The 72,089-nt window shown below is 38.2% G+C and overlaps 3 protein-coding genes across 4 annotated transcripts in view; 2 read left to right on the plus strand and 1 right to left on the minus strand.

Moving 5' to 3' along the window:
- The first annotated feature begins 21,306 nt into the window (after positions 1-21,306).
- Positions 21,307-22,459, plus strand: LOC110800257 (uncharacterized). The gene is made up of 2 exons (XM_022005561.2): positions 21,307-21,583; positions 21,918-22,459. The coding sequence occupies exons 1-2, from the start codon at positions 21,307-21,309 to the stop codon at positions 22,457-22,459; spliced, it is 819 nt and encodes a 272-aa protein (XP_021861253.2).
- Positions 22,460-23,106: 647 nt separating this feature from the next.
- LOC110800258 (uncharacterized) lies at positions 23,107-23,748 on the minus strand. The gene has a single exon (XM_022005562.2). It carries the CDS (start codon positions 23,746-23,748, stop codon positions 23,107-23,109), a length of 642 nt encoding a protein of 213 aa, XP_021861254.2.
- Positions 23,749-58,497: 34,749 nt separating this feature from the next.
- The window catches only part of LOC110800256 (putative ribosomal large subunit pseudouridine synthase SVR1, chloroplastic), a 13,861-nt gene continuing 269 nt past the window's right edge, over positions 58,498-72,089 (plus strand). Inside the window, exons 1-10 of one of the 2 annotated variants that reach the window (XM_022005558.2) lie at positions 58,499-59,019; positions 61,738-61,817; positions 62,017-62,117; positions 62,259-62,331; positions 62,460-62,553; positions 62,651-62,699; positions 65,347-65,497; positions 66,531-66,587; positions 68,782-68,837; positions 71,764-72,089. The exon at positions 71,764-72,089 is cut by the window's right edge and continues 269 nt beyond it. In XM_022005558.2, the coding sequence (XP_021861250.1) occupies positions 58,623-59,019; positions 61,738-61,817; positions 62,017-62,117; positions 62,259-62,331; positions 62,460-62,553; positions 62,651-62,699; positions 65,347-65,497; positions 66,531-66,587; positions 68,782-68,837; positions 71,764-71,824 (1,119 nt within the window). In that variant the 5' untranslated portion in view covers positions 58,499-58,622 and the 3' untranslated portion in view covers positions 71,825-72,089. Of the gene's footprint in view, positions 59,020-61,737; positions 61,818-62,016; positions 62,118-62,258; positions 62,332-62,459; positions 62,554-62,650; positions 62,700-65,346; positions 65,498-66,530; positions 66,588-68,781; positions 68,842-71,763 lie in introns of those variants that run through there. The other variant, XM_022005559.2, reaches the window with a different exon arrangement.

The following is a 72,089-nucleotide window of genomic DNA, read 5'->3' on the forward strand; positions in this document are numbered from 1 at the left end:
TCAGAATCTAGAGCTCGCATGTTCTCAAAGAGTCCAATCATTTTAAGAACATATGGGCTCACTGGTTCTCCTTTCTTGAGCTTAGTCTCAAGGATCAACCTCTGAGTCTCGAATCTTTCGATTATGGCTTGGTCCTGAAACATGTTCTTCAACTCCGAGATGATTTGGTAAGCATCCGAGTTAATGAACGTTTTCTGAAGTTCATGACTCATGGATGCAAGCATCACACATTTGACATCCCTGTTAGCCTGAATCCAACGACTAAGGGCAGCTTTAGTTACCTCCGGCCCAGCCTCTTCCGGTAACTTTTCCTCAAGGACATATTCCTTTTCCTCATGCATAAGAACTATTTGAAAGTTCCTTTGCCAGTCGAGGAAATTGTTGCCATTCAACTTCTCTTTGTCGAGACTTGAACGCAGGTTGAAAGTATTGTTATTGTTTGCGGCCATTTGATTACTACAATCGAAAAGAATTTGCAATAAATAACCATTCATAAACTTTAATAACTTTGAAATAAAAGCAAAAACATGCAATCATTAAAGCTATTAAAACATTTCATTCATGCAAAAGCAAAAGCATGGTCCAAAAATGAATGAAACGATTCCAAGACCCCAAAAGTCCTAAATCCTTAAGTAGCTTTGGCATGTCTTAAGTAGTTTAAGATTTTAGGTAAGCAAAACCTATTACTAGTAATCTCCAAATTACTCTTGGTTAATAAATTAATGCCATAATTTATCCCATTGCCACAACATAATGCCATTGTTGTTTGAGCTGAAACCACAATCAACGTGCTCCTTTAGGATGCCTTACCACCTAAGTCAACTAAAATAGCACCTCGCTTTGGCGTAAACCTACTATCTTAGATTCTTAGATTTTTGTAAGTGCTTGATTTGGAAGGCAATTTTTAAACTCAATATTACTTGGACCTAGTTGTTTCTATGATTTAGTGAACTCAATCTAATCGAGTCATATGAAACAACTTGTTCATGCAAAGCATACATACATTCATACATTCACGCATAATATATATATATATATATATATATATATATATATATTAAATTGCATAAAGAAATGGTGATCTAGTATGGCCCAAAACATCTTGTCTTGAAGCATCCAATCTTCATCACCTCCTTGTTAGCTTGGCATCGTCTTGAATCTTCGTTCAAATGCTAACTTAAAGTTCTAAACTTAGAAATACTTGAAAATAATAAAATTACATCAAAATTTCTATGGTACGCAGACCATATTTAAACTTTACATTCAAAGATAGAACGGTACGCAGACCGTATTTAACTATCCTAAATGGCCATACTAGTCACTTAGAGTACCTGCATTGCATAAAATATATATTCTATGCATTCACCCATTCGTGTGCTAAAACGAATGGCCCATATTAATATGCAAGTATTTACGTGAATTAATTAAAATTCACGTTCACATAAACGCGTCCTAAAAGATTAATCAATTTCCAAATTATTAATCCTTAGACTTTATTCTAATTAAAATTGAATTTAATTAAAATAATGCGACCTGCGAAAATAATTAAAATAATTATTTCATTTTAATTTCATTTAGTGGCTCCCACTCAAACCAATAATTATTCCGGATAATTAATTATGAAATATTAAATTAAAACTCGCGGCCCGGCCCAAGCAAATAAAATATTAAATTAAATATCTCGTTAACCCAAATTAATGCAAATATGCGAAGCCCAACGAAATAAACAATTTTCAATGAAAAAATTCAATTACGTAGTTGGGCTAGGCTTGCGCCCAGCCCCATAGCCCTTGTGTGTGGCCTACGAGGCGCACGAGCAAACTCGCACACCCCGCAGCCTTCGTGCGCGCGCGTGCCCGCAGCTGTCGCTGCCCCTGCGCTGCGTCGTCGTGCATCGCTGCGCTAGACGTCGCATGGCCTTGTGCCTTGCTTCGTCGCAGCCCCCCGCAAGCATTCGCTCGCCCTTTCCTCACCCAGCGCGCACGAGGCACGCAACACGCTTGCTGCTGCCCGTGTCGCTGCGGCTCGGCCATCGTATAGCAGCCCGCATGGCTCGTCGAGCCATACGTCCACCACACATCGTGTTCGTGCCTTTGGTTCGTGCCTACGGACCAACTTAATTAAAATTAAATTAAACTTCACGAACTTGCATTAATATTATTTTTCAAAAAGTTACGATTTTTATTTTCGAAAAACAATGATTTTTAACGATTTAATAAACTTCAACGACAATCCAATTTCGTAAAATATTAAATCAAAGGCTAACATTATTCAAATTTTTAAGAACGAACGAATCAACTTTAAAAATTTGAACTTTTAAATAAGGGATTTTTCATGAAATGCCCCTGAGGTTTGTCTTAATGCACCAAATACCCTTAAACTTTCCAGAATGCACCAAATACCCCTGAGGTTTAGTATAAATACACAAAATGTCCAAAATGACTATTTTCCGTTAACTCCGTTAAGTCCCCCGTTAACATTAATTATTTTTTTCCCTCTTTTTATTCCTTTTATCTTTTCTCTGTCTCTTTCTCTTTCTCTTTCCTTTTTCATGAACTTCACCAACAACCACCACCAAACCCCATTATTTCACCTGAACAGACAAGTTTTCTGCTATCCCCCCCTTCAAAGATTCAACTCAAACTCAAACAAACAAATTCCATTTTCCTCTCTCCTAAAATTCAGATCTACAACACAAACCCTTACAAAAAAATTGATCCCCAAATCAGCAATGGTGGATTCAAATAATCAGCAATCCTCGTTGCAATAATCGAGGGGAAACGCCGCAAATCGAGGAAAACGTCGCAAAATTGATCCCCATATCAGCAATGAGGGAAACCCCGACGACGAGGAAGGTGGAGCGGGGTTTGTGGCGGCGGCGGTGGGGTGAGTAACGTGGGGGAAGTGCGGGGGAAGGTGGGGGTTTGGTGGTGGGGGTTTGGGGGTTTGGTGGTGGCGGCAGTGGGGAGAACTGAGGAATTCGGTGGGGGAAGTGCGGGGGGGTGGTTTGGTGGTGGTGGTGGTGGCACTGAAAACACAGATTAATGAAGTGTTGTTGCTGATGTTGCTGTTATTCGGCAATAAAATGGGTTGTAAATCCACCATTGTTGTAGCTTGAGGAGAGAGAAAATGGTGGGTTTTTTTAGGAGGGATGAAGGAAAGTGATGGTGAGGAGAGAGAAAAGACCGACCAAGGGCAAGTTAATGAGATAGGGTTTTAGTTAGGGATGATGATGGTGGAATAAGAAGAAAAAGAAGAAGATGATGACAATGATGATTGATGGCGTGAAGGAAGAAGAATGCCCAGAAATTGCGTGAAGAAGAAGAGCCCAGAAAAAAAATTGGATTTTTTTTTTTTTTTTTTTTTTTGATAACATTTTTTTTTAAATAACAGTAGTTAATTAAATTTTTGGGTTTAATTAATATAATTAAGTGTTAATATTATAATTAGTAGAGAAATTAGTTGAGTAAGGGCAAAAAAGTAATTTTATGCTAACGGAGACTTAACAGAATGGACGGAAAATGCTCATTAAGGGCATTTTGTGTTATTGTTTTAAACCTCGGGGGTATTTGGTGCATTCTGGAAAGTTTAGGGGTATTTGGTGCATTAAGGCAAACCTCGGGGGCATTTCATGAAAAATCCGTTTAAATAATATAATCCGAAAATTTAAATCGTTCATTAACATTTAAATTTCAGATTTTTAATAATTAGGTTTAAGTGCGATTAAAATTAACGAAACCATTCAAAATTTTAATCCACTAATTTTTAAAATTATCCACTGACCCATGAAATTATATCCCCTTTCCCAATTAACCGAATTATTAAACAAAAATTAATTAAAATTCAATTAGGGTTTCAAAATTTACGAATTGGGGAAAGGCAAAATTAGGGTTTATACTTATTGGAAAAATCTGAAACATTTACCATAGATCTAAAATTTACCCAGCAACATTGTGTCAAAATTTCAAGAACTTCCGAGTAGTTTAGGTAGACCTTTTAATTGAATTACTGTCCGACACTTTTAATTTTTAATGAAAAATTAACAAAAACGCCCAAAAAACGACACTTCGAGGCCTGTTTTTGCAATTCCGTTCCCATGAATTGATCTTAGAAAATCCTTTTTCAATCAGATTAGGGTTTTAAAACTCGAAAAACGAATATTTTTTATTTCGGACCTGATTATTACGCAATTCATCCAATAATTCGCAAAAACTCCGAAAATTCAACAAAAAATTCAAAATTTTTGACAGATGCAAAAACAATTAAATCATGCTAAAAAATGTTTTGAATACATAAGGGTCATGATACCACTGTAGGGGCGCACATGAAACAATCCCCAAAGCCAGGAACCATGTATAAAGCACAGATTGAGCAGACTTACGTTTGAAGCGTGTTTTCCACAAATTGTCAACGAACACGAACTTAGAACTCCACTTGTCGTTCCTCTACTTGGTTCACCGACACGATCAGATCCGTCTTGATTATCGTAGCTTAGACAATCGATCAAGAGTTTGTGCTTTTGGGATGAACACACTTTGGAGGCACAGAGAGAATTAGGGTTCTCTGTTTTCTCCTAGGGTTGTGTGTAAACTGAATTGTGTTATATTGGAAAGTGGTTAGAAGGTTATTTACATAACCTTACTAACCGACCAAGCCATAAGGCAAGGCCGGATAGAAAGCCCGCGCAACACCACACGGACACGCACAGCGAGCTGGGCCGTGGGCCGCGCTGCTGCTGATGTGTCGTGGCCTTGGCCCGCGCGCGCGCGCACACAGCTCCTCGGCCATGGGCCAGCGCTGCTGCGTCGTTGCCTTGCTTTCTTGCCTAGCGTGCGCGCCCATGGGCCTTGAGTTCTTCGTGCACTCGGCTCGTGGGCCGCTCTTCGTATTCGCGATTAATATATTTCCGATATATTATTTATCGTTTCGTATACGACGAAACATCGTCGTACGATACGATTTATTCGTCTCGACTAGCTTACGAATATTCGCGATACGATATACGATTCGATGCAAGGTCGTATCGTATAATACGTTTTCCAACTAATTCCCGAAAAGCTATTAAATGAATTTCCGATTCATTTAAGCCGGTGATCTGTTACGTGTCATTGGTGTGACCTTGTAGGTTCAGTCAAGAGCAAGCTGTGAGTTTAATATCCATTAGAACTCACTGATCGGAAGCATTGCTCCAGCTAGCTGTTTCGATCACTTGATCTCACTGAATTAATTGTTCGCAATTAATCTGAACCTTGGTATTAGACTTAATGCACCTTGGGTGAAGGACATATTTCCTTCAATGATTGCTGATTTCAATAACACTTCAATTTCTGCTTACTCTTCGAGTTCTAATTCAAAACACAATCCTAATCCAAACAACCTTGCTTCACACGAAACTGGCCTTGAAATTCTAAAAGCTATTGAAAATCATGAAAACAGGACGCCCATAATTGAGGAAACAGAAAAAATTAACCTTTCTAACAACGGTGATTCAAAACTAGTTCAGATTGGTCTAACTCTTTCTCAAGCAGAGCGGGATGATCTTATCAAGCTACTATCAGAGTACATAGACGTCTTCGCATGGTCCTATCATGATATGCCAGGGGTTGATCCAAGCATCGGTCAGCATACAATTCCCCTCATTCCAGGTTCAAAGCCCATCAAGCAGAAACTCTGTCGCATGAAACCGGACGTTTCCCTCAAAATTCAAGAAGAGGTCTCCAAGCAGCTAGAGGCCGGGTTTATTCGAGAAGCAAAGTATCCAGATTGGATCGCAAATGTCGTCCCAGTCCCAAAGAAAGACGACAAAGTACGAATGTGTGTGGACAACGGAGATCTTAACAGGGCCAGCCCTGAAGACGGTTTTCCATTGCCTCACATCGACATCTTGGTCGACAACACCGCAAATCATGCCTTACTCTCTTTTATGGACGGGTATGCAGGCTACAATCAGATTCCCATGGAAGAGGAGGATATGGAGAAGACAACCTTCATCACTCAGTGGGGTACATATTGCTACACAGTTATGCCGTTCGGACTAAAGAACGCAGGGGCTACCTATCAAAGAAAAGCCACAGCCATCATGAGCGATATGATTCACGGGGAAATTGAGGTATATGTCGACGACATGATTGTCAAGTCCAAAGAGCGACACGAGCATACCTCAGTACTTCGAAATTTTTTCAACAGGCTCAGGCAATACAACATGAGACTCAATCCTCATAAGTGTGCATTCAGGGTAACGTCAGGCAAGTTGCTCGGTTATGTTATCAGGTCTCGGGGGATCGAGGCTGATCCTTCGAAAATCAAAGCAATTCTAGAGATGCAACCACCAACGAATGAAAAGGAAATTCGGGGTTTTCTCGGCAGACTACAATATATCAGTAGGTTCATTTCAAGAGTCGCAATGATCTATGAACCGGTATTTCGAAAGCTCCGGAAAAGCGAGCCCAAAGTGTGGGATGACGACTGTCAGCATGCGTTTGACACTATCAAGAACTACCTTTCCAACCCACCAGTACTAAAGCCAGCCATGCCAGGGATTCCCCTCAGGCTCTACCTCACAACAACGGATTATGCAGCAGGGGCCATGCTCGCCCAGGAAATTGAAGGCAGGGAGAATGTCGTATACTACATAAGCAAAAAGCTGATCGAGTACGAGACCAAATACACTCAGCTCGAGAAACTCAGCATCGCCTTGGTTTGGGCCACAAAGAAACTACGGCACTACATGCTCTCCCATACAGTGCATATAATCAGCAAAGCGGATCCTCTCAAGTATTTATTCGAAAAACCAGCTCTCAACGGACGGTTGTCCAGGTGGTTGGTCATGCTAGCAGAATTCGATCTCAAATACATTCCGCAAAAGTGAATCAAGGGTTCAGCAATCTCAGACTTCCTAGCCGACTGTCCTATCGAGGCAGAAGAGGATGATTACGACTTACCCGACGAGCAAATCTTAATGACAAGTGATGACAGTTGGTCAATGCATTTTGACGGTGCTTCAAATCAGAACGGATGTGGTGTTGGAGTAATTCTAGTAACCCTAGATGGCACTCACATTCCTATATCAGCAAAACTACAATTCAACGTCACAAACAATGCGGCAAAATATGAAGCATGCATCATGGGCCTGGAAGCCGCCTTAGCATTAGGTGTCCAGAAACTTCGAGTCTACGGGGATTCCTCCCTAATCATCAATCAAATTTCTGGCAAATGGAAAGTAAGGAGCGAGAGCTTGGCTCTATACCAGTCCTATCTTGAGCAGCTGTCTGAGCAAGTAGAAGAGCTTTTCTATACATACCTCCCGAGAGAGGAGAACCAATTCGCCGATGCACTGGCAAAGCTGGCCTCAAATCTCAATGATCAACATTCCAAATGGCATGGCCGAAATGCCACTTACAATTGAAACGCGTCAAGAAGCACCATATGTCCATGCTATTGACGACGTCGATCAAGACAGAGATGAACCTTGGTTTACAGACATTCAACGGTATCTACAACATTCAGAGTATCCCCCGCACTTTTCAAGCAAGAATCAAAGGGCTCTACGACTACAATCAGCCAATTTCGTCATAGAAGGCGGCATTCTATACAAGAGGTCCCCTAGCGGCCCTAATCTCCGATGTGTTGACAAGCACGAAGCTCAAAGAGTCATGGACAACATACATGCCGGAGTCTGTGGCACCCACATGAACGGGAAGATGTTGGCCCTCAAAATCATCAGGTCTCGATACTACTGGACTACCCTCGAACGGGATTGCTACTTCTTTGTCCAGAAATGTCCTACCTGTCAAAAGTGTGCGAATCTAGAGCACATTCCCCCATCATTTCTATACTCTCAATCATCGTCGTGGCCATTCTCAGCCTGGGTATCGACGTCATTGGCAAAGTCACTCCAACGGGCACCGGGGGTCATGAGTTCATACTGGTTGCTATCGACTACTTCACCAAATGGGTCGAGGCCAGGTCATTCAAAGTGTTGGGTTCCAAGCAAGTGGCCCAGTTCATACAAGAAAACATCATATGCAGATACGGAGTTCCTCACGAGTTCATTAGTGACCAGGGAACCCATTTTCAAGGAGAGTGTGAAGACTTATTCACCGAGTACAAAATCCAACATCATCGCTCTTCACCTTACCGCCCACAAACCAATGGGGCAGTCGAAGCAGCCAACAAGAATATCAAAACCATCATCATGAATATGACAACCAATTACAAAGACTGGCCCCAGAAGCTGCACTTCGCATTGTGGGGGTATCGAACTTCAATTCGCACTTCAACCGGTGCAACCCCATTCTCATTGGTCTATGGAATGGAGGCAGTACAACCTATCGAGCTGGAGATACCTTCTCTAAGGATAGTCCTCGAAAGCAAAATCCCAGAAGCTGCATGGGTAAAAGCAAGGTATGATGAGCTAATAATGCTTGATGAGCATCGGCTTCAAGCCGCTCACCATGTACAAGTCTATCAGCGTCGAGTGGCCAGACATTTCAACAAAAGGGTAAGAACCCGAAACATCAAGGAAGGCGAGCTTGTCCTGAAAGCCCTTCGCAAAAGCATCATGGACCCAAGGGGAAAATTCAAACCCAACTGGGCAGGCCCATACATTTTCAAGAAAATCCTCTCTGGGGGAGCAGTCGAACTAACAGACATCGATGGAATAGAATTCCGATCTCTGACAAACCTCGATCAACTCAAGAAGTTCTATGTCTAAGTTCTATGTTCAAATTCAAGAATCCAATTCAAAGTCCTGTAAGGGTTAGAACTACGTCCGGCCTGATTCCTTAACGGGACACGTAGGCAACCTCATTTCGAGGCCCGGCCACTTTAATACAAAAAAATTCAAAATTTCCTCAATTAAGGGCATCCTAAAAATCAAATCAAATTCAAAATTCAATTGTTGTCGTCTTTATTCCAAACGTGCCAATTCAAAGCAAAGCATGTTCAAGCGGAATTTAACACAATAACCATTTATTTGGCTCTAAAGCCTTCAAAGCTAATACAAGGTCAGCATCAAGTGAAGCAAAGTTCAAAATCCTTTTCACTTCCTAAACACATTTTCTAAACACATTTTCCAAACACATTCGTAAAACACAATTCCTTCCAATACAACTTCAAACACATTGGCCTACAAAGATCTAGGGTCGGGCGACTATGCTCTTGAGTCTTGGAACCTTGAGTACTATCCCTGGCTCTTCCTGCAATCAATCATCAATCTTCCCCTTGCCCAAGCGGCGGGAGAAGGAACTTGCTAGTCTTCCAAGACGGGAGGATGACGAACCTCCTTTGGACTCCGAACGTCAAGCACCGGACGGGCTACACTCCCGTCACCTTCCTCATAATCAGTTGATGCAGGGAGTCTAGCTCTAGAACCTCGGACTCTAGCTGGTCCGGAGAAAGAAATGTCCCTCTGGCTTGGGCCATTCATCCATACAATGTACCCTGCAGACAGAGTTTCAGGCTCGGGCGGGTATTGAACACTCAAGAATGGTTTGGCGACCCAATACCGCCTCCAAACTTCAAGTCGATTTGCATTCAGCGCAACAGGTTTCGGGTTCTCTTCAGCACAATCCGGGACTTCTGGTTTCAAGCCATACTGTCTCATCACTCTAGCAGGCGAGTAGAAGACCAGCATCGTGAGGCTTAATTGGCACCCTCAAAGTAGTAGAACCTGGGGCATGTCTCATAGCAGCAATTCCCCACCAAGGAACTACCCACCTTATACAAGATCCAATTTCAGAAAGTGCACTTCGCCACTCATCCAAAGAAAGCCGGCCATATACCATGCGCCGCACAGTGAATCCCTTTCTATTATAGCTTTCCATGTTCTCCAGTGGTGCCACCAGCATGAGCCTCTCCATAAGCCAGACCTTGGGGAATATACAAGAAAAGCATTTCAATATTCAACCTTTAAAATACAAGTATAAGTTCAATATACAAGAAAGCTCCAGATCCTTACTTGGAGTAATACCGGACTTCCCGACGGCAAGGAAGAGGGGTCCGATTTCAACATGTGAAGGCCCATCAATGTTTCGCCAATCACGAGCGGCATTGGGTCCCGACCATTAGCAAATCGCTCTACAATCTCTATTAGGGAGGCATCACCATTGTTAAACCCCTGTTTCGAAAAGAGGAAGCGAGCAAAGATACAAAAGCTCAAGGCCCTGAAGCGGAAAGCCTTTGGGACATCAAGCCCAGCAAAATAGGTGACAAGGAGGGACAAATCCACCCCTCTGCCATATACAACAGCACCCAAAAGTGGGGGCTTCAAACCCAAATATCTTTCAAAACCCAAGAAAAAGTGTTCTTCAACACTGGGCATGCATGGCTCCAGCATAATGGGCCACCCCAATATAGCACAAAATTCTTCAGGGAGGGGACATACCTCATTATTCCCGAAGCGGAAGACATGATGATTCGGATCCCAAGCCTCCAGAGCAGCAAGAATTAAGTGCACATCAAGCTTTACAAATCGAAAGGAGGCGAGCACCCCAAGATGCAAGCCATCAAGCTCCCTTTTCTCCAATTTGCCTAGCGAATCGAGCCACGAGTTCAAGGCATTTTCCAAAAGACATAGCCATATTCTCTCTTATTTTTCGTGAGGAAGCATTATGCAAAAGAAAGCAAGGAAGGATTGTTGCAAAGAAATGATCCGACTAGCCCCTATTTATACAAGCATGTCAGCACACTGGCGCCAGGCGCCGATCCCTGCGCCAAATGCAGCAGCCTGCAACGAAGGACGAGGCCACCGTCCTCTTTTATGACTCTGAGTACACACCCTTTAGTGCTTCGGACAGCAGAGTACAACCTCCATTATTCAAGATTCCAAAGCTGCGAGTCGCGCAATTTCAAGCAGTCCGAGTCAGCGCTTCGGGCATATTTCGGGTCAATTTATTCAAAAGTCAAGCATTCTAGTCCTAGATCGGCGTCCTAAGTCGAGTCTTCATATGCATAGCGAAAGTTGAATATACTTTGACTTGCGCTTTTCCTAACCAAAAAACCTCAGTCAAAGTGGGGGCTTATAGTGAGTATATACACCCGAAAAAGTGGGCAAATTTTTTCAAATTTTTCGCAAATTCCTCATGCATGCATATAGCTACAAATTTCAAAGGCACACACAACGCATACAAGTTCAAATTTTCAAACATACAAAAACCAAGCTTCAAGATTCCAAACCAATTCAAGGTCAAAACCATACAACCATACAAAATTCAAGTTCCAAACCGTACAAATCCATACAAGTACCATCCATACAAAAAATCAAACCAAGGCAAGCTGGAACTCGCTACCATGCAGGGTCAGTTTGAGTCATCACCAGCCGTAATGTCAATCACAGGCTCCTTGCCCCTGTTTCGGCTCCGGTAACGCTCCAGATCCCGATTCAGCTCTGTCCCGGGGGTACCAGGCTCCTGCTCCGAGATACGAAGAGTGTTAGGAGAAGGATAAACTCCCTGCTGAGGGGAAGGGTACTGATAAGGCGGCGGCATCCCCATGAACTGGTGCGGTGTCCCAAACATCTGAGCCTGACGCATCCTCTCCATATCTGACCAATCCCAAGCATCCGCACCCACATGCTGAGGACCGCGCCCTCCAAAGTAATAACCAGGGGGAGGAACAAAAGGCCTCGAACTGCTAGCATCCCCAAAAGAATTCCTGGTGGGATCAACATATACAAAAGGGGAAGCTCCCTATCAGCATCAGAATGCCTCTGGAAAGTACTAGCACGGGACCCCTGTCCCAGATCCAAGCTTGGTTCTTCCTGCCTCAACGAAGTCTCCGCCTGGGGCTCCCTGTCAACGGAACCTCTGCGACCTCGACGACGCTCCTATACAAAGTACAAATTTCAAGAATCAACATCCAAGTTTCGGTTTTCTAGAATACAAATTTCAAAGTCAAGAAAAGCACCTCTCTTTCCAGGCCAGAAAGCTTCTGGGTCAGCTTGGCACAATGCCACTTCAAAGAATCAATCAAAAGCATCCAGCGACGCACTCTCACCCGAGGCGCCTGCATACAAAATTCAAGATCAATTCCTGATACAAGATCACAATCAAATTCAAGCAAATACAAGTACTTACAGCTGCATAATGCTCAGGTACAGCATCATACGATCTCCGGTGCGGAGGAGAAGCTACAGGAATGGTCACCTCCACCTGTTCCCCGTCCAAGTTCTCATAGTGGATGACCCTATCAGCATAGGGAATGTCCTCAGGATCAACCTCCTCCTACATACAATCATCCAATCATACAATCAAACCAACATACAAGAATACAAGAATACAAGGTGCAAGATTCAAAGCTCACCGGCAGTACCTCACAGCGGTATAGGTGGAGCGAGTCTCCCCAAAAGGTCCTCATAGCGGCCCCTCCTATCTACAAAGTTCTCCCAAGGGAGGCAAAAAGCATCACCAGCATTCAAGTAGAGCTGGGCGAGTTCATCGTCTGGCGCCAACATGGATCCCGGTGGATCCTTAGGGACAAGCCTGTCCCCCGTACTATGCTGAAGGGACACGCGCTCCCCCAAGTACCACATATGGCGATACACGCCCGGGAGCAAGACCCGCCTCGAAGACAAGAAATGGGCCCGAGCGGCCGAAACAGGTATAGGCGCGTCAGCAAAAGGACGCCAAACCACCTACAGAGCAGACAATTCAGGCAACTATACAAATACAAATACAAGAGAACAAAATAGTACAAAAGTTTACCTCACTAACGGGTAAAACCCGCTAAGCTCTGCGGGAGGCCGACAGAGGCACCCTCCTGCGCACCGCTCCTATCCAAGAGGCAGCATACGGGTAAGCCGCATCTCCAGTACGATCCGGCGCCAAAGTCGGGAAGTGCTCGTACATCCAAATCTTTCAAAAACAAGCAAAGCATCAGTCGAGTTCAAGATACAAGCATACAATACAAGATACAAAGTACAAGGAGTCCCATATACCTCCAGCACACTCCACAAAGCAGCAATACTCGGTTCGCCCTCGGGCGCTGTCCGAGAAGCCCACTTCATCTCATACAAGAGGTGGCCGTATGCCATACCACCCAGTTGAGGCTCGAAACAGCCCTCAAATCCTACAAAGCTGTCAGGAAGCCGATGTGCACTCGGTTGTTCCTGCTCGGGGCCATCACTCTAATCACCAGAGCCAAGAGGAAAATTCCAACCCTCTGCTCCGCAGATATACCTACACTATGGATAGCATCCATGATCACCGTCAAAGAAGCATGAGTATCATCATCCGCCAAATCGACAACAGGGCCGAGCAAGTCCCTGGCAGTATTCGAGAACCACTTCATCCTAGAATCAAAAATCACGGCCCTCTCGGAAAAAGGAAGGCCCGTAATCATGGCGAACTCGATGGGAGTAATGGTGATCTCCCCCCATGCCATATGAAAAGTGTTGGTGGTATCCCACCACCGCTCCATCAAAGCCTGTAGCCGGGGTTTGATCCCCGTTCTCCTCAGAGTATCTCCCATGGAACGCCAGAAATCGACCAGGCCCGTCTGCAACCAGATTTCCATAGCCTCCTCGTCAGCACGGATGGCTCGAAAAGCCTTCTGAAGCTCCGCCAAGGACCAAAAGGTGCAAAACGGCTCTCCATCGGCCTATGGATGAAAGAATCGGTTCAAAACCTATACAAGTTCAAAACACAAATTCAAAGCACAGTACAAGACTCACCAAGCCAGCGCGAGGCCGCTGAGACAGATGAAATTCCGGTCAGAAAAACTAGACCGGAAGGACTCCAACCAGTGTCAACGAAAGCAGGTAGTCTCCGGGGAATCATGTCCCCCTCCGGCACATTTGTGGCAGCCGCTTCATCATCCGAAGCATCCTCCATAGCAGCTCGAGCCACTGAGCGTTTGGAAAGCTTTCTTCGAGTGTGACGAGGCATACTGATTTATGAAAAATACAAAACATCAAGATTCTAAACTGGGGGCTATCCTATACTAGCCCGTACAAAAGTCAAAATTCAAAAAATTCCAGCGGCGGTACAGACCCAACCCGGGACCTCTACACTAACGCCTAAGCTATCCATGCCAAAGAAGGCATACAAGTTCTACACCAACGCCTAGGCTACCCATGCCAAAGCAGGTATACAAATTCTACATCAACGCCTAGGCTACCCACGCCAAAGCAGATATAAGTTCAAGAAAAAAATTTCAAAAATTCAAAAATTCAAGACTACAAGTTCCAACAGTTCAAGTTCGAGTGGCTATCAAACAATTTTCTACAAGGTTCAAGAAGCCTACTATTTCAAAGTACAAAGAAACCAAAACTACATGCAATCCTAGAATTTATTTCATAAGAAAAAACATGAAATACTTACATGGGAAAGGCAAGAACAAGACCAAGGGGAGACAATTCGACCTTTGAGAGAGAACAGAAAGCAAGAGAATGAGGGCTTGTTCCTCAAATGGCACGGCAAGGGGCGCTTATATAGCGCAGCCCCGCGTCGAACGCCGAGCTCAGCGCCCAGCGCTACCTGCTGCATGCGCAGGAATCTTCAGCGCGCGCGGTCTCCCGTGCTGATTGCACGTCCTTGCTGCTACGGTTTTCTGCACCAGGCATCAAACATCAAATCGTGCTACTTTCCGAAAATACGGATATACACCTGTATCTCCAAATACAAACAGATGAGCATTTCCATAATTCAAAGTCCAAAAAATGCAACAATTTAGGCGTTCGACTCCCAACGGACCCAAGCTCCAGGAAAGTCAGCCGAAATTTCAAAATCTCAAGGGCCAATAAAAAGCTCTTGTCCCCAGTGAAGCACATCCCCAACGGATTAACTCCGGGTATTCAAAAAATTCAAAGTTCAAAATTCAAGAATTCGAAATTCAAAATTTTCGATTCCAAGCTTCGTCCTAACTCAAAGGCGGAAGTGCAGTACAAGTACAAGCCGGAGTCGTCACAGCCGAACCAAGGTAGACTCTATCCTTTTTTCTAACGCATGTTTTATGCAGGTACCGGGGTACAAAGAGTAGTCTTGATTTCAGAACATCTTGATCATTCTCCGTCCCAAGTCGAAAACTTTGACTTGCTCTTTCCTAACCGAACGCTCAGTTAAAGTGGGGGCTTCTGTAGACACCTAATTTGTGTCTCCCCATTGGGATGATGACGATACCATTATCCTTGTTAGGTAATTGGAGCAACTCCGTGTGGAAATTCCAATTGCTAAAAGCATGTCCAAAATCCAAGAGCCAAAATCCAATCCCCGAGGCCGTTCCCCTTTCGGAACTCGGTACAAAATACAAATTTCAAAAATCAAGTTCAAAATCCAAGTACAAACTCACCCAATGGACTATCCCATTGGTTTTACAAGGCCTTTTACACTCAAAATCATATAAGGCAAGTCAAATTTGGGCGCCGACCCACAAAACCGAGCAAGCCGGGCCTCGTCCCGTAAAACTGAATTCAAAAACCCGAAACGGCTTGTTTTTAGACGAAAGCTAAGCCTTAATCCCCAATCAATCACTACGTGCCAAGGTCGTACAAGTCGTACAATGGTACAGAAATACAATCCAAAAGCAAGGACGGCATCTTTCCATCCTTTTTGGCAGTATCCACGCCACGTCACCAGCGCTGCCAGCTGCGTGCGGCGCTGGCAATGGCTGGCGTTTAGCAGCAAACTCCCCTATAAATACCCCTAATTCTGAGCAGTTTAGGGAGGCAAAATCGACATGCAACGTCGTAATACAAAAATTGCACCTCAAAATTCAATACAAAAATCAATACAAAATCCTCCAAAAACACCATACAATCTTCAAGCTTTAAGCAATTGGGAGTTATAATCGAAAAGCTTGCCTAAACCTAACTAGGTAATTCCGAATCCCAACCCTAATCTATTCAATGTTACTTTGATTTTATATTTCAAAATGATTAGTAAGTTGGCATTTTTACTCTTAAAAATGTCACTTGCAACAATCATACATTTCTTCAAAATCCAAACTTTTCAAAATACAAAAATGCAAACTTTCAAGATTCAAGGATGTTCAAAGTTGTTTGTAATCACTTCTTTGAACTAGAATCATTTTCAAACATGGAGTAATCAAAGATGGCCTTTCTAACTTTTAAAGGTCTAGTCTTTGAGATTCAAGACTCCATTTTTCAATATACAAGTTCAAGTTTTCAAATTTCAAGATCCAACAATGTTTAGGGTTGCTCATGACTACTTCCCTAAACTAGGATTCTTTCAAAGTAAGAGCACATCAAAGATCTAACCTTTTCAACATTAAAAGGCCCGATCTTTGAGATTCAAGTCTCTTAACTTCAACATTTCAAGTTCAAGTTCAATATTTCAAGTTTCAAGCTTTCAAGTTCAAGTTCTATATGCAAAATCTAGGATACTTTGGGGTGAGCAACTTCTCCCAAGTTGAGATTTTTGGCTTTGAATTCGTGTCGAACGCACTTATTTTTAAGTAGCCGTTTGGCGTTCGAATTTCATGTGCCCAAGTTCAAATTTCAATATTGCAATTTCAATTATGCACCTTTCAATTCCGCACTTTCAATAACGCATTTCAATTTCGCACTTTCAATTATGCAACTTTACTTGCCTAGTCCTTCTAGGCAATGTGGACCTACTCCCTAGTCCATTTCTAGGGGGTCTTGTATTTACTAATTCCGCACTTATTTACTATTGTGATGTTGCTTTACTTGCTTTATTGATTTCATCACCGCACATGCTAAATACAACAAAATGCAAGGTTACATCACGCTTAACAAAGATAATTTCTTGGACAAACCGATCTTAGGTTCCCTTAAATTAACTTTAAAGCAAAGTGACCACAATACATAGTAGAAATTCTATTTGTTCTAAATTCAAACCCACATAGTCTAAACTAGGGTATTTACGAAAATGTTGTGCCACGTACTTGAATAATTTCTAAAGCTCGCGGAATAAGCATCTCGTTCCCGTGCCCGGATCTCACCCATCCGTTTCGAAGATTCAAAGCCTTATCCAAATCGAGTCACTCTTGGTCTTTCCAAACGGGACCCTAAAATAATGTTTGGTGGCGACTCCTTCAAGATCCAAAAATTCAAAGGTTTCTAAAAACCGCCCCTTGTAGGGAAAAAAGCAATTCGAGCAAAAATACCCCCTACAAACTGATGAAAAGGTTTCATCGTAATCCACACCATGGACTTCCCTGTAACCTTTTTCATCCAATCTAGCTTTGAAAACTTCTAGTTTCCCATCCTTGTCCTTTTTCAGTTTGAAAACCCATTTGATTTCTGTGGCTTGAAAGCCATCTGGCAAATCGACCAAATCCCAAACTTGGTTTTCAGACATGGAGTCTAATTCAGATTGCATGGCTTCTTGCCATTGCTTTGAGCTGGGGCTCGTCATAGCTTGTTTGTAAGTCGCAGGTTCATCACTTTCCAGCAATAGAATTTCATGGCTCTCGTTCGTCAAAATACCTAAGTATCTTTCCGGTTGATACCTATATCTCTGCGATCTACACGGGGTTACATTTCTAGTTGGTTTTGATTCTCACCAGATTTCTTCTAAAGATCTATGAGTTTCAACCTGAATGTCATCTTGAGCATTCTCTAGAGTTTGTTGTTCGACTCGAATTTCTTCGAGGTCTACTTTTCTCCCACTTGTCATTTTGGAAATGTGATCTCTTTCCAAAAAGATACCATCTCGAGCAACAAACACCTTGTTCTCAGATGTATTGTAGAAGTAATACCCCTTTGTTTCCTTTGGATAGCCCACAAGGATACATTTGTCAGATGTCGGTTGAAGTTTGTCTGAAATTAATTGTTTGACGTATACTTCACAACCCCAAATCTTAAGAAAAGACACATTTGGAGGCTTTCCAAACCATAACTCATATGGAGTCTTTTCAACAGCTTTAGACGGAGCTCTATTTAGTGTGAGTGCAACTGTGTTTAGTACATGTCCCCAAAATTCTATTGGAAGTTCGGCCTGACCCATCATTGATCTAACCATGTCTAGCAAGGTTACGTTCCTCCATTCTGACACACCGTTCCATTGAGGTGTTCCGGGAGGAGTCAATTCTGATAGAATTCCACATTCTTTCAGATGGTCATCAAATTCATAGCTCAGATATTCACCGCCTCTATCAGACCGCAGTGCTTTAATCTTCTTGCCTAACTGATTCTCTACTTCACTCTGAAATTCCTTGAATTTGTCAAAGGATTCAGACTTATGCTTCATTAGGTAGACATAACCATATCTACTGAAGTCATCAGTGAAAGTGATAAAGTAGCTGAAACCACCTCTAGAATTTGAACTCATTGGTCCACATACATCTGTATGGATTAAACCCAATAGATCGGTTGCTCTTTCTCCAACTTTCGACCTGGGAAATTCATTGTCAGCCGGTAACATATCACTTAGCGCCACCAAAAACTCAATGAAACTAATGTCAGTCCACCCTCCACTTGTCTTGATATTGTAGAGTGTGCAAACAGTGGAAATCTTGATGTACTCTGTACAAGCAGGATACAATGTCGTTTCAGCCGCCTTAGACAAGCACTCAAAAACACGATCGCAAACCTCATCCTCGACCCTGTGTATCATCTCCTCCACACGATCATTATCATCATCGATATTATTTTCAATGTCATCGTTATCCTCAACAAAATCGGCTTCCTCATCCGCATAGATAGCTTCTTCTTGTTCATGCACAACATTCGTACTAGAATTCCCTACGTACACTCAACTTTTACCATGATAAACCCATACATGGTAATTAGGTCTAAAGCCACGCACAAATACATGATCTCTAATCACCAAAACATTACTGACCGTGTTCACATTCTCACAATCGGCACAAGGAAAATAAAATCTTTGACCCCCGTACTAGCTTGATGTCGTAAAGCACTCATACATAACTCTGAAACCCCATGTATGAAATCCATTGTGTCACGTCCACCATACATCAAACTACTATCCATCTCCGGGAACTTCTAAACAAACCAAAACCTCGTTTAATTGGCATAGAATAACAAAAACTCTACCACTTTATCATATGCATACAAAAGTTGATTTATCGAATGAATGCATGCTTCCATAGGTCCTTATCACTCCAACCTAAACCATCCTTGAACGTCTAATCCCACTAGTGAATGTATGTCAATTATTCAATTCTAAGGAAAATTCGGCAGCATTTCCCTACTGTTCACCAAGTACACGATGTAGGTAATTTATTACCTACATATGTACCCAGAGAACAAAATAGGGAAACGACGAGCCAGTATATTCCTTAGAATAAAAATGAAATCATACATTTACTTCCTAAGTGATATTAGACGTCCAAGAACATTCCTAAACCGGGGACTATTCAAGACCTACTCCGAACGAGTAAGTCTAGAATGGGTATCTAGGCATATGATGATGATGCATTTACTTCTAGACAATAATTTAAACCGTAAACATACATAAATGCTCGAAAATAGAGTATAAAGGGAGGAAAAATCAATTAAAAACAATCCCCAATTGCATTTTCTACTGAAGATGACGGGGAAGCGTTTAGCCTGCACATAGGAGCAAGAAGCTAGCCATTAGATTAAATACATAACAGTGACCAGCTGCATACAAATTTAATGATGTATGTACTAAGATAATAAAAAGATGATCAACAAATTAAAAATAAGGAAATGTTTTCTTGTATCATTAATTAAATTTACTTTTTAATTAACGAAACCCTAATCAGCATACATCAATGATTTATGTACTAAGATAATAAAAAGATTTTAGGCCTTCATAACTTGTTTGTATTCTTTTTTTTTTTATAATTTATAGTTTAATTAGTTTAGTTTTTAGTTTTCATTATTTATTTCTAGCTGTATTTCTATTTCTATTTATTTATTTATTTATTTATTTATTATTATTCTTATTATTATTATTATCATCATCATCATCATCATCATTATTATTATTATTATTATTATTATTATTATTTATTATTATTATCATTATTATCATTGTTATTATTGTTATTATTATTTCTATTTTATTTCTATTATTATTACTGTTCTTGCCCCCTCCCTCCTTCAGCCATCTCGTCCACCACTGAACCACCACCACCGAACCACCTCAAGCCACCACCGAACCACCACCACTAAACCACATAGTATCCCTGCCTCATCCCACCACCACCGAACCACATAGTATCCCTGCCTCATCCCACCACCACCGAACCACCTCCACCAACGTACTCCACCTCCACCAACGTACCATAACAAAGAAAAAAGCACCACCACCTCCACCAACGTGCTCATAAAAAAAACAAAAACCTCCCACCACCACTAAACCACCTCCACCAGCGTACTCCACCTCCACCACGCGCGCGCACACTAAAAACGAACCCATAATAAAGCAAAAACATAGCAAAACGGCTATAAGTTAACTAATTTAAGTAATTACACGTTACCTAGGAACATCAACATGAGAAAATTGAGAGAATTTCTTGGTGAAGGAAGCTCGTCACCGGTAATTCTGGAAAAATTGCACGGGGAAGAACAGTTTCCGCGCCGGTGAAGAAGGAGCGGAGGAGGGTGCGAGTGTGTGAACGTGAATGCCTCGCCCGTGGTTTCCTCGCCGGTGGCCTTAGAAGGAGGAGAAAGCTTACGTTGTGAAGGTTTGCAGGGGAGAGAGTTTACGGACGGTACGTATAATGTTGACTGATGGGCGACAAACTTTTGTTAGCTGCTAGATTAAAGGATGTGTGTGTACTGGAGGGAAAGCTTTGGTTTTTTAATTTTATTTTTATTTTTATTTCTCAAAGGTGGCGCTTGTTTGATAAGCGTCACCTATTCTGAGCCACTTATAAAGATTTTTCTACTAGTGTTTCTATGACAATGTTGGGTAATAATGACACTCATGAAGTGAAGTATCACTGCACCTTCATTACATGACCCATATGAAGTGAAGTATCACTGCTACCATGTATCACATCAATCAATTTTTACAGTAAATTGTTGTATTCATAATGCTCATTATTGAATTAGATAGCTTCAATATTGTTCTATAAATTGAGTGAAAACATTTCAGTTTCACTTCACTCACCCTTAGTATCTTTAATATCTTCAATCTCCTACGTAGTATCTTTTAATTTCAATCTATAATTTTTCACTTCAATGGGCTTGCTTGAATTGAAAGATGTCTTCAAACAAAAGTACCAATTATTCAAATTCTTCTTCCACCTTTCCAATAATTCTGATAAAAGTAACCAACAATCTATTAATGATTATACCCGGCGTTATGAAAGACGCAGACAAGAGAATCGTGTAGTTGATCTGATGATGGATGAGTTATGGTGGCGAATAATCCATTTGAATTTTTTCAAATGGATAATCAAGTTCCAAGAACACCAAGGGTCCTTGTACAGAGGAATCATGATGATGGAAACGACCGTTTGTGGGATGACTACTTTGCTGACCAACCTGTGTTCCCCCCATCTTTATTTCGTCGGAGATTTTGCATGAAAAAGCATGTGTTTCTCCGTATAACGCAAACTTTAGAAGAACGACATGAGTTCTTTCAGCAATGTCCAGATGCTACCGGTAGACTTGGTGCATCATCATTGCAAAAATGCACTGCGACTATGAGGTTGCTAGCGTATGGTACTATTGCTGATAGTGTTGAAGACTACTTACGATTCGCGCATCTCTTGCGCGAGATTCCTTACAACATTTTATTGAAGGGATTTTGTCTTACTTTAGTGATGAATACCTCAGAAAGCCAACGGATCGGATACAACAAGACTTTTTTAAATTAGAGAAGCAAGAGGATTTTCAGGCATGATGTGTTCCATTGATTGTATGCATTGGCGACGGAAAAATTGTCCTCTTAGATTGAAAGGGTTGTTCTCTGGAAGAGATAATAAGCCAACATTGATTTTAGAAGCTGTAGCATCACAAGACCTTTGGATATGACATGCTTTCTTTGGAACGCCAGGTAGGAGTAATGATATCAATGTTCTTGATAGATCTCCATTATTTACAGATGTTTTTGAAGGTCGTGCACCACCTATTAATTGTGTCGTGAATGGCCACCAATACAATATGGGATATTCTCACTTATGGTATATACCCAAAATGGGCGGTATTCATTCCCACGGTATCCCTCCCCAAAACGAAAAGGAAGGCCTTTTTGCCAAATTACAAGAAAGTCGACGAAAGGATGTGGATCTTCAAGCTCGTTTTGCAATAATTCGTCAACCTGCGCTAGCTCGTAATACATCAATGCTTGGAAAAATTATGATAGCTTGTGTTATTATAAATAACATGATCGTTGAGGATGAACGAGATACATATTTAAATTATAAGGAGCCAAGTGAGTATGACCAAGCCGTGGAACAACCTTCATCTTCAAACAGAAAAAATAATGGAGAACCATTTCAATTTAACAATGGTGCTGAGAGGATAGAAAATTTGGACACTTACATGTCTAATAGAGTTCGAGTTCATGACAAACTTATGCATAGAGACCTCAAGTAATATCTGGTAGAACATTTGTGGCTCAAATATGGGGGTAATAATAGGGAGGGGGTAATAATAGGGAGTAACGGACTTGATACCGTAACTATAATCATATTTGTATTTAGTCATTATGCTTAATTCTATAAATTATGTTATATTTATCATATGTATTGTCGTATTCTTAAGATGTGTTCTCGTATTATTGTATTTGTATCTTATTATAATGTAATTTTGTTTGAAACTATATTTTTTTTTGTTAACTTTTAATGAAATACTAGTTTTGATGCCCATGTGATGCACAGGTTTTTATTAAAAAAAATCCGAAATACTAAATATGATATCTCCGAATTTTCGTCAAACAACGTATTATCTATAATTCATATAACTTTAACTCTCTCTAATCTATATTCTCCGTATATATTATGTCGTTTGGCAAGGATCCTATCTAATATATGCATGGCCTAACCATATATATAAAGCATACTACTCCGTAGTTCATCCCTAATTCAATTCTTCTTGAAATTATCTTTTAAGTTTTTTTTTTGTTTGACAAGTAAGAGAGGATTTATATATATCAACCAAAACAATTTACAACCTAATCAGTACCAAGTACTGAAACACCATCAAGGCCCAAACAAAGCCCCAAACAGACCCCAAAAAACTAATTACAAGCTAGCAAACCAATGAGCTTCACTAGTGCTAATCTTCTTTCCTATGAGTTTACTAACTCTATTTTTTACACAAAACTGAATGTGTTGTACAGTGTGTTTGACAGTAGGGACAGACCCTTTCCAAATAGAAGAGTTCCTAGCTTTCCAGATGAAGTAAACCACCCCAGTAATCACTGCATAAGTGACTTTTCTTTTGAACCCAGAAGTGCAATATCTTCTAACCCACTGGAAGAGGGAGATAAGGGATGACCTGTAGGTTCTAAAACCTAGCCAGTGCATAATAGCAGTGCAGCAATCAATACTATACTTGCACTCAAAAAATAAATGAGCTCCAATCTCTGGATGTGAGCCACAAAGGCCACACAGGTTATCAACACCAATGCCTAAGGGGAACAACCTTGCTTTGGTTTTCAATCTGTCTTGTAAAGCTAGCCAGCATATGATTCTGTGTTTGGGCATAGAAAATCTGTTCCAGACAAACATGTTCCATCTAATCTTGTCTCTAGAACCTCTCATCAACTTGTAGTTGTCTTTAATGTAGTATTTTGCAGAAGTGAGCCAAGTAGAAGAACCAGTGAACTCAGTACAAGCTTGTTTGGCTCTGCAGATGTACTTGACAGCCCAACTAGCTGCCATGGAGGGAGTGTACATCTGCCAGGATTTGCTTTTTATATAAATAGAATGGACCCATTTGACCCACAAGTTGTCCTGTTTTTAAGTTTTACTTTAATATAATAATAGTCAGGTTTTTTAAAAAAAAAAATGACAAAGATGTATCTTTATCTTATCATGAGATACTAAGTTTATCTTTCGATTAAACATATCTGTTATATCATATCATGAACTCATTTTGTATTTTTCAATTAATTTAAAATATATTAATAATGATTTTGAAGAATTGTTGTGATAAGGTATACGGAGTGGTTGTTTAGCTGTATTTGGAGTATATTTATTGTAATCCCCCGTAAATTTATAAATGTTATTAATATATTTTAACGTATAGTTAATATATTTAAATAAGAATTTACGAATTTTAGAAATAAATATATAATTAAAGTATATTTATTTTATTAAATTTTGAATATTTTTAACGATTTATGCAATCTAAAATAATTTTAGAATTCTATGTTGAAAAGAATTTGGATTGCGAAAACGCGATTGAATTTCAAAAACAATCCTAACCGGTTTTGGATTCAAACAACATCAATTCCAATCCTAGCCCAAGTTTGCAAAGCCCAATAAATAAACCCAAACAAAATTACCCATAATTCTCTTTACTTTCCAACTTCACGTGAAAAATAAAACAAGGAAAACAAAACCCTTCTCTCTGTTAGGTTATGATACATATGACATTTACATAAATCATGCGGAAACAACCATTAACCCAGGAATCATATTATTTACACATAATCATATAGCATAATTAGATGCATACTCTTTGTTGCGTGCCCTCCCTAGCTGCGCCCGAACCGAACAAGAACAAGTCTTTTAGGACTCCAAATGTCGTCCCTCCGTAGATAGTCCACAGCACGTCCGGATCCGCCTTAAGATTGACCAACTAGAATCGCCCTTAAGGTACTAGAAAATTCGGCACTTTTATGAGCAAGATGTGTTTTAATTTTCTCTCAAAAACTCACTTTTGAATACTTTGAAACTTGTGTATAAATTATGACCCCTAGGCCTTTATTTATAGAGTTATGGAAAAGGAATCGTAATCCTAGTAGGATACGAATTAATTGAAATTAGAATCCTACATGAATTCTATTTAATTAATTTATCCAATTAGGAATAGAAATTTAATCATACACTGACTCTTGTAGATTTAGGAATCACGCATGAGCACAAACTCACACACATACGGCAGCCACAAGGGCTGCCCATGCGCGTGCGAGCAGCAGCCCGCGCAGCACGGCCCACGCATCCGTGGCCCTTGGCGCGCGCTGGGCCTGCCTTGCGGTAGGCCTGGGCGCTGCCTTGGCTGGGCTTGTGGCGCGCATGCTTGCTGGGCGATGGCCCCGGCTTCGTGCTGGGCCTTCGTCCGGCAAGCCTCGTCCGATGCTAATTCGTACGATACGCTTCCGATTAAATTTCCATTTCCGGAATCTATTTCCGATACGAACAATATTTAATATTTCCGATTCCGGAATTAATTTCCGTTTCGAACAAATATTTAATATTTCCGTTTCCGGAATTATTTTCCGATTCCGGCAATATTTCCGATTCTGACAATATTTCCGTTTCCGGCAATATTTCCGATTCTGGTAATATTTCCATTTCCAATAATATTTTCCGACACGTACCATGTTTCCGTTTCCGGTAACATCTACGACTTGGATAATATTCATATTTCCGATACGATCCATATTTCCGTTTCCGGCAATATCATCGTTTCCGGAGTATTCATTTCTTGCCTGTGACGATCTTAGCTCCCACTGAAACCAAGATCCGTCAGTTCCGAATATTCATAGATGGAGTATTTAATGCCATTAAATACTTGATCCGTTTACGTACTATTTGTGTGACCCTACGGGTTCAGTCAAGAGTAAGCTGTGGATTAATATCATTAATTCCACTTGAACTGAAGCGGCCTCTAGCTAGGCATTCAGCTCACTTGATCTCACTGAATTATTAACTTGTTAATTAATACTGAACCGCATTTATTAGACTTAACATAGAATGCATACTTGGACCAAGGGCATTATTTCCTTCAGTCTCCCACTTGTCCTTAGGGACAAGTGTGCATTTCCTAATTCCTTTGTCGCTCGATGCTTGCTCTTGAACATAAGGTAAGAGTTGTCATCCTTATTATGTCCAGAGGTGTTCCTCGGTTTCAGAGTTCAACTGATCAAATAAACAGATAATCATAGCCTATGATTCATCCGAGCACGGCCATGCATTTCACAGTTTCTAGCTCTCCGAGTGGCCTTGTACAACTTTTAAGCATCTCATCCCGATTTATGGGAGGACAATCCCAATCTTGCGATCTTGAGATTAGACTTCGTTTGATAGGTGATTACCTGAGCGTTGCCTTTATAGCCTCCTTTTACGGTGCGACGGTTGGTCAACGTCAAAGCAACCAGTTCTCAAACAAGTAATCTCAAATCACTCAGGTATTGAGGATTTAGTGTCTAATAATTTAATGAAATTTACTTATGACAGACTTTCATCTCTTACAGTAAAGTTTCATAGGTCTTGTCCGATACTAGTCTTCCCAAAGTAAGTATCTATGCAAATGATTATGACATTGCCATGTCCACATAGTTCAAGAAACAGAACTACTAGTCATCTTGCATTCTAATCGTCTAACGTTTTCTATGCGTCCAATTTTATAGAAAACTCCGATTAGGGACCATTTTCAACCTTTGACATTCAAGTTCACTTGATAGACATTTCTTAGTCACAGGACTGGTCCTGACAGTCTATCTTGAATATGTCGTCAAGTTGAAGGGACTCATCATTTAATACTAAACCAAGATTAAATGGAATATGAAAATACATTTCATATATGATAAATGTTCAACCCCAATGTTTTATAACCATGGGCCTCAAACCCATCTTCTAAAACAATTCATGGAATTCAAAGCTATGCTTGATTTCCAGTGCGACAATGTGAGTGTTGCTTCTCACTTGTTGCATAGGTTTAGTTATTATGCTTTGCCAATCTTAATATCCTTTTTCATCGAATGTTCTTCGAGATATGATGATAAGATCTTTTGAGTATGTTTATTTTGTGATCTAGTCTTTCTTGCTACATTAGTGGTTCTACGCATTTTGCAATGAAGGACCATCAAGTTAGCAGACGTTTTTCTTGCTTTCAAGAGTGGTTCCACGCATTTTTCAATGAAGAACCATCAAGCCAGCAGATAGGTGATCTACCCAAGTTCAGTGAAGAACTTTAAACAACCCTGTTTTATTGCTTCTTAGGCAATAATTACTTTTACTTCAACTGTATAGGTTGCTAGTGATGCTTTGTTTGGATTTACCTATCCAAGCAGTTCATAGATATGTGGAAGACTCTCCAACTATATCTTAGAACATAGAAATTAATATTTTAATTTCCCACGCAACAACTCATGGTCTCCAATCCATGTTGCCATTTCAAAACACGATGCTCTATAGCTCGTCTTTATCAATGGTTAACTCCAAAGGTTCTTGCTTGATCCTTTGCCAGTGTTTATGCGTGTAGCATCAATATTTAGCGTATCTTTATTTCCTTGAATCAAGAACTATTCCTATGTACCTTTTCAAGTACCATAAGTATTCTTGATCTCAATCTAGTTGATCTTCACTTAGATCAATAGAGATTGGTATATGTTCGTCATGCCTAAAGTCATACGATACGTTTTTGGCGATCCTCATATTATATCATACATGATAAATTCTTTTGCAGAATAATTCCCAATTGAATTCTATTCATGTAACTTTAGCTTATCTAGTTTCAGTAGATACTAAATTCAGCTAAATTCTTTGACATATAATATAGGTTTAAGAATCTTACTTAGATTCTTTGATGTTTAACTTAGTAAATGCTTATACATAGTTCAAACATCCTTTACTTAGATTTATTCACATGGGTCGAATATCTCCAATTGAGACTTTCGTGTTTGATTTAGTAAATGCCATTACTTAATCTAAAACAATATTATAAGATCTTTGTAAATAGATCTTAATACCCAATATGTACTAAGTTTCGCCATGGTCCATTATTGATGAATAATTTCAAATCTAATTCATTAGTATTTGAATGTTATTTCACAATAGAGAGATATGTGTGTGATACACATAGGACCAATTAAGTTTTACGTACTCCCACTAAACTTCTTATATCTCTATAAGAATCATGTATATTTTATGAAACTAAAATACTTATTAGCTTCACTAAAATACAATTCCAATTCCCAATTGCTTGCTTAAATCTGTACTTAGATTTCCTAAGCTGGCTTTCTTTTTCAAGCATTTATTTGGATCCACAAATCCTATGACATACCATGTACATAGTTTATTCCAACATTTGATTGAGGAATACGTTTTGTCATCCAATTGCCATATGTACCAATATGCAATCATTGCTTGAATTATAGACTTAAGCATTACGATTTTGCATGAGGTTTCAACACAATCCATGCCATGAATTTGCTTGTAACCTTTAGCAACTAATCTAGCTTTGTGTGTGAACACAATTCCATGTTTGATGGTTTTTATCCTTAAAACAAACTTGCAACCAATAGGTGTGAAACTATTCTTGCAAATCAACAAAATTTCAATTTTGTCATCAAAACATTGAGTATGTTTTATGGCCTTTAACCATTTAAAACATTTGAGTCTATATATGGCCTCTAACCATTTTAGGGAATCTGGGTTTCGTCATAGCTTTCTTACAAGTCACAAACTCATTAATCTATATGATAATAGTTTGACTGCAAGTTGTAGGTTTCTTCAGCTTCAGTGACTTGAATTCTATGCCTACTTGGGTATAGAACATCAAACAATAGAATATCAATAGCCACTTGAAAGTCCTTTGAATATTCTGTTCTCCTTGAAGCACTTGTGAAGTCTTCTAAGAGATGTCTATTCTTTAAAGCCACTTCTAAAGTCCTTAAAGAATAAGTTCGGATTTTCTGAAGCACTTTGAAAAGCCTCCGGAATGTCCGTTTATGTTTGTTGTTCGCCTCGAAAACTTTCGAGGTCTATTTTCTCCCACTTGTCATTTTGGAAACGAATCTCCAAAAGGACATTATTCCGAGCAAACAAACATTATGTTCTCAAAAATTCGTGGTAGAAATAATACCCTTGTGTCTCATTTGAATAAATCACAATGAAACATATATCTATACTTGGGCCTTAGTTTGTCGAATAACAAACACTAAGCTCCCACTGAGTTTAGCAACTCTCTAGATATATATTATCGAAAAGATATTCTAAAATTTCTTTTCTATAGCTTTGACGAATTTAGTTTAGTTTGGTGGTAGTTGAGCATTTTGTTTTAGAAATTATAGGAAAAGTCTTTATGATTCATCATTGATCGAATCAAGTACTAATTGACTTCGATTATTCCAACTAAGATATGTCATATCTTATGGACCTAGATTGTGAAATTACAACACACAATCATTGATGATCATATTTGGTCTCAAGTAATCATCAACATGATCTAACCTAGATCTTTATGATTTCTTGCCGAGTGGATTTTATACTTCTGAATCTTTGAACTAGCCAAACAGATTCAACTTATATCACATTTGAGTAAATAAACCTATATTCACTCAAATCCATGTGAAATAATAAAGTCATAAAACCTTTCTTTAGCTTTAAACTCTATCGTCTAGGCGTTCTAACAATAGTTCATATTCTTTGTTACTTTCAACAAGTAAGAGTAGCTTGTCTTAAGTTGATCTAGAAATCAACCAACTTTCAAAAGTCCATCAAAAATAGAGCTTTTTAATGTTAACTTGTTGATATGGTCTAAGCAACAATGCCAAAGATTAGTGGAACTCAAATCAAGAAGTTGATTTGAACCTAGTAAAGTTCTTTAAAGAGTTGTTTGTTTTAATCAAGCATATTGACTCAACCTGTAATTGACCATTTCATTCAAATAAACAAACAAACATTGTTTTTGTTTTTCTTGAATGTGAGTCTTTCTGTGTTTGAAAACAGAAATTTAGGTATGTTGATTATGGAACAAAATAGCCATTTAGTTCCAGCCTTTGAAAGGACTTAAAACAAACTAGATGACCCTACAACTAATGTAGCATTGCCATGCTTCATTTCCCACTTGTAGGTCATTAGTGTATCCTAGCTTCCATTGTTTGAGTTATTACCGAAGTAAGAACCTCAAGCGGTATATGATACCAAGGAAGTTTGATCGCTAGGTCACTTCTCTTTAAACATAAACTTATAGGTAGAAACGGAATTGTAAATTCCTTTCATTTGTTCCTTGTTTTCCTATTTCTTGTACCCTTTCTTATAGTCTTAAGAATTGAATTCTTTAGCGTTGACTTTTATACTTTGTTAGACATGTCCAATGTCACCAACAAGGTTCTTTACCATTTTAATTTATGTTGAATATTTTTGTTTCAACTAGATGATCTTACCAGAAGCTTCTAAAGTTCTCTAAGCATCGATCTATTCGAATGTCTAGGGACTAGACTCATTCGAGAATTAAATGGACAAAGATATTAGGTTGTTAACCATTGGTAAAGCTGAGCGTATTAAACTCAATGCTTTATGATCTCAAAACTACATTGTATTTTGAATTCACAAGCACCAATCGGTTTGCCATTCGATTTTGATTCTCGAAAACAACCATAAAAGTCGATATAAGAAACGTACATTTTAAATTGCTCACTTTCTCTCTTTTCCGTGAATCGTTCTTGGATTCACTACCAATCGAGGAAATTTACTGTTACCTTTCTAAAAGGATTTATTGCAGTGCAAGATATTTAATTATAAACAATAATTAAAACATACATTGAAGCATGCAAAGTCTAAACATTTATCATGAATAATAACTTGAAATTAAAGCAACCATGCAATTCAAACAAGTTATTAGCATTTTATTCAATTTTATTGTTCCGGCAGGTGTGAATAAAATGATTCCAAGATCCTAAAATCATTGAAGAACTAAGCACAGTTTGTCGACTTAATCCTAGAACATCTTAGGTAAGCAAAAGCCTTTTGCTAATAGTCTAGAAACTATTCTTGGTTGATAGGTACGTCTAAGAACTTATTAGGTAAACCTATCGAATTTGCCACGACATAAAAGGACTCCTTACTTATATCGTTGAGTTTCACCAAAACTAACATGTACTCACAATTATTTGTGTACCTTGCCCCTTTAGGACCAATAAGTAACACCTCGCTGAGCGAAAACTATTACTAGATTGATGTAAAGGATATCCAAGCAAGTGTATATTTTGGCATGGCACCTTTTAACTCAATTTTTAGGTTTGGAACTTAAGGCTCTTACTATGTTGGTTAGATTTTAAGTGAACTAAAATCCTTAATCATGCAACATAATCAAGCTTTTGATCTCATGCATTTTAAGACATATTTAAAGCAATAAATAACTTAAAACATGCATAAGATATTTGTGATCTAGTATGGCCCGACTTCATCTTGAAGCTTTGACTTCAAAGTCCGTCTTGAAAATCTCCGTGGGAGGCACCATTTTCTTCAAATAGGATAAGCTATAACTAATTACAACTATTTGATGGTACGCAGACCATTTTGAATTGAAAAATAACTTTGGTGCTTTAGACCAATTACATTCAAATTAATGGTACGCATACCATATTTTCTATCCTATTTGGGCCATACTAGTCACTTCATAACCTGCAAAACAGTACATATACAATATATACCATTCACCCATTCATTATCATGAATGGCCCACATAGCTGGTTAGTAAAACACATTATGCATCACGTAAACATTTGCAGCAATTAATCAAGGGCACCAATAATCTACCAATTATTCAGTCCTTATTAATTCTAATCGAGTTGTTTTAACCTTAAGGATTTGTAGACCTAATCAAGAGTTTATGACTAAAAAGCGCTCCCACTCAAACCAATAAATTCATATGCTTTACTAATTTTAAACATAAAATTGTATTTCTAGTCTAACCGGAAACATACAAATTTAATTAAAATTTAAAGCTCATATAAATTTATAATTGAATCCAAAAAATCTAATTTAATTTCAGTCGCATTTAAATTAATTCATGATTTTAATTTTAGTAAAATAATTAGAATAAATTCCATTTATTATAATTATAATATTCAAAATTAAAATCCAAGAAATTAATTCAAATTATTAATTTTAAAATTAATTAAAATTACGTGAACTGAAATTTTCAAATTAAACATTCAAAACGATCTAATCGTAACGCAAACACCCTACGCGTTGCACGCCCATGGGCCGCACGCACACAGCCATTGCTGGCCATGTGCGCGCAGCCCATGCGCTCGTCGCATAGCTGCTGCTGTCCTATCGCAAGCCTCCGCACAGCGCCCCATCGCACGCGAGCTATCGCTCGCAGTGCGCGCGCGCGAGATCGCTCGCTGGGCGCGCTGGCTCGCTCGCTGTGCGCGCGAGCCATCGCTCGCTGGGGCGCGACATCGCTCGCTGGGCGAGCGACATCGCGCGCTGCGCGCGCGAGCAGTGCTGGGCGCAGCGCTCGTGGCACGCGAGCTTGCGCTCGCTGCGCGCGAGGCTGCGCGCACTTGTGCGAGGCAGCGCGCGTTGTGGCGCAGCTCGCTTGCTGCCCACACGCGACTGCCTTGGCTCGCCCTTCGCCCATGCCCATTCGTTCATTGCTCGTGGCACACGACACAAGGCAGGGATGCTGCCTTGTGCTCGTGCACTACGCCCTTGCTCATTGCATTCGTGCCGCACGGGCGACGAGCTCCCTTGCTCGTCGTCGCATGCCCGCATTATACAACACCCCTTAAGGGTAACACGAAGCGTCCATTGCTTCGTGCGTGCAAGTTATTTGAACGAATCGCATAAAATTTTAAAATTTATATTTAAAATTGATGACAAATTAATAAATATTATTAATTTCATAATTTTAGGGCGAAAAAATCGAAAATTTATTATCCAATTGATTTCCGATTGATATGGATTCAAGTCTAGGTCATAAAAATTTAAAATTTATCGTAAATTTACAATTTTTATGGTGGTTTTTAATCATAGGTTTCTAATTAAATTACAATTAATTATGAAAATCAAATTAATTCTAAATTATTCTAATTTTCAACAAATTAATCATAATTACAAATTAGATTGCATAATTAACAAGACTAGGCATTCAAACTTGTTAAACATATGCAGTAGGTCAATCAAAAATTCAAGATTTATCAACAGGAATCGCAAATATTTAATTTAACATCTTAAATTTACGAAATTTTGCATTCGAAAAACTAAAACCTTCGAAAAGTCATAGTTAGGCTTCGAATTTGAGAATTCTGGGTTCGGCAGAAAAATACTATTTTTGTCAAAATTTTAGAATGCCTTTTACATGCGGAATTGACACAAAAATCACTCAATTCGGATGAGTAATGAAGAAACTGCCGAAAAACTGCGTACATATAATTAAATAAACGCAATTTGCAATTAATTAACAATTACGAAAATTAATCACCCCTTTTAATTCTTGCAAATTTGTAATATTTAACCATGTTCATGCAATTTAGATTATGAAAATAATAAGGGGCTCGTGATACCACTGTTAGGTTATGATACATATGACATTTACATAAATCATGCGGAAACAACCATTAACCCAGGAATCATATTATTTACACATAATCATATAGCATAATTAGATGCATACTCTTTGTTGCGTGCCCTCCCTAGCTGCGCCCGAACCGAACAAGAACAAGTCTTTTAGGACTCCAAATGTCGTCCCTCCGTAGATAGTCCACAGCACGTCCGGATCCGCCTTAAGATTGACCAACTAGAATCGCCCTTAAGGTACTAGAAAATTCGGCACTTTTATGAGCAAGATGTGTTTTAATTTTCTCTCAAAAACTCACTTTTGAATACTTTGAAACTTGTGTATAAATTATGACCCCTAGGCCTTTATTTATAGAGTTATGGAAAAGGAATCGTAATCCTAGTAGGATACGAATTAATTGAAATTAGAATCCTACATGAATTCTATTTAATTAATTTATCCAATTAGGAATAGAAATTTAATCATACACTGACTCTTGTAGATTCAGGAATCACGCATGAGCACAAACTCACACACATACGGCAGCCACAAGGGCTGCCCATGCGCGTGCGAGCAGCAGCCCGCGCAGCACGGCCCACGCATCCGTGGCCCTTGGCGCGCGCTGGGCCTGCCTTGCGGTAGGCCTGGGCGCTGCCTTGGCTGGGCTTGTGGCGCGCATGCTTGCTGGGCGATGGCCCCGGCTTCGTGCTGGGCCTTCGTCCGGCAAGCCTCGTCCGATGCTAATTCGTACGATACGCTTCCGATTAAATTTCCATTTCCGGAATCTATTTCCGATACGAACAATATTTAATATTTCCGATTCCGGAATTAATTTCCGTTTCGAACAAATATTTAATATTTCCGTTTCCGGAATTATTTTCCGATTCCGGCAATATTTCCGATTCTGACAATATTTCCGTTTCCGGCAATATTTCCGATTCTGGTAATATTTCCATTTCCAATAATATTTTCCGACACGTACCATGTTTCCGTTTCCGGTAACATCTATGACTTGGATAATATTCATATTTCCGATACGATCCATATTTCCGTTTCCGGCAATATCATCGTTTCCGGAGTATTCATTTCTTGCCTGTGACGATCTTAGCTCCCACTGAAACCAAGATCCGTCGGTTCCGAATATTCATAGATGGAGTATTTAATGCCATTAAATACTTGATCCGTTTACGTACTATTTGTGTGACCCTACGGGTTCAGTCAAGAGTAAGCTGTGGATTAATATCATTAATTCCACTTGAACTGAAGCGGCCTCTAGCTAGGCATTCAGCTCACTTGATCTCACTGAATTATTAACTTGTTAATTAATACTGAACCGCATTTATTAGACTTAACATAGAATGCATACTTGGACCAAGGGCATTATTTCCTTCACTCTCTCCTTCAACCTTCACGTGAAAGAAAAAAAAATACTCAAGCCTCCATTGTAGTGGCCCACGCCGCCACCAGCCACCGACGGCCACCGTCGTCCCTCGCTGGTAACCCCCTCTCCTTCCTCTTCTTTTCTATTTCGTTCTTTTCTTGCTGTTTCGTTCTCCTTCTCATGGCTACTTCGCTTTCCTCCTCCTCACTCACGTTTCTGTTATTGCGCAGCCACCACTCCATCGGTGTCGCTGCAACCCCTGCCGCCGTCGTCCTCACAGCAGTCGCACACCTGCTGTCACGCTGCTGCACCGACCATCAGCTCCCTCTCTCCTTTCTCCTTTCGCACGCAACAAGCACAGCCACCACCCACCGGCGCCACAGCTGCGGTGTCTAGCCTTTGTGGCCCTTCCAGATCCTGTTGCTGCACCTCCCTGCCTGCTGCCGCCGCCCCTTTCTCGTCGGCAAACTCATTCTCTCTCTCTTGGTTAATTCTTAAATCCTTAAAATTAATTAATGTTTTAATTACGTTTTATTAATATAATTCATGTTTTACTTGAATTAAATTATAGTTTTTACAAATTAATGATGAATTTTAGATTTTATGTTTTGCGTAATTAATAATTTAATTTTCAGATTATGCAATTTGATTGAAATAATGGTTTTAATTATTAAAGTATGAATTTTTAAGGTTTTAATGATTTTAAATCATGGTAGGATGATTATAAATTATTAAAGTTATTGTTTTTATGATTTCAAAGTTTTGGGAGTAGTTTGAAATTAGTTATATTACTGAAAATTTAAAGTACGATGTTTGCAAAGAGTTTTCAACGAATTTCAATAATTAATTCAATAATCCTTATACTAAGAAATCAAATATTCAAGTTTTGTTATTGGAGAAAAGTTCTAAATATGTTTAGGATGTAGTTAGAATGAGTTATTATAGCTGTGAGCGATTAGAAGTTGATTGGGAATCCTTGTTGGTTGTTTTTTGGCGGAGAATTCTCTGTAGGCGACTTTTGAATTATTAAAGTGGTCTTGCAGTTTGTTTACACAAGGTACGTACATACCTGTGTGCTTGGAATGTGTGCTAATTGTTGAAACCATGTTGAATTTGTTGTTGAACTTGGCTATGTTGATATTATTGTTGAACTTGGTGATGTTGATATTATCGACGAACTTAGTCAGGTTGAAATTGCATGTTTAATACTGTTGGATGGACGTATTGAACCTATATTGCATTAAGAGAATTATAACATGTTAGTATGGATGATTGATGCAAATATGTTTGATTGGGAACACTAGATTACTTTGTATATGTTGATTCAGATCAGTTGATTGTTGTTCCCTTTTTAGCTTTTCACTACTTTATGAGGGCCGAGGACCTTGTTTAGTAAGTTGAAACTTTATACCCATATACAGGGTTGATCATGGTTAAAGGAAAGGTTGGGTAAATTGGAATGAGTCTTGATTGATGCCTTTATGATCACGTACTTAATTCCAAGATAAAAACAGTTGTGAACGAATGTGGATTATATGCCTTATGTGATTGTTGAGTCATAACAGAGTCTCAATTTGTAAATCATGTAAAGTGAAACTGAGTAGCAATAGCTTTAGACTGTGCACGTCTAAAGTGACGGACAAACAGGAGTTGGGGTTCATGGTGGTAGCCCATGGCCTTTATCTCGGACCGGATTGATCACCGTGTCCTATTTTTATTCAAATGTTCCTCGATATCGCAGGTCTCTGAGGTTACGGAGTCGCGCCCGTACCTCGTCTTCCTTAGTGAAGGCTGTCAGACGGTCAACTCGGTTCATTGTCTATTTCAACTAAAATAATATTATTGTTGTAAGTCTAGCCTAGTCTAGTCAAGTATGGTCGTCAAATTATCATGTTGTGTCTGCCCTTGCTTATGTTCATTAGTATCATGTTAAGGTTGTTCGTTAATAGTATCATGTTAGGATTATTATTGTTTTAGTATGTAGTACTCAGCTTTGCTGATTACGTGCTTTGTTTGTGTGTGTTGATCATGGCTATGCCTTATTGATCCTGTGATGACCCAACTTTGGTGAGCAGTCTCTAAGGATCAATAAGCGTTACCCATCTACAGGTTTGAAGATGATGCATCATTGGGATCGGGATTAGAGAGCTTGTAGTTATACTTGTGTTATTAAGTGATTTGGTTTGTTAACTTGGATTTGAAAGTTGTCGTACTATTCGTATTTCCTTATTCCCGTTAATTGGTTTTGGACTTAATATGTAATCGATTATTTATGAACCTAAAAGGTTAGTTTTATGTTTTCCGCTGCAAAATTCTGAATAAACCGTTACGTTTTCACACGGGCGATAATACTTTGATAATTCTCTATAGTTATATTTATAAAAGGGTTGTTTTAGAAAAAGGGAATTGTCGGGGTGTTACAAAGTGGTATTTTTGAGCTATAGGTTTTACTGACTTTTCGTGTCTACTTTTAAATTTTTAGGCGCCTAAACTAGCTATTTTTCTAAAACGAATTTCCTAGAATTGAAATTCTACTTATTATATCATTCAAAAATGCGTACTTTTTTTTGGGGGACCAAATCCATTTTATTTTGTTTGAAAGTATATTAATATTTCTTATTTAAGCTCGGAATTAACTTATTTATTCGAAACTTTTCGTTTATGTGAATTAAGTACGTTTTTCTTTCTTTTCAAAATTAAATTAAATAGATTAGGAAAAAAAAATCTTATTCCTTAAGTATATTTATTCGTTTAATATTTATTCGTTTAATAAATATTTATTCGTTTATTATTAATTCGTTTAATAAACTTTTTTTCTTACTAATCGTTCTTGTTTTATTCTTTAAATTCTTCAATGTTTGACCTATTATGATTTATTATGAGAGATGGGTAATATAGGAAAGGGCATATAGGATAGAATTATATGTGCATTAGTAGTTAATTGCTAGCATAAGAAGTTAATTGTTATGTGCATGTGTTAAATGTTTAAGTGTTGCATGTAAATGTGCATAGAAATTGTTTGATTCCACCAAACTTATTATTTTATTGAATTCTGATTATGCTTTGGTTGGGAAATAGTTAGTAATAGGATCCTTTGAGAATATCGACGAATACTGAGGATCTAGATTTCACTTCACAGTTTTCCAAGGAAAGAACAGATAGACAAGATGCCTTAAACATTTGAAGTTGTAATAATTAGTTTGTTCTTAAATGTTTTGGGGAATAAGTAGCAAAGCTACAACAGTTTAAAGTTAAAGCAATAGGAGTTTGACTTATTCTTTATTCTTTTCAAGGATGTATTAAACCTTTATAGAATTAGCAATAAAAGTTAAAGTATTCATTTCCAATGTGAGAATTCCATAATTCGCCCAACAATAGTTTATGTTTATGTCATAGAACCTTTATTTTATTTTAGGACAAATATAGTGTTATGGTTTAGGAAGTGTTATCAACATTTTTTTTTCGAGGAGTAAAAGTTAGATTATTGATAATCCAAATGATCCAGAGTTTATTTTGGGCACGCAAATGGGAATATTATTACTTATTTGTTGTGATAGAATTTCCATTCATTGATTTTCAAATTGTGTGTCTTTGATGGAGATATATTTTTTTTCATGAATGAGTGACGAGGATTACTCTAATATTGTTGTACTTTCTTGAATAAGTGTTTGTTGAGGTGATCTATATGATCAAATCAAATATTTCCTGCGTAGGGAATGAACTATAAGTCATGTACCGAACCTAAGGTAGAGTCATAAATTTCAGGCCGCGTACTAGAATGGAAAACAACCACAGTGAGTTAGCTGCTGTTTTTTTTTCGCAAAAAAACTGACACAGGAAAGAACTGAGTGTCCTAATTCTGCTGGGGACATGTTTGAAAGGTTAGTCAAAGTTAAGCTATCATACTTTAAGGGGCAAGCTGACCCTACCTTCCTAGGGAACTGAGTTTGAGAGTTTGAGAAATTGTTTGGGGCTGTGAACTGTCTTGAGAACATGAGAGTGGGTCACGTTGTCCTGTACTTGAAAGATGAAGCTGATTTATGGTGGAAAAGAAAATAGAGCTAGGCTTAGCGATGCTGAGGGATTCAATTAAAATTCAATTGTTATTGCCTTAAGGGGAAAGTTTTAGCCTACCTTTTACGAAAAAACAAAAAGCTTAGGAATTCAAAAACCTTAGTATGGAAGCATGACCATCGCTGAATATTATAGCAAATTTATAGTGCTATCGAGGTTTGCACTTGAGGTTGTAGCCACAGAGGAACTAAAGGCTCAAAGGTTTGAGCAAGGTTTGACTGATGAGATCCAATTAGTATTAGATGGGGAAACCTTTACATCTTTGGATATTGTGGATGGGAAAGATGCTCATATTTATGGTTTGCAGTCTAGAAGGGACAAGAAAAATGTTGTTGTTGGGGAGAAAAGAAAAGTGTTTAATGCTGGGGAAAACCAAGGGAATTTCAAGAGGAATATGAATGAGAATAGGAATGGAAATGGAAACTTTCAAGGAAGGAACAAACAGGGGCACAACAATAGGAACCAATCTGAGAGAGTGTATCACTGTAAGATGTGCAATAACAACCATCCTGGTAGAAACTGTAAAGGAGAATTAGTGACCTATAACTATCGTCAGAAAAGGGACATAGGGAGTATGAGTGCTTTACTAAGCAGAAAAAAAAAAGATGAACAACATGGTAATGGGAGTGGTAACCATGTAAAGTAGGGAGTTAACCAGTCAAGAAATTAGGGTTCGAAGCCTATAAGGGCGCAAAATAACTAAGAGAACCTCCATAAGTCTGCCAATAAGGACAACAACCATCATAAGGCACCGGGTAAACTGTTCGTAATGACTAGAAATGAAGCTGAACGTTCTGCAGACGTAGTTCATGGTACTTTTTCTATCAACTCCGTGCTAGTTAAAACGCTGTTTGATTAAGGGGTAATTCATTCTTTTGTTTCGTCATTTGTTATTAAGAGTCTGCATTTAGTAGATTTGAAGTGATTGATTTACCTGTTAGTATACCTACTGGTGTAACCTTAAGGTGTACCAAGTTATTTAAGAACTTGTCTTTGGAGATAAAATATTTTGTTTTCCTTCTGATTGGATAGAGTTTAATCTGGGAAACCTAGATGTAATTCTGGGAATGAATTGGCTAAGTTTGTACAAGGCTAAGGTAGACTGTGAAATTCAGAAAGTAAATTTAAGGAACCACATTGGAAGATTGACCTCATATAGACGTTTTGAGAAGTCCAATAACCCTTAGTTATTTCTGTAATGCAAGTGAAAACAAAAATTGATGAAAAGAGAGTGTGAACAATTTTTCTGTAGTGTGTTAGAGGTGAGTAAAGAAGTTGGAGTGAAAATTGAGGATGTTGCCATTGTAAGTGGATTCATTGATGTGTTTTCGAGTGGAATTGCAAGTATGTTACCAGCTAGAGCATTTGAGTTCAATATAGAGTTAAATCCTGAAACGACACCTATAAATGATCTAATTAGGACACAATTGCAAGAGTTGTTTCGTTAAGGAGTATGTTAGGCCTATTGCGTCACCGTGAGGAGCTCCTGTGTTGTTTATTAAGGAGAAACATAAGAGTATGGAATTATGCATCGAATTTAGGGAACTAAACACCATCAAGAACAAGTATCCTTTGCCTAGGATAGATGACATGTTGGATTAATTGAATTGGGCGAGTGTGTTCTCGAAAACCGATTTGTGTTTGAAGTACCACCAATTGAGAGTAGCTGATAAGAATATACTTAAGACCTCATTAGGATTCTTTATTGTCATTAAGGGTTTAGAGTAACGTCTTTTGGGTTAACCAATGCACCTGCATTAATTATGGATTTGATGAATGAGATTTTCTACGAATTCCGAATTAAGTTCGTTATTATGTTATTGATGATATCCCGATTTATTCAAGGAATGAGAAAGAGCATGACAAACACTTGAGGATTACTTGGAGACGCTTAGAAAGAATCTAGTTTTATTAAATGAAGTATACAAATCTTGAAGTCATATGTGTATAAGTGACACCGACGGAAAAAAGAAGGACTAAATTGATTGAGAACTATGTTACGTAAGGGAATCAATTTAAGAGAAGATTTGAGTGGTCCAAGATCGTTAGAAATCATTTGTTGTCTGGAAAAGATGAAAAGAAATACATGAATTGGTGCAAGAGCTAAGAGTTAAGCCCAAAAGTTATACACCCATGAAAAGCGTAATGAGGTTCGGTAACAAGGAAAGTTGAACAGAAGGAGTTTCTGTAGATCCTGCTAAGATTCAAACTGTGAGTGAGTGACCAACTCCAAAGAACGTGTTCGATATTTGAAGTTTTCTAAGCCTAGATGACTATTATAGGAGGTTGTGAAAGACTTTTCGAAGAAAGAAAAACCAGTGACCAACTTGTTGAAAAGGAAACCAAATTCAAGTGGAGTGAGAAATGTGAAGAAGCTTTCTAGATTTTAAAGGAATGTTTGACCTCCGCACCTGTTGTCGTGTCAATTGAAACCTTATGAGCCTAATCACCCTACGAATGACCTAGAGCCAGCTGCTATTGTGTTATCTGTGAATATTTGGAGACATACCCTTTTCAGGGCAACAAGTAAGATCCTTATCGACCATAAAAGTTTAAAATTTTAGCAAAAAGGGTCCAGTTTAATCTTGGAAACAACGTTGAAAATGATACTGCTTTCCACCCTGCAACCGATGGTCAGCCTGAGAGCACTAACCAAACCAGGGGAGATATGTTGAGAGCATGTACTATTGACTTTAAAGAGAAGTTGGGAGATCATTTAGATTTGATTGAATTTTCGTGCATCAATAGTTACCATGCGAGCATTACAATGTCACATGTGGAGGCGTTGTGTGGAAAAAGTGTAGAAGTCCATTTGCTGGAATGATTTGAGTGAAAATATTGTATTGGGGACTGAATTCGTTGAAGTGGAAATATCCAAAGTTATTCCCTGAGATGAGTTACGAGGGTGTAACTCGTTTTTTTAAGGGGGTAGAATGCGATAGAAATTCGCGCTTTTTACCTATTTTTATGGTATTTTTATGCATTTTATGCTTATTTTTAGCAACTTATACATGTTGATGCAAGTAATTAGATTCTCTGCATAAGAAAAGTGTGTTCATGAGTAACACAAACAACTTTAAGTTGGCAAAAGAGTGCACATGAGTGGCACAAGTACTTCTTTAGTATGAATAAGTTGAAAACTTTTGAAAAAGGTGTGAATTTCAGTGTCAAGTTTCGGGACGAAACTTCTTTTAAGAGGGGTAGATTGTAATCCCCCGTAAATTTATAAATGTTATTAATATATTTTAACGTATAGTTAATATATTTAAATAAGAATTTACGAATTTTAGAAATAAATATATAATTAAAGTATATTTGTTTTATTACATTTTGAATATTTTTAAAGATTTATGCAATCTAAAATAATTTTAGAATTCTAAGTTGAAAAGAATTTGGATTGCGAAAACGCGATTGAATTTCAAAAACAATCCTAACCGGTTTTGGATTCAAACAACATCAATTCCAATCCTAGCCCAAGTTTGCAAAGCCCAATAAATAAACCCAAACAAAATTACCTATAATTCTCTTTACTTTCCCACTTCACGTGAAAAATAAAACAAGGAAAACAAAACCCTTCTCTCTCCTTCAACCTTCACGTGAAAGAAAAAAAAACACTCAAGCCTCCATTGTAGTTGCCCACGCCGCCACCAGGCACCGACGGCCACCGTCGTCCCTCGCTGGTAACCCCCTCTCCTTCCTCTTCTTTTCTATTTCGTTCTTTTCTTGCTGTTTCGTTCTCCTTCTCATGGCTACTTCGCTTTCCTCCTCCTCACTCACGTTTCTGTTATTGCGCAGCCACCACTCCATCGGTGTCGCTGCAACCCCTACTGCCGTCGTCCTCACGGCAGTCGCACACCTGCTGTCACGCTGCTGCACCGACCATCAGCTCCCTCTCTCCTTTCTCCTTTCGCACGCAACAAGCACAGCCACCACCCACCGGCACCACAGCTGCGGTGTCTAGCCTTTGTGGCCCTTCCAGATCCTGTTGCCGCACCTCCCTGCCTGCTGCCGCCGCCCCTTTCCCGTCGGCAAACTCATTCTCTCTCTCTTGGTTAATTCTTAAACCCTTAAAACTAATTAATGTTTTAATTACGTTCTATTAATATAATTCATGTTTTACTTGAATTAAATTATAGTTTTTACAAATTAATGATGAATTTTAGATTTTAAGTTTTGCGTAATTAATAATTTAATTTTCATATTATGCAATTTGATTGAAATAATGGTTTTAATTATTAAAGTATGAATTTTTAAGGTTTTAATGATTTTAAATCATGGTAGGATGATTATAAATTATTAAAGTTATTGTTTTTATGATTTCAAAGTTTTGGGAGTAGTTTGAAATTAGTTATATTGCTGAAAATTTAAACTACGATGTTTGCAAAGAGTTTTCAACGAATTTCAATAATTAATTCAATAATCGTTATACTAGGAAATCAAATATTCAAGTTTTGTTATTGGAGAAAAGTTCTAAATATGTTTAGGATGTAGTTAGAATGTGTTATTATAGCTGTGAGCGATTAGAAGTTGATTGGGAATCCTTGTTGGTTGTTTTTAGGCGGAGAATTCTCTGTAGGCGACTTTTGAATTATTAAAATGGTCTTGCAGTTTGTTTACACAAGGTACGTACATACCTGTGTGCTTGGAATGTGTGCTAATTGTTGAAACCATGTTGAATTTGTTGTTGAACTTGGCTATGTTGATATTATTGTTGAACTTGGTGATGCTGATATTATCGACGAACTTAGTCAGGTTGAAATTGCATGTTTAATACTGTTGGATGGACGTATTGAACCTATATTGCATTAATAGAATTATAACATGTTAGTATAGATGATTGATGCAAACATGTTTGATTGGGAACACTAGATTACTTTGTATATGTTGATTCAGATCAGTTGATTGTTGTTCCCTTTTTAGCTTTTCACTACTTTATGAGGGCCGAGGACCTTGTTTAGTAAGTTGAAACTTTATACCCATATACAGGGTTGATCATGGTTAAAGGAAAGGTTGGGTAAATTGGAATGAGTCTTGATTGATGCCTTTATGATCACGTACTTAATTCCAAGATAAAAACAGTTGTGAACGAATGTGGATTATATGCCTTATGTGATTGTTGAGTCATAACAGAGTCTCAATTTGTAAATCATGTAAAGTGAAACTGAGTAGCAATAGCTTTAGACTATGCACGTCTAAAGTGACGGACAAACAGGAGTTGGGGTTCATGGTGGTAGCCCATGGCCTTTATCTCGGACCGGATTGATCACCGTGTCCTATTTTTATTCAAATGTTCCTCGATATCGCAGGTCTCTGAGGTTACGGAGTCGCGCCCGTACCTCTTCTTCCTTAGTGAAGGCTGTCGGACGGTCAACTCGGTCCATTGTCTATTTCAACTAAAATAATATTATTGTTGTAAGTCTAGCCTAGTCTAGTCAAGTATGGTCGTCAAATTATCATGTTGTGTCTTCCCTTGTTTATGTTCATTAGTATCATGTTAAGGTTGTTCGTTAATAGTATCATGTTAGGATTATTATTGTTTTAGTATGTAGTACTCAGCTTTGCTGATTATGTGCTTTGTTTGTGTGTGTTGATCATGGCTATGCCTTATTGATCCTGTGATGACCCAACTTTGGTGAGCAGTCTCTAAGGATCAATAAGCGTTGCCCATCTACAGGTTTGAAGATGATGCATCATTGGGATCGGGATTAGAGAGCTTGTGGTTATACTTGTGTTATTAAGTGATTTGGTTTGTTAACTTGGATTTGAAAGTTGTCGTACTATTCGTATTTCCTTATTCCCGTTAATTGGTTTTGGACTTAATATGTAATCGATTATTTATGAACCTAAAGGTTAGTTTTATGTTTTCCGCTGCAAAATTCTGAATAAGCCGTTACGTTTTCACACGGGCGATAATACTTTGATAATTCTCTATAGTTATATTTAAAAAAGGGTTGTTTTAGAAAAAGGGAATTGTCGGGGTGTTACATTTATGAAGTAAGTTCTTATACACTATAATCGTGAATTATTTAGTAAGTTTGATTTCGTGTCAACTTAAAGAGTTATATTCTTATAGATTTATATATATTGTGTAGTCTAGTGTTTACATATATATATATATATATATATCACTCCTACCAAAACACCTTTATCAGTCGCCCTTTTAAAGTCGCTTTTAATAAATATGCGACACGGAAACTTTTAGAGTCTCATTTTACATCATAGGCGATGCCTAAAGTTGCTAGCAGATATACCAAAAAGAAACCTTTCTGAAACTTTACCTCAATCTTTAGATCCCTACTCTTCTCAACCAACAATAAGAATAGCATCAAAGGAATCACCGACACTGAAACAAATCAAAAACATAGTTTAGACTTCAGAACCTATACGACAAAATTAGATCAAACAGATTGAATAATCATCCAAGAATATAAATTTATAGAAAGAAATATAATGTAGAAAAGTTATCAAAGAGTCTACAGCAAAGCATATCTGAAATATTACCTATAATCCCTGAAAGATTATGATTAGTAGCATCACCCCCCCCCCCCAAAGTACCACGAGCCCAACCCAGTCGTCCATAATACATGAATAACAAACACAGTAAAGAAATTGAAAAAATTAAAATTGCAAACACGGCAAAAAAAATCGAAAAATTAAAATTGCAAGATGAGAATCTTAATTCATAACAATCAACTTATAAATCTATTTTCATGCCAAATTCCTCGTTTTCCCAACAAATCATCTTCATCATAAATCTTTAGGTCAACCACGAGTCTAATTTAAGCAAAGATAATAAAGCAATACTAATTCCACAATTTCAACAAATTCACGTAAGGCGATTTATCAATAATCATTGAACTTTTCATACAAAAAAATAAATAAATAGATCTTTAACATAAATTTCTCTAATAGATAAACTCAATACATAAAGCATATTACTCCGTAGTTTAGCCCTAGTTGAATTTTTCTTGACATTATCTTTTTATTTTTACTTTAATATAATAATAGTCAAGTATTTTGTTTTTTTAAATATGATAAATATGTATCTTTATCTTATCCTGAGACACTAAGTTTACTTGAAATCATTTTATCTTTTTTTAATTAATTTAAAATATATTAATAATGATTTTGTGACTGGACATTCCTACGTGTACGCTCTCAATGCTCTTGAAAAAACTCCCCTTTACATACATATATATTAGATTTATGTAATGTTCATTAGTGTTTAACTATAAGTCATAATTTAATTAAGAATAAGGTTTAATGCATTTATTCATAGTTATTTTAAGTTAAATGATGCAATAGAAGAGAGAGAATTATGGTGGGGTAGGCTAAAAGTAAGAGAGATAAAATGGTGACCAAAATAAATTGGGCGAGGGAGGATACACCGCTGTGGGAAAGCGGGTTTCCTTCCCATACCCACCCAAAAAAAAAGTAAAAGAAAAGAAATTGGAAAAGATGGCCCACCCTTAAATAAATGGGTAAAAGTGTTGCTAACTTGTTATATACTGTCAACGGTAATATAAATATTGTCATTGTTGTATATATATTGTCATTTTTGTAATAAAATACTGTCATGATCACCCAAAAAAGGAAATGAAATGAAATAGAAAAAGTAAAGGGACCACTTAAATGAACGGGTAAAAGTGTTGCACATTAAAGAATAGGTACAAGTATATATACAAAGTGTTATATAAGTATTGTCATCGTCTGCATAAATATTGTCATTGTTACCGATTTAGTACTTTGTTTGACTTTTCAGCGCAATAAGCGAAAATACTATTTTATCCCTGGGTACGGGGGAAAAACCCGATGGAGGACAGAGGTGTATCCTCCTTGAATTGGGCAACCATTGAGAACATTTAGACATTATTGATCATATGCTTTAGTCATGATTGAGTCAGAAAAGTAGAAAAATACAGTAACATTGATTTTTATTTTCTAAACAACAGAGTACTTGCAAAAGACGGAAAAAAACAAATGACACGCTATTCGTCGCCCGCTTTTACGCGTGTCGCCCACTTTTTTAACGGTGAAAACCCGATATTACCCTTATACACCCCCACCCCACCCCACCACCCCCAAACCCCACCCCAACTCATGAAGGAAATAATGCCCTTGGTCCAAGTATGCATTCAATGATAAGTCTAATAAATGCGGTTCAGTATTAATTAATTATACAAGTTAATAATCCAGTGAGATTAAGTGAACTGTATGCCTAGCTAGAGGCCGCTTCAGTTCAAGTGGAATTAATAATATTAATCCACAGCTTACTCTTGACTGAACCCGTAGGGTCACACAAATAGTACGTGAACTGATCAAGTATTTAAATGAATTAAACACTCCATTTATGGATATTCGGAATCGACGGATCTCGGTTCCAGTGGGAGCTGAAATCGTCAAAAAGGAAAATTATGAATACTCCGGAAACGATGATATTGCCGGAAGCGGAAATATGGATCGTATCGGAAATATTAAATATTTGTTCGAAACGGAAATTAATTCCGGAATCGAAAATATTAAATATTGTTCGAATCGGAAATGAATTCCGGAATCGGAAAATTAATTGAATGCGCGTCGTACGAAATAAACATCGGACAAGCTTGCTAGACGCAAGGCCCAGCACGAAGCCAGGCCTGCGCCTAGCAAAGCCCGCGCGTAGCAAGGCGACAAGGCAGCCCGCCAGCACCGCAAGGCCCATCCAAGCAAAGCGCAAGGCCAGGCCCAGCGAGGCCAGCAGAGCGCGCGCCCTTCGTGGGCTGCGAGCAGTTGCTGGGCCGAGCTCTCTCCCTGCGCGCGCGCCCAGCGCCCCTCGTGGGTTGTGCGTGTGTGTGTGCGTTGAGTTCGTGCATGCATCGAATCCTTAAGCGATTAAGATTAGATGAAAGATTAATTTCCTAAAACTACTAGAGTTAATTGTTGAATTAAACATTAACTTAATAGTTTTAATTAATATCTAATTCTAATAAGATTAGATTAATTGAATCCTAGTAGGTTTCTAGTTCCGATAATCCTACCCTATAAATAGGTGATGGCATTCACAATTTATAATCAATCAATTCAAGTATTCATATAGTTTTAAGGTTAAAACTAAAGTTAATAATTTGCCACAAATTATATTCGAATAACTTAAAACCTTAGGTTGAATTCTAGTTAATTAAATCTAAGGCGAATCCGAACGTGCTGTGGACTATCTACGGAGGGACTACACTTGGAGTCCTAAACTTGTTCTTGTTCGGTTAGGGAGCAGCTAGGGAGGGCACGCTACATAAGAATGTATCCTAAATTATGCTAATTGTTATGTGGCAATTAATTTGGATTCCTGGCTTTATGGTTTTTCCGCATGAAATATATATGCTTTATATTTGTCATAACCTAACAGTGGTATCACGAGCCTATAATTAATTTCATAATAAATTATAGTTAACATGGTTAAATTTTATAAATTTGCAATGAATTAAAGGGGTGATTAATTTTGATTTTTGTAATTAATTGCAAATTCATGCGATTATTTAATTATATGTTCGCAGAATTTTTGGCAGTTTAGTCAATAATGGTCGGACTCGTATAATTTTATAGTGACTTTCGCATGTAAACATCATTTAAAATTTTGACTAAAATCAAAGATTTGATGCCGAAGCCAGAATTCCCAAATTCGAAGCCTAACTATGATTTTTCGGAGGTTTTAGTTTTTCGAACGCAAAATTTGTAATTTTTAAGATGTTAAATTAAATATTTGCGATTCTTGTTTGTAAATCTTGAATCTATGATTGACCTACTGTATATGTTTAACAATTTTAATGCCTAAGCTTGTTAACTATACAACCTGTTTTGTAATTGTAATTAATTTGTTGAAATTCGAATAATTTAGAATTTGATTTGATTTTCATAATTAATTGACAATTTAATTAGGAATCCATGATTAAAAACCACCATGAAATTTGTTAAATTTGGAAAATTTTAAATTTTTATGACCTAGCTAGATTTGAATCCATGAAAATAAACTTGATCGAAAATTAATTTGAATAATAAATTTTCGATTTTTCGCCCTAAATTTATGAAATTAATATGATTTATTAATTCGTCTATAAATTTAAATTATAAAGTTTTGATTTTGATAAAAACCGCTCACGAATCTTGCACGCACAAAGCAATGGGCGCTAAGTGTTACCCTTAAGGGGTATTGTATAGTGCGGGCATGCGACGACGAGCAAATGAGCTCGTCACCCATGCGGTACGTATGCAGCGAGCAAGCGTGTGGCACGAGAGCACAAGGCAGTAGCCCTGCCTTGCGTCGAGTGATGCGACGTGCATGGGAGGATGGGGCGAGAGGCAAGGCACCAAGCAAGCAGGCCGCAGCGCGGGCAGCAAGGAAGCCTCGCCCAGCGAGTGCTGCCTCGCCACAAACAGCGAGCTGCTGCTGCCGTAGGCGTGGCTCGGCTTGCTGCGTCTACGCGTGGCTGCTCGTGCCTTGCTGTGCGATCAGTCGAGTGGGGCGATGCTGCCTCGTGGACTCGACGGGGCATGGGCACAAGCCCATGGCCTCGTCTTGACCCGATTGGTTCGTTTTAATTTAATTTTGATCTTCAATTGGAAAAACGATTTTAATTAAATTTGAAATTTGTAATTTAATTTTTTCTCAGAATTTAATTTTGAATAATTTAATTATTATAAATTTTATTTATACTAATTATTTTACTAAAATTAAAACCTTGATTAAATTTAAATTAATTAATTTAATAAACTGAAAATAAATTAAAGGATTCAAATAATAATATATATGAGCTTTAAATTTTAATTAAATTTGTATGTTTCCGGTTAGACTAGGAAATACAATTTTATGTTTAAAATTAGTAAAGCATGTAAATTTCTTGGTTTAAGTGGGAGCGTTTTAGTCATAAACTCTTGATTAGGTCTACATTCCTTTAAGGTTAAAACAACTTGATTATAATTAATAAAGATTGAATAATTGGTAGATTATTGGAACCCTTGATTAATTGATGCAAATATTTATGTGATGCATAATATGTTCTACTAACCAGCTATGTGGGCCATTCATTGATCAATGAATGGGTGAATGGTATATTGTAAATGTACTGTTTTGCAGGTTATGGAAAGTGACTAGTATGGCCCAAATAGGATAGAAAATATGGTCTGCGTACCATTAATTTGAATGTAAAATTGGTCTAATGCACCAAAGTTTTTAATTTAAATATGGTATGCGTACCATCAAATAGTTGTAATTAGTTTCAATTATAGTTTATCCTATTTAAAGAAAATGGCGCCTCCCATGGTGAAATTCAAGACGGAGTTTCCAATCCATTTTCAAGACGGAGTTTGAAGTTGAAGCTTCAAGATGAAGTCGGGCCATACTAGATCACAATTATATCTTATGCATGCTTTAAGTTATTTATTTCTTTAAATATGTCTTAATTATGCATGAGATTGTGGCTTGATTATGTTGCATGATTAAGGATTTTAGTTCACTTAAAATCTAACCAACATAGTAAGAGCCTTAAGTTCCAAACTTTAAAAATTGAGTTAAAAGGTGTTATGCCAAAATAACACTTACTTGGATAACCTTTACATCAATCTTAGTAATAGTTTTCCGCCTAAGCGAGGTGTTACTTATTGATCCTAAAGGGGTAAGGTACACAAATAATTGTGAGTACATGTTAGTTTTGGTGAAACTCAACGATATAAGTAAGGAGTCCTTTTATGTCGTGGCAAATGAGATAGGTTTAACTAATAAGTTCTTAGACGTACCTATCAACCAAGAGTAGTTTCTAGACTATTAGCAAAGGCTTTGCTTACCTAAAATATTTTAGAATTGGGTCTAAATACATAATGTGCTTAATTCTTCAATGATTTAAGGATCTTGGAATCATTTTATTCACACCTGCCGGAACACATAATTTGAATAAAATTCTTAATAAATGATAAATTATGCATGTATGCTAGAATTTAAGTTTATTAAGAGAAACTGTGAATGGTTATTTATTTGTTTATTCTTTTTCAGGTTATTTATTTGTTTATTCTTTTTCAATTGTAGTTTTTACTATGGCGAACAATAATTCATTCAACATCCGATCAATTCTCGAAAAGGAGAAGTTGAACAGGAAAACTTCCTTGACTGGCAAAGGAACTTGCAAATAGTTCTTATGCAGGAAGAAAAGGAGTATGTCCTGGAAGAGGTGATGCCTGAAGCCGCAGGCGACGGGGTCACTCAGGCAGCTCTCAATCGTTGGATTGATGCCAACAAGGATGTAAAATGTCTAATGCTTGCAACCATGAGTGCAGATCTACAGAAAACGTTCATCGACTCAGATGCTTTCACAATCATCAGTGAGTTAAATAACATGTTCCAAGATCTGGCTTGAGTCGAAAGATTCGAGACTCATAGGCAAATTCTTGAGACTAAGCTTAAGAAAGGCGAGCCCGTAAGTCCACATGTTCTCAAAATGATTGGACTCATTGAGAATATGAGTCGGTTGGATCAACAATTCTCTCAGGAAATGGATGTAGACACCATCCTCCATTCTCTTCATAGCGGGTATGATTAGTTCAAGCTGAACTACAGTATGAATAGTCTGGACAAAATGCTCACTGAGCTTCACGGTATGCTGAAGACCGCTGAAAAGACGCTCAAAAGTGATAAGCAGGATGTGCTTATGGTGCGTAGGGGAAAGTTCAAGAAATCTGGCAAGAAGAGGAATGCTAAGAAAGGTGGCAAGAAGGCCAGCCCGACTAAGCAATCTGACGACACCAAGTCTGAAAAGAAGAAGGTGAGCTAACCACTTCTGAATCTGAATGCTTCTACTGCAAGAAGAAGGGGAATTGGAAGAGAGATTGCTTGAAGCTTAAGGAAGATCAGAAGAACAGAACAATCGTTCCATCTTCAGGTATTTTTGTTATAGACTGTATACTTGCTAATTCAACTTCTTGGGTATTAGATACAGGTTGTGGCTCACACTTATGTTCCAACTCGCAGGGACTAAGAAGAAGTAGAAGGTTAACCAAGGGTGAAGTCGACCTACGAGTGGGAAATGGAGCACGGATTGCTGCATTAGCTGTAGGAACTTATTATTTGGCGTTGCCCTCTGGGCTAGTTTTGGAACTAGAAGAATGTTTTCATGTTCCATGTCTTACTAAAAACATCATTTCTGTTTCTTGCTTAGATGCTAAGGGATTTTCCTTTTTAATAAAAGACAATAGTTGTTCGTTTAATTTTAAAGAGATGTTTTATGGACCTGCTAGATTAGTCAATGGAATTTATTTATTAGATCACGACAAACAAGTTTATAACATAAATACCAAAAAGGCCAAAAAGAATGATTCAGATCTCACCTATCTGTGGCATTATCGATTAGGCCATATAAACATAAAGCGCATAGAAAGACTTCAAAAGGAAGGAATTCTAGAACCATTTGACTTAGAGGATGATGGTAAGTGCGAATCATGTTTACTTGGAAAAGTGACAAAGCAACCTTTCTCTAAAGTTGCAGAAAGAGCAACTGAACTATTGGGTTTAATCCATACAGATGTATGTGGACCAATGAGTACAAATGCTAGAGGTGGTTTCAGCTACTTTATCACTTTCACTGATGACTTCAGTAGATATGGTTATGTCTACCTAATGAAGCATAAGTCTGAATCCTTTGACAAATTCAAGGAATTTCAGAGTGAAGTAGAGAATCAATTAGGCAAGAAGATTAAGGCACTGCGGTCTGATAGAGGCGGTGAATCTGAGCTATGAATTTGATGACCATCTGAAAGAATGTGGAATTCTATCAGAATTGACTCCTCCTGGAACACCTGAATGGAACAGTGTGTCGGAACGGAGGAATAGAACCTTGTTAGACATGGTTAGATCAATGATGGGTCAGGCCGAACTTCCAATAGAATTTTAGGGACATGCACTAAACACAGCTGCACTCACTATAAATAGAGCTCCGTCTAAAGCTGTCGAAAGGACTCCATATGATTTATGGTTTGGAAAGCCTCCAAATGTGTCTTTTCTTAAGATTTGGGGTTGTGAAGTATACGTCAAACGATTAATTTTAGACAAACTTCAACCAAAATCTGACAAATGTATCCTTGTGGGCTATCTAAAGAAAACAAAGGGGTATTACTTCTACAATACATCTGAGAACAAGGTGTTTGTTGCTCGAGATGGTATCTTTTTGGAGAGAGATCACATTTCCAAAATGATAAGTGGGAGAAAAGTAGACCTCGAAGAAATTCGAGTCGAACAACAAACTCTAGAGAATGCTCAAGATGGCATTCAGGTTGAAACTCAGAGATCTTTAGAAGAATCTGGTGAGAATCAAGAACCATCTAGAAATGTAACCCCGCGTAGATCGCAGAAATATAGATCTCAACCGGAAAGGTACTTAGGTATTTTGACAAACGAGAGCTATGAAATTCTATTACTTAAAAGTGATGAACCTGCGACTTACAAACAAGCTATGACGAGCCCTAGCTCCAAGCAATGGCAAGAAGCCATGCAATCTGAATTAGACTCCATGTCTGAAAACCAAGTTTGGGATTTGGTCGATTTGCCAGATGGCTACCAAGCCATAGGAAGCAAATGGGTTTTCAAACTGAAAAAGGACAAGGATGGGAAACTAGAAGTTTTCAAAGCTAGATTGGTTGCAATAAAAGGTTACAAGCAAGTCAACGGTGTGGATTACGATGAAACCTTTTCACCAGTTGCAATGCTAAAGTCTATTCGGATAATGTTATGCAACGATTACGAAATATGGCAGATGGATGTCAAAATCGCTTTCTTAAACGGCGTTTTAACAGAAACTGTGTTTATGACACCAGCCTGAGGGTTTTGAGGATCCAAAGAATGCTAAAAAGGAATACAAGCTTAAGAAATCAATCTACGGATTGAAGCAAGCACCAAGGAGCTGGAATATACGTTTTGATGAAGCAGTCAGTGACCTTGGTTTCATCAAGAACGCAGACGAATCTTGTGTATACAAGAAGGTCAGTGGGAGAAAAATTGCTTTTCTAGTATTATATGTCGACGACATATTACTTATCGGAAATGACATTCCTATGTTGAACTCTGTCAAGATTTGGCTTGGGAAATGTTTTTCGATGAAGGATCTAGGAGAAGCACAGTACATATTGGGCATCAAGATTTACATAGATAGATCTAAAAAGATGATTGGACTCAGTCAAAGCACTTATATCAATAAGGTGCTTGAAAGGTTCAATATGGAAGACTCCAAGCGAGGCTACCTACCCATGTCTCATGGAATGACTCTAAGCAAGACTCAGTGCCCAAAAACACTAGATGAGTGTAGACGAATGAGTGGGATTCCATATGCATCATTGATTGGTTCAATAATGTATGTTATGATATGTACTCGCCCGGATGTTGCGTATGCACTCAGTGCTATGAGAAGATACCAGTCAGACCCAGGAGAGGCACATTAGACTGCTGCCAAGAATATTCTGAAGTACCTGAAAAGGCACAAAGACGATTTCCTGGTCTATGGTGGAGATGATGAATTAATTGTTAAAGGCTATACGGATGTAAGTTTCCAAACCGACAAAGATGATTTCAGATCATAGTCTGGGTTTGTCTTCTCCCTCAACGGAGGAGCGGTAAGCTGGAAAAGTGTTAAGCAAAGCACCAGTGCGGATTCTACAACTGAAGCGGAGTACATTGCTGCGCATGAAGCAGCAAAGGAAGCTATATGGATAAGGAAGTTCGTAGGTGAACTTGGTGTAGTCCCCTCCATTAAAGGACCAATAGCTCTATATTGTGATAATAACGGAGCTATTGCACAGGCAAAGGAGCCTAGACACCACCAGAGGGTCAAGCATGTACTTCGTAGATTTCACCTTCTACGAGAGTTCGTTGAAAGAAAAGAAGTCGAGATAAGCAAGATTGGAACTGACGACAACATCTCATATCCATTAACTAAACCTCTGACGCAAGCGAAGCACAACTCGCACACTGCAGCTATGGGAATCAAGCATGTTGGAGAATGGCTTTGATGTCCTTATTTAATGTTTTAAAGTTTTAGAGTTTAATACTTTGTAAAACGTTATTGGTTAACCATTCATATAAATAGAATTCATTTTTCCATTTAATTTGTGGTTTATTAAATGATGAGTCCCTTCAATTTGATTATATATTCAAGATAGACTGTCTGGACCAGTCCTGTGACTAAGAAATGTTTATCAAGTGAACTTGAATGTCAAAAGTTGAAAATGGTCCTTGGTCGGAGTCTTCTATAAAGATGTACGCATAGAAAACGCTAGACGACTAGAATGCAAGATCACTCGTAGTTCTGTTTCTTGAACTATGTGGACATGGCAATGTCGCAATCATTTGCATAGATACTTTGGGAAGACTAGTATCGGATAGACCTATGAAACTTTACTGTAAGAGATGAAAATTTGTCATAAGTAAATTTCATTAAAATTATTAGACACTAATCCTCAATACCTGAGTGATTTGAGATTACTTGTTTGAGAACTGGTTACTTTGACGCTGTCAACCGTTGCACCGTAAAAGGAGGCTATAACGGCAACGCTCGGGTAATCACCTATCAAACGAAGTCTAATCTCAAGATCGCAAGATTGGGATTGTCCTCCCATAAATCGGGATGAGATGCTGAAAGTTGTACAAGGCCACTCGGAGAGCTAGAAACTGTAAAATGCATGGCCGTGCTTAGATGAATCATAGGCTATGATTATCTGTTTATTTGATCAGTTGAACTCTGAAACCGAGAAATACCTCTAGACATAATAAGAATGACAACTCTTACCTTATGTTCATGAGTAAGCATCAAGCGACAAAGGAATTAGGAAATGCACACTTGTCCCTAAGGACAAGTGGGAGACTGAAGGAAATAATGCCCTTGGTCCAAGTATGCATTCAATGATAAGTCTAATAAATGCGGTTCAGTATTAATTAATTATACAAGTTAATAATTCAGTGAGATCAAGTGAACTGTATGCCTAGCTAGAGGCCGCTTCAGTTCAAGTGGAATTAATAATATTAATCCACAGCTTACTCTTGACTGAACCCGTAGGGTCACACAAATAGTACGTGAACGGATCAAGTATTTAAATGAATTAAATACTCCATTTATGGATATTCGGAATCGACGGATCTCGGTTCCAGTGGGAGCTGAAATCGTCAAAAAGGCAAATTATGAATACTCCGGAAACGATGATATTGCCGGAAACGGAAATATGGATCGTATCGGAAATATTAAATATTTGTTCGAAACGGAAATTAATTCCGGAATCGAAAATATTAAATATTGTTCGAATCGGAAATGAATTCCGGAATCGGAAAATTAATCGGAAGCGCGTCGTACGAAATAAACATCGGACGAGCTTGCTAGACGCAAGGCCCAGCACGAAGCCAGAACTGCGCCTAGCAAAGCCCGCGCGCAGCAAGGCAACAACGCAGCCCGCCAGCACCACAAGGCCCAACCAAGCAAAGCGGAAGGCCAGGCCCAGCGAGGCCAGCAGAGCGCGCGCCCTTCGTGGGCTGCGAGCAGTTGCTGGGTCGAGCTCTCTCCGTGCGCGCGCGCCCATCGCCCCTCTTGGGTTGTGCGTGCGTGTATGCGTTGAGTTCGTGCATGCATCGAATCCTTAAGAGATTAGGATTAGATTAAAGATTAATTTCCTAAAACTACTAGAGTTAGTTGTTGAATTAAATATTAACTTAATAGTTTTAATTAATATCTAATTCTAATAAGATTAGATTAATTGAATCCTAGTAGGTTTCTAGTTCCAATAATCCTACCCTATAAATAGGTGATGACATTCACAATTTATAATCAATTAATTCAAGTATTCATAAAGCTTTAAGGTTAAAACTAAAGTTAATAATTTGCCACAAATTATATTCGAATAACTTAAAACCTTAGGTTGAATTCTAGTTAATTAAATCTAAGGCGGATCCGAACGTGCTGTGGACTATCTACGGAGGGACTACACTTGGAGTCCTAAACTTGTTCTTGTTCGGTTCGGGAGCAGCTAGGGAGGGCACGCTACATAAGTATGTATCCTAAATTATGCTAATTGTGATGTGGCAATTAATTTGGAATCCTAGCTTTATGGTTTTTCCGCATGAAATATATATGCTTTATATTTGTCATAACCTAATTAACAACTCATACATCACTTTTCCCACCGGCGCCACCACTGCCGGCACCCACCACCATCATCCACCACTTCCACCCACCAACGTCGGTGCACCACCATGAACGAGTTTGAAAAGGGTGCCAAGAAAAAGTTAAATGCTAGCTCGTCGGGTCAAGTAGAAGGGATGCCGCCTCCACCATCGTCAACGGCCAAGTTACATGTTAGAATTTTATTTTTACGGAATAGGGCCAGAAATCCTATTCTTACCTGGGTATGGAATAGGAATTTCAACCCTATTCCATGTAAAACACGAAATAGGGATCTTGACCTTATTCCATGTTTTACATGGAATAGGGCTAAGAACCCTATTCCATTCTTAAGTGGGAATAGGAATATTGGCCCTATTCTTATCTAGGTATGGAATAGGAATTTCAACCCTATTCCATGTAAAACATGGAATAGGGATCTTGACCTTGTTCCGTGTTTTACATGGAATAGGGCTAAGAACCCTATTCCATTGCTAGGTAGGAATATGAATATTGGCCCTATTCCAGCGTAGGAATGGAATAGGGATCTCAACCCTATTCCGTGTATATGTTGCATGTTTTTTTTTTCCCGTTTATATGGAATAGGGCTCCCACCCCTATTCCCGCCCTAGGACAAAATATGGACCTCATCCTATTCCCGCCCTAGGCTGAAATAGGGATCTCAGCCCTATTCCATGTTTTTTGTCATTCTTGTTTGTCATTACAAAACACCGAATAGGGCCCCTATCCCAATTCCCGCCCTAAGACAAGATAGGAATCTCAGCCCTATTCCGTGTTTTTTATATTTTGTCGCCATTATAAAACAAGGAATAGGGCTCCCACCCCAATTCCCGCCCTAGGACAAGATAGGGATGTCAGCACTATTCCGTAACTTTTTTTTGTTAATACGTCGTTTTTCCTCAATTAATTCTTCGTTAAAAATTTATTACATTTGTAATTATTATTTAATTAATATTTTTTATTATGTTTTGTATTATTAAATAGGTTTTTTTAGGGTCATTTATTAATTATAATGTCAATAAATAATTTTTCCAAATGAACACAATCGGTTTTTTTTTCCTTAACTAATTATTAACTTAATTATAGTCAACAAACAAACTTAATTCTAGTCAACATATAAACAAACATAATAAAAATTCATTTATGTTCTCGGCCAAAATTCCACTTCAATCACAATAATGACGATAAAAGGTGGTGGTGATGGCGGCGACGGTGGAGGTGTCGGTGGTTGAGCTCACGGAATGGAGGGAGTGACAATGATATGAATTGAGGTGGTGGTTGACGGGCCAATGATGGTGGTGGCTAAGGTGGGGCCGACAAAAATAGTGGTTGCCGAAATTTGGTGGTGGGTCTAGTGAAAGAAAGTGGGGTAAGTGATTGGAGAAGTGGGGGTGAGTGAGAGTGGTGTGGGGGTGGGGGTGAGTGAGAGTGGTGTGGGGGTGGGGTGAGAGGGACAAAATGGACATTTTCTTAAATAAAGGTGGACGTTTTGCGTAAATCTGGGCGTCAAATAGTAATACCCAAAAACAATACGGAGTATTCTCCCATTTCTTTCCCTCCGCATTCCATCCACTCTGACGGTTCCGCACTCTGGTCACTCTCCTATCCAAAACCCACCAATAGCAAGTAGCAACGCCTGTCTCCAACCCACCGCAAACCACCGTTAATGGCGGCCTTTACATTTTCCGCCGCTTCAACAACGCTGGCAATTTCTACCCTCCACCTCACTCGAGCATCATTCCTCTCCATCCACCGCACTTGTCTCCACACTCTCTCTCCTCGGCTCCGCATTTCACTCAATTCCTTCCCGTCTTCCATCGAAGAACACGAACCCTTGCCCTCCTCGAAGGTTTCCGCTCCATGGATTGTCCACGCGCTCCCTACAGCGCGCTCTTTCCAATCTGTTGCCGACGGCGGGGCGCGGAAGAAGGCGGTCACGGTGAAGAAGAAGGAGAAGAGGACTGCAGAAGAACCTCGATATTCGAAAGCTGCTCGCAGGTTTTATAATGAGAGATTTGGGGAGAAGCCTCAGCGGCTTGCTAAGGTACTTGCTGCTGCTGGAGGTGAGAGAAAACAAATTACGGAGTACTTCTATGAAATTATTTTCCTACTATTTCTCTTTTCAGTTATAATTTGTGTGATGATTGAACTTAATTAGATTAATATGTGGAAATTCGTGTTAATTATGATTTCATGTGGTGATTTCACCAAGTAATTTAGATTTTGTTTAGTTTGTGAATTTCTTGCTGGGCGCCATGTTTAGGGGGAAACTTATTTATGAAATATGTCCTTGATAATATGTATTATTGCATTGGTTATGTCTAATTAGACTTTTGCTTTTGTTGAACCTAAAATTCATTTAAGAACTAGATATGGTGGGGGGAATGTTAGGATTCTAGACCAATTGTTTTCTGGTGAGAGGATATCAATATCACGCAGTGGAATTAGTAGCTGTTCGGTTTGACTTTCGTGGAATTAAAGTAAAATGAAGTAGCTTTAGGGTTCCGTAAAGTAAAGGCATTCTATGCAGTATAGGCGTCGGCATTTAGGGCTTCGAAAACTCTAGGAGGGCTCAGGTCGTACAGAATACAACATATTATTGTGACTGCGTATAGCAAGCATGCTAAAGATGTTTAAGTGCATTGAAGAATTCTATCTCCAAAGCATGCTAAAGATGTTTAAGTGCATTGAAGAATTCTATCTCCAAGTTTCTAGAGATTTACTCATCCACAAGCTTTTGGTAGATCATCTAAACAGAACTATTTAACTCGGTAATGGAACAATGGATGTGAAAGCGAAATGATAATATCTAAATAATAAAGAAGAATAAATAGATTTCATTTAAATAGCATGCTTACCATTTGACCAGCCTCCCCATTCCAAAAGGCACAATTGTTAATCTTGGTCTTCTTTTTTCTTTTCTAATCTCTATTTAGTGCTCACTATCAATTAAGTGTTCCATCCTTATTGTAGGAAGTTTCTCTCTTTCTTCAAGGATTTATATCTTAGTTAAGATTGCGGTGAGTATAACATATAGCACAGTGGTGATAACTAATTCACTACTTTAGTCATTAGTGGTGAAATCTAGTGCTGCTGTAAATTGAGTTAATCCGGAACAGAGAGGAAGCAAACAAGACATGTTCAAGAAAGACTAGTGTATAAAAAAGCGCAAAGCGCACTTACGCGATATGAGTCCTAGAGCGTAAGCGCAAAGCACAAGGTGCACGCTTCATCGAAGTGAATCGCACTTTTTAAAAATTAAAGGTTTTTTTATTTATTATTATGCATATATGTTACTAAAATAACCACAAAAATATATAAACATCAAATTTGCTTCCAGAAATATATTACTCTTTGTTTTAACAAAAATAAAGCATATAACATAGTGTTTATCAAGAAGCTAGGACCGGCTCAGCTTGTGTTGCTGTTGTCTTCTTCTTTTCTTCTTTTTCCTTTTCTTTTGGATTCTTGGCCACTTTCTATTGTTAAGGATTAATAGGTCGTGGTCCAATACACAGTAACAACATATAAAAGAAGCTTTCAACGTAAAGTAATAAATAAAAAAAGAATTTCAATTAAGCGCCAAAAAGCGCACTTTTTGCTCTTCGGCGCGCTTAATCACGAACGATTCACTCAGACCTTATTAAGCGATTTGCCCCAGAGCTTCGCTCTTCAACGCTTAAAGCACACTTTTTTAAGCACTGCGAAAGACTAAAACATATGAGAGATAGGAGTGTAAAGAACAAAGAGGCACATAGTTGAGAATAGAGTGAGAGTAGAGAAAGAAAGAAATGGCCCATCACCTTATAATTTTGTATTTTTGAGAGGGGATTTTTCATGGCCCGTGAGAAAAAATAATGAAGCAATTGCTTCTGATGAGTGGACTCATTATTAGTCGTGTGAGCAGTACTAGATACTGGTTTTAAGAGTATGAGCTTCATTCCTTAGCTCTCATTGGCCTTACATTCATCCTATCCACATAGCATTGAATTCGCTATAGTTTTCAGTAGTATGCAAGGCATTACACCAGCTTCCAGTGTTACCTTAAGAAAGCAACACCTATACTGGGGTCATCTGATAAAGGTTATACAACATACCATTTTGTACCTTACTTGACGAATCAGGGTTTTAGGAAATTTACACATTGGCTCTGTGAGTTATGATTGATGTTTGGCTGTTTATTAGAATGGCTAATCATGTCATTTAGGAATTTCTTCTGATTAAGTGAGAACACAAGGTGATGGTTGCCATTGGATGATCACTTTGTGTCTTGTTCTTCTATATTGGTTACAGAGTGTGTTTGAGACTTTGACTAGTAAAGGAGCACCCCCTACATTTTCCTGAACACAGCTGAATTAGGTTATGGTAGATATTCTTTCGTCTGCCTGTAACCAGAGCACACAAAAAAAACAGAAATTTACATTTAGAACTTGCAGTACCTACCAGAATCAGTTCAATCTCAATGCAGACCATCAGATGCTTTTGTTATTGTGAGGAAAGTGATGATTTGTGAGCCTCAGCTTTGCGGCCAACAAAGTTGAAAGCAGTCATCATTTGGCTGTTTTTAGGGCATGTGCTTGCTACATGTTGTCGGATTGGATTATAGATAAAAGAAAGTACACAAGATTTTTATTTTTATTTTTACGCCGGGGGGTGGGGGACCCGGGGAGGGTTTAATCAAGCTGTCATTTTGGGGTAGAATCAATTGCTGGAATTTTTTTCTGCTGCCAAATTCTAGTTAGTGGCATCTGTGTGCTCTAAATCTATGTTTCTTTTGTCAGTGGCATCAAGGAGAAGCAGCGAGGAGCTCATTTTTCAAGGAAAGGTGACTGTCAACGGTTCTGTCTGTGATACACCTCAGGTTTACTACTGTCCACACTCACATAGTTCTATGTATCCTGCTTAATAAGTTACTGTTTCCAAATTCTTGATAGAGTGTGGAGTGTCTGAACATCTCGTGTCGCGGATTTGACTTAAGCTTTTGCCATGGTTATTGTTTCACTTTTCATCTGAAATTTGTTTTAAATGTACCATTTTAACTAACTAGTGATTATGTTCAGACAAGAGTTGATCCTGCCAAAGATATTATTTATGTCAAGGGAAGCCGCCTGCCTAAAAAGTTGCCATCGAAGGTGTATCTTGCTCTGAACAAACCTAAAGGGTCAGACACTCCACAATTCTATTTTTTACTTGAAACCGTGTATAAAGAAAGAAGAAATCCTTTTTGTCTTGTCCTTGTGAGAGTCTTTCTCAACTTGTGAAATAATTTCCATTCTGGCTCAGTATGCTTACATCATTGCAGGTACATATGCTCTTCTGGAGAGAAAGAGCTCAAATCTATTTTGTGCTTGTTTGATGATTTTCTGAAGAGTTGGGTATGTGCACCACTGACTCCTTTTCTTAGCCCCTCAAATTTCTGTGTTTGTGATCACTGTTTCTTGGAGAATTTCATGTTTTATAATATTATCTCTTTTATTAAATGTCAATAAATACATCATTTTAGGACAAACAAAATCCTGGAGAGCCAAAGCCACGACTTTTTACTGTTGGGCGCCTAGATGTTGCAACAACTGGACTAATCATTGTGACTAATGATGGTAGCTACCATACTTCGTGCAGCTTTCAAAATGTATGATCTTAAGTATGACCTACAATAATATCGAATCTGATTCTGCTAATTGCTTATCTATCCAGGTGATTTTGCTCAAAGAGTATCACATCCGTCTTCTAACTTAACGAAGGAGTAAGTAGTTTTTTTTATATTTTTTTTATTTTTATGAAGAAAAATATTATTAAAACTGCTCAGTCGAAATTATAAATACATATTCTATAAGGGTACACCAAGGTATTTGACTTTTTTGGTGCGCTATTTATATTACCCTTATGGCCTGTTTGGAAACTAACATCTCATTTCAAATGCTGGAATTTGCCCAAATTACATGTTTTGAAATGACTAGAATTTGTATTGTGTTTGGCCCAATTCCACGCCACTTACAGAACAATCCCAAGCCATGGAATTTCAATTCCAATTTCAAATGATGGAATTTGAAATTCATCGATCTCCTTTCTCCGATCATTCCTCTATGTCCACTTTCCAACCCCATTAAAACACCTTCAAGCTCGATTATACATGGCTATGCCGATGATTTTTTCTCTCCTCTAGAAGCAAACACTCTCTCCACTACCGCCGCTCCAACCACCACCATCATCTCCGTCATTCCTTGGACATAGGCAACTAGATGGAACTCCATGCAAGGGCTAACTCACCAATATTTTTCCCTCTCTTCTATGTTGGTCAATTTCATGATAATCACTTTTTTTATATGAGACAGTGATAGATTAGATTGATATTTTGATTAAATTTGTCAATTTATACTTACGTAGAAGCTGAATGGTTAGAAAGAAAAATTTATTGAGAATTGACTACCGTTGGAAAGAGAAGGTGGTAGTGGCGGGGACGGAGAGAGAAGGTGGCAGTGGCATGGATGGAGAGAGAAGGTGGCAGTGGAGGTGATGGGAGGAAGGTGATTGTGGATGTGGAGCTAGAGGAGAAAAAGGGGAGCTTTCAATTGCAATGTTTGTACTCATTTTGGATTGAAATCCTAAACAATACTGTGAATTTCTAATTATGCATTTCAAATTCCTAAATGTTGCCAAACTAATTATTTGGAATTGAATATTGGAACCTTCAAGTACAAGAATTGAAATGAAATCCATGATCCCAAACACTACCCATGTTCTCTACATATGAATTACCTACCCATCTTCTCTACATATGACAAGGGCTTTGGAGCCCTTATCATATGAATTACTTACCCATGTTCTCTACATATTTATATTAAAGATAAATTCTATCAATATAATGATATATCATATCAGGGCGTCATGGGAGTATAACATAGTCAACTGCCATTATTAATATGAAAACTTAATTACTCCGTGATGCTGACATTATTTACTCTCTCACGCATCACGTGCATACAAGACTAGTAAGCCAAAGCTTTGTATATCTCCAATGTAGTAATTTGGGAAAGCGCCACCGCCTTAGCCCATAAATAAGCGAACAAAGTTACTTTATCCCACAATGGATCACGTGGGACAACACCAAAATTAAAAATACGAACATTACGCTCCAACCATACTCAACACAAAATTGCCATAATTGCATTTTGCCAAAGCATCTTCTTCTCCTTCCATGCACTAAACCCTACAAAGCGAATTTGCAACTCGAAGGTCCGAACCCTTCGTAGAAGCTGCAAAGAAGCATTTCCAAAGAGCATGACTCATTATTTGCCCTATAAAGTGAGCAGATGACATGTGTAGCCGTTCTTCGTTCTCGTTGGACTCTTTGGAGCATATCATTCGTAATGAGCCTTCAAAGCCAAAGTCCACATTAAAGCTCTCACCTTAAGAGGGACTTTCGACTTCCAAATGAAACTTGGCAACGGAAAAGGGGGATATCTAGGGAAAGAACTCAAAGGATAAAGAAAAGATTTACATGAAAAACATTAAATAAACCCGGAAGAATTTCCTATACACTCTTGAATCCTCCATATCCTATAATTGTATGTACAAAAGATTTTACATGAAAATGAGCTCCTGTTGTACATAAAAATGAGCTCCTCTGTCTCTCGTTCATGGTCTCCTGAAGGGTAAGTCTCACGCGTTGCAAATATGAAAACTCGACTATGCGGCATTATGGAAAGAAGATATGCTGAAAAGACGAGGAAAACCAACCCCAATAAGGTTGCTCGCCTCTCCAAACATCTTCCCCAAAACGGATTTGCTTACCATCCCCTATCTTGAACTTTGCTAATGGCTTTAGTAGAGTAAAAACTTGGGAAATAAATTTCCATGGACAATCCTATTTTGACATAAGCCGCACTTGGTTTTGTTGACGTCACATCAAAGAGACCGACATTCAAGAGGAAACCTCCACCACCATTTACCCACCAAAGCAACATTGTTCTGAATCACCCTGCAAAACCCCAAACCTCCCTCTGACCTCTGTTTCCGAGTCACATACTAAATCCCAACTGACAATATGATCTTTTGAGCCTCCCCTGTCCCAGACCATAAGAAGAAATCCCACATCAACCGCTCAATTTTATGTGCCCCTACTCTTATTTTGCTTTGTGTATCTTCTTTTTTTTGGCATTTGATGACTATCTTTTCACCAAATCGCTTAATTTACTTTTTCAGCTGTGCAAAAATTGATGTGTCCTTTTCTTTTCCTTAATGTATGAGAACATGATTCCATTATTTGGGCGCTTGTAGTGTATGTTGTGTTTATAATCCAACTGAACCATTGCTCATCATGAAGCTGCTGGATTGCGCAATATATTGACTATATTCTACATTATAAATGAATGATGATTCTGCATTTGTAGATATATTGCCACAGTTAATGGTGAAGTTCATAAACGGCAATTAGTGGCCATTATCCAAGGAACTACTATTGATGGTGTGCATTGTACGCCTGAGTATGTAGAACTACTGCCTAGACAACAAGATATTCTCAGAGCCCGCCTTCGTATTGTGGTAAGAATCACTACATCACTGTTTGTACATTACTTATGGAGGTGATTTTCGATTGACTAGGTCTTTTCATTGGCCTAAGATGACCATATAAGATACCCTCTTAAGATAAAGCATATCAAACATTCAAACCTGATATTGTTCTCAGTTTCTTGAGTTCAATAGTTCTCTGCCATTATCGCTATGTAATTCTCTTGGAGGTATAGTAAAAGAAGTTATTACTTGATAAAAAAAAAGTGTTGAACATATTTTTTGATAAATGACTCTTCTAAAGATCAATGAAAAAATAAAGTGTGCCTGTCATTTGGAAGAAAGTAAAGAGAAGCCCAAACAACTTTGTTCCACAGACACACAGTGGTTGACTAGAGTGTATTTTTTGGAAAATTCTGGCATTCTAAAGTGTGCCGATCTCCATGTAAACCCCTTCCCTTATTCTTTAAAACTGCACATTGCTAACCTGCAGATTTGACGAAACAGAGAGTGAAACACCCACTGAAATCTGATGAATTTTCATCTCACACTCTCCCAGTATGCATGAAAGAAATTATTCAGTTTTCCTATTCCTGTCACACTCCGTAGAGATGCACCCATTTGGCATTAGATCTGAAGTTCACTGTAGTTGTGGGGCCTATCTGAACAAGTTTCCCCACAAAGAGCTTTGGGACATCAAAATTCTGGCGTGTAGTAATTTCAGTGGTACAGCCATGCAGGTTGGATGTAATGTTATAGGTTGTAAAGTCATAAAGCGTAAAGCCACTGACACAACTGTAGTATTGACAAATAATTCATGCTCTATTGCTTCTTGTTTAGACTGGCTGTCTAGCTGGTTGGTGTCGTTACGATTGATTGAGAAAAGTCACTATTTCTAGTGTTCTTGTGCAGAGAATATGAAATTTTATTGCTTTTTAAAAAAAATTTGTGACTAAATGTACCTTCTTTGGTACTTTGAGAGTACAGTTTTTCGGTCCTTTCATTTGTTTGTGTCTATTTGGGTGAATGAGCATCTGAAAGCTAACTGCAGTTGTAATATTGACAGGTTAATGAAGGAAGAAACCATGAGGTCCGAGAGCTTGTGAAAAAAGCCGGACTTGAGGTTAGTTTCTTCTTTTTGGCTTGGTAGTAAATATGTTGTTGCTGTTTACTTCTTCGAGCCGAGGAAGCTGTACATGGGCAATTTAATACTTGATAAATGTTGCTTACAAGTTATAACCACCGAAACTAGGCCTGCCAGTGGCAAGGTTTGGACTTATGGACAGGTCCTAATGTATGTAAAAATAACCATTAGAAAGGATGTTTACCAGAGACCCTCAAGAATAAAGTATTTATAAGTGATTCAGGTTCTAATGTTCTATGGCTTTGCTATACATGATGTACATACAACACTTTTGATTAGATAGCATAATAAAGTCAAATCTGATGACGTCTAAATAAAGCCCGGTGCTAATCTGTTGGGTATATTGTACAAGAGAAACCACAGCTATACTCCGACCTTTGATTTTTTGTTTTCGAGGTATCTTGACATTTTACTATTTCCATTGAGGCAGCCTCACAGATTTTGATGTATGCATGTGTGAGTAAATCTTGAAAATTTCTGCCTGACCCTCGGTCATGTGTTTCTCACTTATATGCTTTATGTGCTGAACCCTGGCCATTTGCTTCTTATAAATGTGAGACATAAGTCAACTTATATGAAGTTTTATGATCACATGTAAGCCTTTTGACTCCATCTATGTTTCTATCATTCTGTACTTGTCGTCTTGTCCTTACTAATCTTTTATTAAATGGACATTACCAAGGGACAAACTATCAGAAAAATTCATTCATTTCATCTGAAAGGCTACATATTCGTCGGACAGGCTCCTGCATGATATTAACACACAAAGGGACAAAAACAATGCATAAAAATAAAGGGATACTGAAGTAGGAAAGTTTCACTGCTTTAACATGAACTTTCAGTGTAATATCTGGATGGTAGACTGAGGTTTGCACATTTTGCATCGAAACATTAGCATCGTAACTATAGAGTTGGTGTATAACTAACTGAGGTTTTGCTGGAATATTTAATGACCTAGCATGGAAAAGAACACTGATGGTAGGGATGGCAATTCAATCCGAGTCCGAACCGATCCGAAGAAAAAAGTCAGATCCAAGTCCGAATAAAGAGAATCCGAATCTGTGTCCGAATAGGAGCCGGATCGGACTCGGATCTTGCTTTGGGTCCAACGGGTTTGACTCAAGTCCGAGTTCGAACCCACCATTAAAAATCTGCTATCAATTAAACGCATCGTGCACATATCATGTGATATAAAGCATCCTAACCCTACTTTCTCACTCATTCACACTGCTACCACATACGGAGTACCTCCTCTTTCTCTATCCTCTACTACATCTCCCTCCTCTTTGTCTCTTCTCTGTTACAGCTCCTCCCTCTCCCTCTACTACTGTAGTACTGCCGAAAGATGAAGTAGTCAGAAAATTATATGCCACGTATGGAAAGCATGTAGATTTGTTTTATTTTTTTCAAGTTCTTCAAGGAAAACATGTAGATCTTCTCTTCAATTGCAAGCTTCGACTAGAGAAGATTACTCCATCTGTTACGGAGTAGTTTCTACGCTTGTTGATTTTCTTCAAAAAAAAAAAAATCTCTTACTTTTTTACGAATTCTAGTTTTAGGGATGTAAAGATATAAGCATATTGGACATTGAATCAATATTTTTGTACTGTGTGATTTACAAGCAGCTTTGTAAAAATAATTAATGAAAAAAGTAACTCTTAATCTATGACATTTTCCATTTTTTGTACTTGGACTTTCTGTTTTTTTGATGTCTTGTTATTTTTCGAATTTGATTGTATTTTCCGGGTATAGTAGTGTTGAGGTTGTTGTTGGGGGCATTCAGATGCATTTGAATTGGTTGCATTCGTCCTGTCGGAGGTCCGTTGGATCAGATCGGATTCGGACCTCTTAAGGGTAATCGAATCGAAGTCGGGTTTCGGAATTTCGGACTTGGATTCGGATCCAAATCTGGGGTCCGATTAGTAAATGGATCTGACTTGGATCTTTTACATCCGACCCGAGTCCGATCCATTGCCATTCTTAATTGATGGTGAAGTTTTGAATATGAATTTAACTTTTTATCAGGAGTTATTATCTTTGGTTTAATTTCTAGGAAAGTTAATCCATGAAGTTTTCTCATATGGCTTCACAAAGTGAATGAAAACATTTTATTATATAAAATGTGTGACACATGCATCAATTGAACTAAATCTCCTTCTTTTTTCCCGTACAGATTCACTCCCTGAAACGCATACGTATTGGTGGTTTCAAGCTTTCCTCTGGCCTTGGGTAATATAATAAATTTTATTTTTTCATGTTTGCTTAGATCTCTTGATTAAGTACTGCATCCTGGAGGATAACCCTTTGTGTTCGTATGTCCATGCTATCATGCTTTCATTAGTGATGAATGTATCTTAATCTTTTTAAATGTAGACATATAAAATGCATCATGTCCCTTCAATGTGCATTCTTTGGCACTTGCATTTTTATTTGACTGTTCAGAAGTGATGCATGCCCCTGAATTTATTTTTTTCCTTTGCATAGAGGGAATAATCAGTTCTCTACAACACCCCGTCCAAGGCCGGTTAATTGTGAATAATCATTTTGGAGTTCTTAGAGAGTGGAATACTGGATTGTCATGCTGATGTAAGCTGGTCATGTACTAACTTCAGTATAAGCGATTCTTATAATAGCAATAGGAAAGACAAGCAAATTAAAGTTGTCCATTTGTTTTCCTGGTAGCTTCTTGGTGATTCACCATTTCACTCTAACAAATTTCCTGATAGAAGTCCGGAAAAAAAAATCACCATTTCACTCTAATAAATTTCTTGATAGAAGTCCGGAAAAAAAATGGTGAATTTCACTCTAATAAATTTCCTGATAGAAGTCCAGAAAAAAAAATCTTGATAGTGGCTGCAATCTGCTGCATTGAAGGTTATGCTTGAAGTAAAAGCACTTTGATTGTAAATTTGAAGGTTGGTGCGATTGGAAGAAAGATATCTCAAAGTTGAAAAAGCATATCAAGAATTGCTTTCATTAAACGTTTACCAAATAGAACGTAAGCAAATACCAAATATAAACAATATACTCTTAGCATTAAAATCTGATAGATGGGGCATTTGGAAATGAAAATCCGTAGTATAAGTTATATAACTCAAATAGTTGAGAATTGCAAATTCAGTAATTTATGCACTTGTTAATGGGATCTGTTTTCAAATGCCACTTGAAAAATTTTCAAACCCTGATTCTGTTTTACTGTTTCTGTTCGTCGAATGTATTGAACCCATTTGACTGGACACTTTTCTGACATGAAAGTTACTAGCCTTTAAAATAAATAAAATTATGTATGAATTGGTATGCTTATAATAAAAATTTGTGTTTTAATGATGTCCACATTAAAATATAACTTTGAACAATGTGTAATCATTAATCAGTTCTCATCCATTCATATATTAATGTTTGTTGATGAAGTTTGTTTTAGAAGAGCAATTCAATAGTTGATGCAAGGAATGCTAATTTAAGATAGTAGTGTAAGATAGTTACAACAACAAAAGCCTTAGTCCCAAAATGATTTGGAGTCGGCACATGAATTATCATAAGTAACCATCCGCGAAACGTGAAGCAAGAAATTAAAAGGTTTATGTTAAAGAGAGTACACACGCAAAATTGAGAAGGCGGAGGTCAGGGTAATGAGACACCGAATATATAAGGAACAATAAAACAAGGCCAATTTAAAAGAGAAGCACAAAAATGTTGAAAAAAAAAGGAGAGAAGTTCGCTATGGAAAATAGAAAAAGAAGTTATGTTGAGTCGGCGGCATATATTATCTCCTTCCACTCCATCCTATCTGACGTCATATTTACTTCAATCCCCAATAAACTCATATAACACGCAGTCATCCTCATGTTTGTTTTGGTCTTCTCATACCTCACAATTAGATTAGTTTGTCACTCTTCAAGCCTTCTATCAGACGCATCATTTGGACTCCTTTTTACATGGTCAAGCCACAATTCCAACTTACTTTCCACGCCTTCTTTCGTTTCATCAACCAACACAATATCATCTGCAAACAACATGCACCATGGTATGCCGTCTTGAATTAAACTCATCAATTCGTTCAAAAATCAAAACTATGGCAAAGAGGAATGGGTTAAGTGCGGAACCTTGATGTACTCCAATCGTGATAGGAAACTCCTCTGTCTAGCAAAAAGGAAATGGTGGAACCCTGATGTACTCCAATTGTGATAGGGAACACTACGATAGGGAATTCGTCCATAACTATGGCAAAAAGGAAAGGGCTAGTGTAAGATAGTTATAGTTACAATTTGTAGTGGGGAGTTCCAAAAAACAATTAAGAAGTTTATGAAATATTTCTGTGTTTGTTAAGCATCTTTGCTGACTGTTATATACTCATGACATTCAAATTTGGCATAAACCAGTTGTCGGACTTGCCTTTACTGATATCATATTTGGTTCGTGGTTTTCTTAGGTGTATTAGTGAAGTTGTGTTTCAGATTCCATTACTCTAAAATCGGAAGGCTTTTTGCAATAACCTTCAATATTAGAAAACCTTGAATATGAGAAGGTTTCTGTTAGGGAAAAAGGATGACGTGTGAATGTTAAGATGCCTTTTTAACTTGCACAAAAGGTGGGAAAAAAAGGAAGTTTAGTGGTTTCTGTCGGGATTAGCTTCCCTGACTAGCTTTGCTAGCTTCTCTGCAAGCGCAAGTTTAATGAGTGAAAATAAAAGTATGAGCAGCAGTCAGATAATGTATTCATTATGTGCCTATGTGGGACATGTGACTTTGGTATGTTTGCAAGTTCGAACTCCTTTTTTGTGGGTATCTATGTGTTTAGCCTTCAGAAAAAGTAATTTCCGTCTTTTTTTTTTTCTTTTTTTAATTTAAATTTACATTTTGATGCATGCCTTTATCACCTATAATTTTTTTTATGTATAAACAGCTACCCAACTTGAGTAAATGGGATTCAGCCCTTTAGCTACACTTTTTTCTTTATTAGCCAAATAGCAGCAATGCTAGGTAAACAAAAAAAAAATCAAAGATTTTGCCGTTCACTCGAGGACTGAAAAGCAGTTAGAGATATCTTTGGTATTGTTTTATATAATCCCCTGCATAGAATAGAAACTATGTCTAAATTACTTTCCGTTAACACCATAGGTAGCTCTGTGATGTTCTTAGTTCATTGTCTATTGTAGGCTTGGGAAATATGTTGAACTGAAAGAAAATGATCTCAAAGCCCTGGGATGGGAGAAGTAAATATCTGAATACTGTGTTTACTTTATGCCAACTTGGCCAACCGAGGAGAAACTTCTGCTAGACTGATCAGAAATGAGAAATCTTATCACCAAAGGATGACCATACATTTTGGACCCTGAGTGAGCTAGCATGTTGCTGCATTTTCTACACTGGCTGCGCATATGGGAGTTTTGAAAACCTAGTTACCCAAAAATGAAAGACGTGCCCCAAAAGTTCCTTGGAGCCCTCGGATTTCTAGAAAATGTGTTCTCCTGGTGTAAAGAAT

The sequence above is a fragment of the Spinacia oleracea genome, chromosome 3 (assembly GCF_020520425.1).
Source record: "Spinacia oleracea cultivar Varoflay chromosome 3, BTI_SOV_V1, whole genome shotgun sequence".
Taxonomy (NCBI): Eukaryota; Viridiplantae; Streptophyta; class Magnoliopsida; order Caryophyllales; family Amaranthaceae; genus Spinacia; species Spinacia oleracea.

What these genes read in the sequence shown, in the direction of transcription:
- LOC110800257 (XM_022005561.2), top strand. Translation starts at nt 21,307, where the DNA reads ATGGATAATCAAGTTCCAAGAACACCAAGGGTCCTTGTACAGAGGAAT. An exon ending in TATGAGGTTGCTAGCGTATG is followed by an intron (nt 21,584 to 21,917) that starts GTACTATTGCTG and finishes TTGGAACGCCAG; the next exon opens with GTAGGAGTAATGATATCAAT.
- LOC110800258 (XM_022005562.2), bottom strand. Translation starts at nt 23,748, where the DNA reads ATGGCAGCTAGTTGGGCTGTCAAGTACATCTGCAGAGCCAAACAAGCT.